This window comes from Cannabis sativa, chromosome 3 (assembly GCF_029168945.1).
Source record: "Cannabis sativa cultivar Pink pepper isolate KNU-18-1 chromosome 3, ASM2916894v1, whole genome shotgun sequence".
Classification (NCBI taxonomy): Eukaryota; Viridiplantae; Streptophyta; class Magnoliopsida; order Rosales; family Cannabaceae; genus Cannabis; species Cannabis sativa.
Window position 1 is genome coordinate 61022243 of NC_083603.1, and position 72089 is coordinate 61094331.

At 39.3% G+C, this 72089-nt stretch overlaps 2 protein-coding genes across 11 annotated transcripts; both read left to right on the forward strand.

The window, feature by feature from the left end:
- Positions 1-30269: 30269 nt before the first annotated feature.
- LOC115710142 (synaptonemal complex protein 1) lies at positions 30270-33911 on the forward strand. Of its 9 annotated transcripts, none has more exons than XM_030638476.2 (8): positions 30270-30421; positions 30837-30972; positions 31450-31509; positions 31622-31724; positions 32001-32595; positions 32694-32829; positions 32975-33156; positions 33230-33911. In XM_030638476.2, the coding sequence occupies exons 2-8, from the start codon at positions 30892-30894 to the stop codon at positions 33300-33302; spliced, it is 1230 nt and encodes a 409-aa protein (XP_030494336.2). In that variant the 5' UTR covers positions 30270-30421; positions 30837-30891; the 3' UTR covers positions 33303-33911. The 9 variants fall into 9 exon arrangements, with proteins under 9 accessions (XP_030494336.2, XP_060968163.1, XP_060968166.1 ...); XM_061112180.1 differs by having other exon boundaries at positions 32975-33142; XM_030638477.2 differs by having other exon boundaries at positions 30285-30375.
- A 3384-nt stretch (positions 33912-37295) lies between these two features.
- On the forward strand, positions 37296-41448 carry LOC115710141 (uncharacterized). 2 transcript variants are annotated; one of them, XM_030638473.2, is made up of 4 exons: positions 37296-40363; positions 40448-40564; positions 40706-40887; positions 41075-41448. In XM_030638473.2, the coding sequence occupies exon 1, from the start codon at positions 37400-37402 to the stop codon at positions 40319-40321; it is 2922 nt and encodes a 973-aa protein (XP_030494333.2). In that variant the 5' UTR covers positions 37296-37399; the 3' UTR covers positions 40322-40363; positions 40448-40564; positions 40706-40887; positions 41075-41448. The 2 variants fall into 2 exon arrangements, with proteins under 2 accessions (XP_030494333.2, XP_060968162.1); XM_061112179.1 differs by having other exon boundaries at positions 40706-40792.
- The last annotated feature ends 30641 nt before the right edge of the window (positions 41449-72089 follow it).

Genomic DNA, 72089 nt, shown 5'->3' on the forward strand with positions numbered 1-72089 from the left:
CAACACCAAACTCAGCCACCTAATCCCCCATTTAAAAAGACTAAAATGCCCTTTAAGTCAAAACTTAGGTATTTTCCAAAATTAGGGGTAAAATGGTCAAATTCCATAACCCCGCTTAACCTCGATATTTTATTTTCTCAAAAATATTTCCCACTAAGAAATAAGGTTCTAAACTTACCCATGTGATCAAACTAGCCATCCATCGCATTTTCCGTTGTCGCCGAGCAAAAATTACAAAAATTACATATTTCACATATAAGTCAAATAATACCCCTAGAGTTTAATAAAATCTCCGGAATTGATAAATTATAACTCTAATATTTATTTCTAAATATTGAGGTCCACAAATAATGAATTTCATAGATAATCATAAAATAACAGAAATTAGTGCTAATTGCCTTTTCTAATCCAAATTACTAAAGCGGTCATTACAATTATCCCCCCGTTAAAAGGATTTCATCCTCAAAATCTAACCTGAATAGCTCTGGATGTTGATTCCTCATATAAGACTCCAATTCCCAGGTGGTTTCTTCCACCTTACTGTTCCTCCAGAGCACCTTAACTAGAGCAATAGTCTTGTTCTGAAGAAGCTATTCTTTTCTATCAAGAATCAGCACATGTTGCTCTTCATAGGATAAGTCTGATTGCAGTTCAAGGGCTTCATAACTCAAGATCTGAGTCGGGTCTTACACGTATTTCCTCAACATAGAAATATGAAATACGTTATGAACAGCCGACAACGCTGGTGGTAAGGCTAGCTGATACGCTACCTGCCCGACCTTCTCAAGTATTTCAAATGGCCCAATGAACCTAGGGCTCAACTTACCCTTCTTCCTGAAGCGCCTAATACCCTTCATGGGTGAAACCCCCAGAAAAACATGTTCCCCTGCCTGAAATGTGACATCTCTGCGCTTCGGATCAGCATAACTTTTCTGCCTGCTTTGAGAAGCAAGCATCCGAGCCTTGATCTTCTCAATAGCCTCATTGGTCCTCAGCACTAACTCTGGACCCAAGTACTTCCTTTCTCCAGTTTCGTCCCAATGGATAGGGGAACGACATTTTCTACCATATAACATCTCATAAGGAGCCATCCCTATTGTACTCTGGTAGCTATTGTTGTAGGAGAACTCAATTAAAGGCAAGTACTTACTCCATGAACCCTCAAAGTCCATGACACAGGCTCGCAGTAAATCTTCCAATATCTGAATTGTTCTTTCTGATTGACCATCAGTCTGAGCGTGAAAGGCTTTGCTAAACTTTAACTTGGTACCCATAGCCTTCTGAAGACTCACCCAAAACTTCGATGTAAACTTTAGATCCCTGTCTGACACAATAGATTTAGGGGCTCCATGGAGACGAACTATCTTTTTTACATACAGTTCAGCGTACTGATCCACTGAATATGTAACTTTCACTGGCAGAAAGTGAGCTGATTTTGTGAATCTGTCCACTATGACCCATACCAAATCATACATTCCTGTGGTTCTACACAATCCAGTTACAAAATCCATTGCAATGTCCTCCCACTTCCAATCAGGACGGACTAAAGGTTGCAATAACCCTGCCGGCCTTTGATGTTCAACCTTAATTTGCTGAGAGGTTAAGCATTTGGACACGTAGTCCACCACATCTCTTTTCATCCCATACCACCAGAAGTAGGGTTTCAAATCTTGATACATTTTGGTGGTTCCCGGATGCAGTGAATAAGGTGTGGTGTGAGCTTCATCCAGTATCTCTTTCTTAAGTTCATTAAAACCAGGAACACAAACTCGAGTCTTGTACAACAACATTCCACTATTTGAGACTGAAAAGTCTTTAGGCCGACCAACCATAATCTCATCTTGAACCTTAATTAGCTCGGGATCTTCTAGTTGTGCCTTTTCGATGCTCTCCAACAGATCAGATTGAAGTGTCAAGTTATGTAATTTCCCAACTACAAACTCAATCCCTGCACTAACCATATCAGAGGCTAGTTGAGGGGTTATCATCATCGTGGTATAAACTTGCCCAGGACCCTTTCTACTCAAAGCATCAGCCACAACGTTGGCCTTCCCGGGGTGATACAGAATCTCACAGTCGTAGTCTTTAACCAATTCTAGCCACCTCCTCTGCCTCATATTCAAATCTTTCTGGGTGAAAAAGTACTTGAGACTAATATGATCAGTATAAATCTCACATTTTCACCGTAAAGATAATGCCGCCATATCTTTAGAGCAAAAACCACAGCAGCTCTAAGTCATGAGTTGGATAGCGCTGCTCATAATCTTTCAATTGGCGAGAGGCATAGGCTATAACTCTATCAGCTTGCATCAGAACACATCCCAGACCCTGTCTGGAAGCATCACAATAAACAACGAATTTCTCTTAATCTGATGGCAAAGCTAACACCGGAGCTGTTATTAAACGTTGTTTCAACTCCTGAAAACTCGTTTCACACTTGTCTGACCACACAAATCTCTGATTTTTCTTAGTCAATTCGGTTAGGGGCATAGAGATTTTAGAGAATCCCTCGACGAAACGTCGATAATACCCTGCTAAACCGAGAAAACTTTGAACCTCCGTCACAGAGTTTGGCCTCGGCCAATTCTTCACTGACTCAACCTTATTTGGATCAACCATAATCTCATTCTTTTCGACAATATGTCCCAGAAAAGATACCTCAGACAACCAGAATTTGCACTTTTTGAACTTTGCATACAACTTGTGATCCCTAAGTCGCTGCAATACCATTCGAAGATGATGCTCGTGCTCCTCTTCGAACTGAGAGTATTCAAGAATGTCGTCGATAAATACTATGATGCAGTTATCGAGGAAATCCTTGAATACCATATTCATGAGATCCATAAAGGTCGTAGGAGCATTAGTCAATCCGAATGACATTACCAGAAACTCATAGTGCGCATATCTGGTTCGAAAAGCAGTCTTTGGTATGTCTTCTTCCCTGATTCTGAGTTGATGATAACCAGATCGTAAATCAATCTTCGAAAACACTGTCTTTCCCTGAAGCTGATCGAACAAATCATTGATTTTAGGTAACGGGTACTTGTTCTTAATTGTCAATTTGTTTAGCTCTCGATAATCAATACACATTCTGAGAGAACCATCTTTCTTTTTCACAAACAGAACCGAAGCTCCCCAAGGCGATACACTGGGTCGGATAAACCCAATATCAAGCATCCCTTGAAGTTGTAACTTAAGCTCCTAGAGTTCTGCTGGAGCCATTCGATATGGAGCTTTTGAAACAGGTTCGGCTCCAGGTGCAAGATCAATTACAAAATCAATTTCTCGTTGCGGCGGTAATCCCGGCAACTCCTCGGGAAACACGTCGAGAAAGTCTCTTACCACCCTGACTGCCTCAGGCCCAAATGTTTCGGGTCTGCTAGAGTCAATCACCACTGCTAGAAATTCTACACAGCCACTGTATAGTAAATCTCTAGCCCTCAGTACAGAAATAACTGGGATCTGAATCCCCTGAACTGATCGAACATAGACAAATGGATCTTCACCTTCTGGCTGAAAAGTCACCATTTTCCGTTTGCAATCTATACTGGTCGAATACTTAGGCAGAAAATCCATCTCCAGTATAATGTCAAACTCAGTTAATTCCAGTTCTATAAGGTCAACGCTTAACTCCTTATCCTCGATCCTAACTGGCATAGACCTAATGTGCCTATTAGAGATAACCAATTCCCCGCTAGGCATTAGGGTTCCAAACCCTCTTTCTAAAATATCACAAGGCCTACCCAAAAGATCAATTATTCTTGTAGCTACATATGAGCGTGTAGCTCCCGAATCAAATAATATTGAAAACAAGGAGTTGTTGACGGGAAGCTGACTTGTCACAACAGAAGGATTGGCTGCAGCATCAGCTTGGGTAATAGCGAACACTCGAGCAGGAACTGGTTTTGCCTCAGCTTTCAGCTCCTCTTTCTTTGCCTGAGGGCAATTTTTCTTAAAATGCCCCACCATGCCACACAAAAAGCATGTCTTTCGGTTACACTCTCCCGGATGATGTTTCTTGCAACGTGGACACTCAGGATAAGAATAACCTTGGCGTCCACCTCTGCCCTGGTTCCCACAGAACCGCTTACTTTGCCCTGAGCCACCAGATGCTGGGGTAATTTTCCTTTTCTAATCAGTGGTGGAGTCACCACCATCCCTACCATATACAGGAGTAGGAAAAGTGGGGGTTCCACCAACACTTGGAGTCACTCAGGGCTCCTAAAGGAATTTTACTGCACCCTCGGCTATCAAAGCCTTTTCAAACATTTGAGCATATGAGGTTGCTTCAGTGGTGGTAATCACCAAATCGTGCCTAATCTTTGCACTCAAACCACCCAAATACTTTTCTTTCTTGCTAAAGTCAGTTGGCACGATTCCCACAACGAGCTTGGCCAGACGGTCAAACTTAGTAGTATACTCCGTAACCGACATCCCCTCGGTTTGCACCAACTCAGTGAACTCTTTCCACTTAGCACTGCAGACAGCTTCATTGTAGTATTTAGAGTTAAACAACTCCTTAAATTCTTCCCAGGTCATCACTGTGACGTTCCGAGTGAGGGTTATCAACTCCCACCACACGAGAGCATCCTCCTGGAATTGGAAAGTGGCGCAGGTCACCCGATCATTACCAACCACTCCCATAAAGTTGAGGATACGCTCAATCACTGTGAGCCACTACTCAGCCTTCATTACATCAGGACCTCCCAGAAACACTGGAGGTGCTTGCTTTCGGAACCTTTCGTACAACGGCTCCATATGGTTGCCAACAATAGGTTGTTCTACTGGCACCGCTGGAACTACAACGGCCTGAGCAACTTTCTGAGGAGGCATGGTAGGAGGACCCTGCTGCCTCAACCTCTGAATCTCTTCATCCTGATGACGGATCCGATCTGCATTTCTGTAAATCTCTGCTCCCAATCTGGAGGAGCTTGTGGTGGATTTACAGGGCGACCACCCTGAGCTCTGCCACGGCCACGGCCGCGACCACAAGGATTTTGGGGATTTCCCTGACTGCCTCCGGTCTCAACCATGTTACCCTGACTTCTTGTATTTCGCGGACGTCCATTTTATAGGACTTAGCCTGCGAACCCATAAGCCAAGCAAGTTAGACATCGATCAAAACATAACACCGCTCTTAAGGACTTAAAGGCAACACAATTTAAAATAATTGATTAAAATCTAATATGCTTCCTAACATGCTTTCACAATTATTTAAAATACTAAACAAGTACAGGCTTACTGAACCGTGAACCGAGCTTTCTCTAATGAAAATTGTACATGTCTTAGCAAGCTTCGGTAGACAAACCTAGCGTCTCTGATACCAAAATTGTAACGCCCTAAATGCTAAGGCACGCTACAGTGCTTTTACAATTACAGTGCAAACTTTGCTAATCAAAGAATTTTCTTAGAAAACGTGTCAAATTAAAACTTTTATATTAATTAATAAACTTTATAATATATTAAAATATTTACAAGTGTCGGGATCCCGTTTTCAAACTTTTAAATTTAATGTTCCAAAATACATATAATACAGGTCGCACATGTTGGATATTTATTTTACCAGGATCTTAGATCTACTTACAAGTATGTTGTTTAAACACCCTAAATATGAACTTTCTAAAACGATAAATTAAACACATATAAAGTTAAGAAAACCTTACATTGATGCAGCGGAATTAATGTCTCCTTCTACTCAGATCTCTAACCCTTGTATCCTTTCTGTAGCAGAGTATAATCAAGATCTGAGCCCGAATGTCCTTCTTCTTCAAGTTTGATCCTTCACAGTCTTCCAATCTATGATTGAGTTACTGCTTGCTGTGTGTGGGCACTCACTCTTTCACTAGGGTCACGAAATTGATGAAGAGAAAAGAGAAGGATGATTTCGGCCAGGTATAGAAAGTAGGGAAGGCTCAGTTTTTCTGAAGAGAGAAATTTCTGTCAGAAAACTTATGAAAAGCATATGATTTGACTGAGCCATCACTTTCTATTTATAGGCAACTACTAGGTTTAGGTTAGGAATTATTTGGCATTAAAATAATGAAAATATCCATTTGAAAATCCACAATAAGTGGCCGGCCATGGTGTGTTAGTGGGCCCCACTTGATTTTGCAGTTTTAACAAATTTTATTTCTATTTTCTCAAAAATGCCAATTTTCCAATTCTAACCTTTTAAATGCCAAAACTAATTATTTAATAACTAAAATAGATTATTAAATAATATTATCATTTAATTTAATTATTAACTAGACATATAAAGTCCATTAATAAATAAATAAACCTAGAATCTCTTTTCTTTACAATTTCACCCCTGCTCAGTGAAAATTCATAAAATTAGACATAGTCTAACTTTAGAATTATAATTGATCAATCACGAATCAATTAATGAGTCTTACAAGCAGAATGTTCTCAACTAGAATGGGGACCATGGATCTATATGCTGAGCTTCCAATAAGTGAACCAAATTTACCAAGTAAATTCCTACTTATTAATTCTTCGTTGAATCCACTCTTAGAACTTAGAATTGCACTCTCAGACTTATATAGAGCATATTGTATGTTCCACGATAGCAATATGCTATCTCATTTAACCATTGTTATAATCTTATTGTGATTTAAAGATCCTATATATAGATGATCTACATCGAGATGGGATTTCTTTACCGTTCTCACCCCTCAATGTATTTTGCCCCTTAAAACACTTAGCTACCTGTAAATGGTGTTTAGTGATCTAATAATTAGTCAGTTAAACAAGAGCTCATCCATTTACTTCTATTTGCTAAGCTCGAAGGGAATCATCACTTGACTTCTATACACCAGTAGAAGCTATAGATTCCATATTTATGTTCAGCACTCCCACTCAATCATACTATCATGTTCCCAAAATATACGTATCACCCTGACCTAAAAGTAGGCTTAACTAATAAATCAAAGAACATGAATAGCATTCCTGAGTCGAGCCTAAGCATATCAGGATTTAGATTCTTTTAATCTTAAGATCAACTACTGATATTGACTTGGAAAGATATATATAACGGTAAGTTTGTAATATCTTAACTTAGTTGCAATATCGGTCCAGTCCAATGTATACTCCATACATTCGAAACTAGTATACTTTACTAATGTCCTGGAAAGAACATAACACTTACTCCAAGTGTAAGTATACATCATCGCTGATTATCACATTAGTGTAAATCCAATAACACTGATGAAACAAGGACCAAGTCTTTTGATTCATATGATCACAATCACATTCCACTGTGTTGACGATACTGTAATTGTGAATAAACATATGATCTGGATTTAACTGATTTTGTGTGTAAATGTAATAAACATATTTAAACCATTAGCATGTAAATTCATGCAAACATCAATCACTTCAAATTTCTTATATTGATAACTAATCAGATTGTAAAGAGTTTTATTTAGGGCATAAAACCCAACAGCACAGTGACTACAAAATACAATCCCCAGATGTCCCGAGACCGAACACTCCAGGTCGCGCTGCTTTGACATGTGCAATCTCACCCCAGCTCAGGTTCACTCTTGTTCAGCTTTCTCCTTTCCTTTACCTACAAATGGAAGCAGAACTGTGAGTCGACAAACTCAGTAAGAAAAGCATATAACATATCATATGATTGCGACTTGCACCTAGGCGCCCATACACCTATTTACAAGGCTTAATAGATGAGTAAAAACGTTCAATACTAGGATACAACCACTATACCACATACACAACGTACCTCACTGTACGAGTGTTGGTAGGGTTTGTTTCGTACCCTGAGTACCACTAAGTGATATACCACACACCTCAGCACTTTCTCGTACTTGTGTTGGTATCACTGTACTGTACTCACAAACAATACTCACTATACCAATGCACTCTGTACCATAACCGTACAAGTGTTGGTAGTGCAATTAACAATTTAAGCATGCATATACACATAACATATACATACTCTCAGATATTCATATCACACATTACATACAGTTCTTACCTTCTTTCTGAATTCAAGTGTGCTGCCCGACCTGAACGGAAAGTCTCGTGCTAGATGGATGCCCTAATCACATTTTGAAACCGGGTAAGTTACATGATTAAAACCCCAATCTCGGGAAATCCAAAACCATACACCTAGATTCTGTTATACTTTCTATAGGTTATTCTAACTCTGGAAATGGGGAAACACCCAACAACGGCACTGAAAAGACGAAAATTGAGAAAATGAAAGGCCCGGGGAACCCTGCCAAAACCGGCTAGCCGGTTTTACATGTACGTGTAAAATCGGTTACCCGGTTTTGCACCAGTTCACCCAAGAAATTTCATTTCTTGCTCAATCCTCCACAAAATGCAACCAAACCTTCCAGAATACCTAATTAGGGTATAAACAACATAATCCAACCAGTATTTCACAGAAAAACATACCAAAACAATTTATGCCATTAAAAACCTAAACTTGAGTTGCAAAGCTCAAGCTTGCTCAAAACCCTCACCATAGCTCAAAACTAATATCCAGAGCTTAAAATCAACTTAAAATTAACCTAAAATCAGAACCCTAAGCATCCCAAACCATAACAGCCACAACTTCTCAAAAAATCACATACTCAACTAAAGAAAAAGCTTCAAAACACATATTCAAGAGTTCTAGGGTTACCTTGGGTTCAAGAACCTTTGAATCCCTACTGAAATTCCAGAAAAAAAAAATGATTGAGGTAATTAGATGATTCACCTCTGATTTTTCCCCAAAAGATAGAAAGAGTTTATCTTTTTTGGTTTTTCTTGATTTTCCTTATTTTCCAAAAATGAGAAAATGAGAGTGAATAACTTTGGCTGAATAATTTGAGTGGCCAGCTGCCAACACCAAACTCAGCCACCTAATCCCCCATTTAAAAAGACTAAAATGCCCTTTAAGTCAAAACTTAGGTATTTTCTAAAACTAGGGGTAAAATGGTCAAATTCCATAACCCCGCTTAATACCGATATTTTATTTTCTCAAAAATATTTCCCACTAAGAAATAAGGTTCTAAACTTACCCATGTGATCAAACTAGCCATCCATCGCATTTTCTGTTGTCGCCGAGCAAAAATTATAAAAATTACATATTTCACGTATAAGTCAAATAATACCCCTAGAGTTTAATAAAATCTCCGGAATTGAGAAATTATAACTCTAATATTTATTTCTAAATATTGGGGTCCACAAATAATTAATTTCATAAATAATCATAAAATAATAGAAATTAGTGCTAATTGCTTTTTCTAATCCAAATTACTAAAACGGTCATTACAGAAGCTATAGATTCCATATTTATATTTAGCGCTCCCACTCAATCATACTATCATGTTCCCAAAATGTACGTATCACCCTGACCCAAAAGTAGGCTTAACTAAAAAATCAAAGAACATGAATAGCACTCCTGAGATTGAGCCTAAGCATATCAGGATTAAGATCTTTTGATCTAAGATCAACTAGTGATATTGACTTGGAAAGATACAATGGTAAGTATTATAATATCTTAACCAAGATTAATATCGGTCCAGTCCAATGTATACTCCATACATTTGAAGCTTTACTTTACCAATGTTCTGGAAAGAACATAACACTTATGCAAAGTGTAAGTACACTTCATCGCTGATTATCACATCAGCGTAAATCCAATGCACTGATGAAAAAGGGACTTTGTCTTTCGAATCATATAATCACAAGCACATTCCACTGTGTTGACATCACTGTAATTGTGAATGACTATATATTCTGGACTTAACAGATTTTGTACATATATTAAACAAACATGAAAACTACATGTTAACATAAATCACTTCTAATCTATTATTGATAACAAATCAGATTAGATTGTAATGGATTTTATTTAGGGCATACAATCCCAACAGTTAGGCCTCTTGTGATGAAAATTTGGAAGCTAGCAAATTTAAGAGGCTAAACAATCAAGCTACTGATGAAGTAGCGAGAATGACTATCAATTCCATATGATGACTATTGTACCAAAGGGAGAGGTGCTGATGTGGTTTCCAACTACTTTATTTGAATAATAATTTTTTTCAACGAAAAAAAACCATCGAGTGATTATTGTTCATCGACTGATATACTATTTTTGATTTTTATATTATTGTTATTACTAAATTTTTTACTTTTATTATTTAGATATTTTAGAAGTGAGATTTAAATTCAAAGTTGATAGATTTTAATTTATTGTACTCTTTTTTTATTTTATATGAATTATATAATTCAATTTAAATTATTTATGATTTTTATTTAAATGATAATATCATTTAAATTCAAATTTGACTATATAATTAATTATGAAAAGTATTTTATTAAATTATAATATTACTATTATTTTCATAGAAAATATTATAAATAATGAATATTTATTTATATAATATAATAGAATTTTAACAGATCTATCTATCTACTACCAAAATAAAAAAAAAAATCAAAATATCTAATTAGTTAGATAATAAAAAGAATAAGCGAATAATAAATGTATTCAAAAAAAAACTAATTCGAAATAATTTTCGAATTGAATATCTCTCAAAAATATCTTTATTTTTCACAAAACAAAACATACTTTTCCTAGAAAAGTCAAATATCAATAGAAAATCGATATCTTAAGATTTTTGCTCTCTCATTGAGAAGAGCCTTTCCTGTAGGAATGCCTAACAAGCCTGACCAAACAATGGAGGATCTCCCTGATCCCACGAATAAATTAAGGGTTGTGGATGAAGATGGCTGGGAAGTTTGTGAAGACAGGGAAATGGAGGTGCGAAAATCTTGTCTTATGGGAAGATTTTGCTCCAACAAGAACGTTAATCGATCTCTCATTCGAACTATTTTGGGAAGGGTTTGGAGATTAGAGGAAGTAGACTGGGGAGTAAAAATCAAACGAGTCACAACCGAGGCCACTTTTATGGTGTTCTCCTTCAAGAATGGAATGACCTGACAAGAATTGTCGACAATCACCTTGGCTGTTGAATAATGGAGCTTTCCTTTTACAGAGATTTTCCAAGATTCCGACGAAATGGGAAGATGAATTGACTCGCTTTCCCCTTTCGGGGAGAGTTCTAAATCTTCCTACGAAGTCTATAACCAAGAACAATATGATACGATTAGCTGGTCTGGCGGGGGAGATTATTGAAGTTCAGCAAGAAGACGTGACTAAGATTGCGTTAAATGGTTATTCCTGGTTCAAGGTTTGGATTTCTATCGATAAACCCATTTGCCCAGGATTTCTTTTCCCCTGTTCTGGGAGTCGTGTTTGGCTTCCGTTCAGGTACGAACAATTGCCTTTTATGTGCTTTAGCTGTGGGCGTGTGGGTCATGATCACCGAACGTGTGCGAGGAATCCTGTGCAAATCACAGATGGAGATGGTAAGACTTCAGCAGCCTATGGAGCGTGGTTGAAAATTGAGGAGGGCCCTTCGGGGGTAGAGAAAGAAAGACACATGGGAGTATTTCTGGAGATGATTTGGGTCGTAGCAAAATCTCGGGTAAATTATTTGACAGTGTTGGATCGGGGAAGAGCAATAAAGATCAATCTTTGGGCCATTCGATCTTGAATTCAGAACAATCTCGAAGCAAAGTTCAGGTGGGCGAGCGATTGCCCAGGATCAATAATCAGAACTCCCTCAGTAAACAGGTTCTTGCTCCTAACTCTTCCTTGTCTGTTGGGAATGGGGGTCTGATGGATAAAAGAGAAGATAGGCAGATGATGGGGTAAATTGTGGGTGATGGAGGATCAGGGAGTAAGAAAAGAGCGGGCAATTGGGATTCTCTAATTATGGGAGACGGGTTGAATAAGCAGTCGGGGAAGAGACTCCATATGGAAGGATCAAACTTACATCTGGAGTCAAAGCAGGGAACGACAATTGCAGGGGGTGAGTGGATTGATATCCCTATTACCTTTGTCAATGACATAGGGGATGGCTCTTCAGGCTCTAAAGGGGGAAGGAAGAAGAAAATGGTGACCAGGAAGAACAATAAGATTACCAATAAGAACACCTCTCAACATATGACCATTACGTTGGATGAGAAGAAGGGAAAGGAGGGTAAGGTGGAGAAGATTTTACCAGGGGGCATTTCTTTCATTACTGATTTGGCCTCAGAAGTGACTTTAGAAGCGGCGAACCCAGTGGAACTGGGTCGCCGAGAGCCATGAATATACTGGTTTGGAATGTTAAGGGGCTTGGGAACCCCTGGACATTGAAGACTCTTAGTTCCCATGTGAAGGAACATCATCCCGGGATGATCTTCTTATCTGAAACTAGACTAAAAGAAGAAGCGATGGAAAGAATTTGAATTGTGCTTGGTTTTGATGGCTGTTTTGTAGTGGCTGCGAAGGGAAAAGTGGTGGTTTGGCTCTCTTATGGAAAGAACCCTAGGAGGTTAGTGTGAAATCCTTCATTGTCTCTCACATTGATGCTTTAGTGGAGAATGGTTTGGGTTTTGCGTGGAGATTTACTGGTTTCTACGGGAGCCCAGATCCGGGTGGTAGAAAGAGTTCCTGGCAACTGTTGGAAAGACTCCGTAATTTGAGCAAGGGGGCTTGGATGTGTGGAGGTGATTTTAATGAGATCCTGAAGGCTAGTGAAAAGAAAGGTGGGGGTTTGAAACTAGAATCTCAGATGCGTGAATTTCAACAAGCCATTTCTTATTGCAATTTCAAGGAAATTTGGATGGATGGGGGTGAGTATACTTGGTGTAATGGGCATCATAACAACCTGGTTTTTGAGAAATTGGATAGGGTGTTGGCCAACCCGGATTGATTTAACAGAGTTCGGGCTTTTAAAGTTACTCTTCTGCCTTGGTGGAACTCAGATAATCGGCCCGTAAAGATTAGCTTCAGCAAAGATCACCAACAACCAACCAAGGATCATAAATGGAGATCCAGATTTCACTATGAGCAAGCTTGGGCGGGGGAAGAGGAGTGTGGGAAGATTATTGAATCGACTTGGCTTGATGTTTCTGTTGGATATTATTTTACCAGGATCTTAGATCTACTCACAAGTATGTTTATTAACATCCTAAATATGAACTTTCTAAAACGATAAATTAAACACATATAAAGTTTAAGAAACCTTACATTGGGTGCAGCGGAATATAATGACTCCTTCCGTTCAGATCTCTAACCCTTGATTACTTTCTGTAGCAGAGTATTATCAAGATCTGAACCTGGATCTTCTTCTCTGAATCCTTGATGCTGAATCTCCTCTGCTGATGATCTTTCTTCACGATCTTACTCACTATGATTGAGGTATTGCTTGATGTGTGTGGGCACTACTCTAATCACTAAGGGAGGTTCGAAATATAGAGAAAGAATAGAGAGAGAGAGTGGCGGCTAGAGAAGAGAGTGGAGGCTCAGGTTTTTCTGATTCAGAAAGTGTAATTTTCCTGAAGCCTTCACTATCTATTTATAGCATTCCACTAGGGTTAGATTTGAATTATATGGCATTAAAATAATGAAAAAATCAATTTAAAATACCTATAAAGGTGGCCGGCCATGGCTTAGGTGGACTGGGCCTTGATTTTTGCAATTTTGCAATTTTAACACCTTTTGTATCTGATTTTCTCAAAAATGCCAATTTCTTAATTCAATCATTTAAATGCCAATTCTAACTATTTAACAACTATAAATAATTATTAAATAATATTTTCATTTATCATATTTATTAATTGAACCATACAAAGTATCATAATTAACAAATATGCCCCTATTAACTCTTTCTTTACAATTTCGCCCTTACTTAGTGAAAATTTCACAAATAGACATAGTCTAATTCGTGAATTATAATTGATTAATCAAAACCAATTACATGAGTCTTACAAGCAATATTATCTCAACTAGTGGGGGGACCATGGGTCTATATATAACTGAGCTTCCAATAAGTAGATCAAGAATTTAGTACTAAAATTCACTAACTTATTAATTCTTCGTTGAATCCACGCATAGAACTTAGAATTGCACTCTCAGTTTATAGAATGTTCTATATGTTCCACCATATAGACACATCATTAGTTATCCATTGTTATAATCCTAATGTGATCAATGATCCTCTATATGAATGATCTACACAGTAAAGGGATTAAATTACCGTAACACCCTACTATGTATTTTATCCTTAAAACACTTGACCCCGTATAAATGATATTTCAGCTTGTGTTAAATGAGATCTCCACCATTTATTTTCGTTTGGTCAAGCTCGAAGGAAATCATCCTTTGCTTACTATTCGCCAGGTAGAAGCTATAGATTCCATGTTTATGCTAGCGCTCCCACTCAATTGCACTACCGTGTTCCCAAAAAGTATGTATCACCCTGACCTAAAAGTAGGCTTAACTAACAATTCAAAGGAACACGAATAGCCTTTCAAGATTGAGCCTAATCATAACAGGATTAAGATCATTTGATCTAGGATCAACTTGGCGATATTGACTTGAATAGATTTTACGGTAAGTTTAATTAAATCTAAGTCAAAGTTCAATATCGGTCCCTTCCGATGCATACTCCATGCATCCAACCTGAGCTTTACTTTAACCAATGTTCTGGAAAGAACATAGTATTTCTCCAAATACAAGTAAACTCTTGTTGTAGATTATCATATCAGTAAAACCCTGTGTCTGATAAATCTAGGAAACTTTATTCACATAGTCATGTTTACTTTCCAATGTGATGACAAAGACAATAAACATGATCAAGTATGTGAAAAGGGTTTAAGATGAATTTATAAATCAATTAGACAAGCAATTGATAAAGTGAGCCAAAACATACACAAATGAATGAAAAATACTTCTGTTTCTTTATTGATGTTGAATAAAATAGATTACATTGAAATGGAGTTTTATTTAGGGCATAAAACCTAACAAACTCCCACTTGCACTAATATAAAACTAATTAGTACATATCAATTAATCCTAAATTCTGACGGTGCTTTTCAAAGGGTATCACGGCCAAGACTTTGGTAAATGGATCAGCTAGGTTGTCCTCTGTGTCAACTTTCTCAACTAGTACATCCCCTCTTGCCACGTATTCTCTGATAATGTGATACTTCCTTTCAATGTGTTTGCTTCTCTTGTGGCTTCGAGGTTCTTTGCTGTTTGCTATTGCTCCATTGTTATCACAGAGTAGTACCAGAGGCTTTTCCATTCCAGAACAACTCCTATCTTTGGTGAAGAACTTTCTTAGCCGGACAAGTTCTTTAGCGGCTTCGACGTCGCTATGTATTCGGCTTCCATAGTTGAGTCCGATATCGAGGTTTGTTTAGCACTTCTCCAAACCACTCGCTCCACCCTCAAGAGTAAACACCATCCCGGATGTTGATTTCTGTCTTCAAGACTTGCACCGGAAATGCTGAATCGGTGTAGCCTATGGGATTTAAAGCACCACCCTTGTAGACTAACACAAAATTCCTTGTACTCTTTAAGTATTTCGAATATACTTAATCGCATTCCAATGTTCTAGTCCTGGATTAGACTGATACCTGCTCACAATTCCAACAGCATAACAGATGTCAGGTCTAGTGCACAACATTGCATACATTAGACTTCCAACTGCGGAGGCATAGGGAATATTTGCCATGTCCTCTATCTCTTGAGGATCAGTCGGTGACTGTTCCTTAGATAAACGAATACCAAATCTAGAGGGCATGTTTGCCCCATTGGCATTGTTCATGAAGAATCTCTCTAAGACTTTGTCTATGTAGGCTACATTTGAGAGAGAGCAAGAGATCTGTTCTTCCGGTTTCTGATAATCTGAATACCAAGAACATAGGCTGCTTCACCCAAATCTTTCATTTCGAATTGAGTGTTGAGCCATTCCTTAATGTGAGTCATTTTCTTGATATTGTTTCCAATGATCAAAATGTCATCAACATAAAGGACCAGGAATACTACTATTTTGTCTTCCTTGAGTTGGTAAACACAAGGTTCATCTTCATTCTGAAGAAAGCCGTAGGTCTTGATGATTTCATCAAACCTTTTGTTCCATGAGCGAGAAGCTTGCTTAAGTCCATAGATAGACCTGTTTAACTTGCAAACTTTCTTTTCTTGCCCAGGAAGAACATAACCTTCTGGTTGCTCCATATAGATGGTTTCTTCAAGTACCCCATTAAGGAAGGCAGTCTTGACATCCATTTGCCGGATTTCATAATCGAAAGCGGCGGCTATGGAGAGAAGAATTCGGATGGATTTGAGCATGGCAACAGGACTAAAAGTTTCCTCATAGTCCACGCCTTCTCTTTGGGTATAACCCTTGGCTACAAGTCTAGCTTTAAAAGTTTCGACTTCGCCTCCAGCTCCTCTTTTCTTCTTGTAAACCCACTTGCATCCTATCGGGTGATAGTCGTCAGGTGCGTCTACATATACCCAGACTTTGTTCTTTTTCATGGAATCCATTTCTGAATCCATGCCGGCTGACCATCGTTTCCGTTGCGGACTAGCCATTGCCTGTTTATAGGTTAATGGATCGTCATCAATACCGCCACCTACGACCATATTGATTTCACCATCCAAGCCATAACGAGCAGGTTTTGTTGAAACCCTCCCACTACGACGAGGTACGGTTGTCTTCTGAACAGAAACTTTAGTAGTAGATTTCTCAGTTTGTTCAACTGAGGGAGTGGGATCGTCTTCTTCACGAGTGGAAGAGGACGGAACATTGGAAGGACTTATTTCTGATAGCAATTCCTCTAGAACAACTTTACTTTTCGGTTTGTAGTCTTTAATATAGTTCTCTTCAAGGAAGGTAGCATTTGTAGAAACAAACACTTTATTATCCTTGTGACTATAAAATAGTCCACCCCTAGTCTCTTTAGAATTTCCAACAAACATGCATACTTCGGTATGTGATTCAAGTTTGCCTTCTTTCTTTCTTAAGACATGAGCAGGGCACCCCCAAATTCTGTAATGGCGTAAACTAGGTGTTCGACCATTCCAAAGTTCGACGGGTGTCTTAGGGACTGCTTTAGATGGAACAACATTTAAAATGTCATTTGCCATCTGTATAGCATATCCCCAGAAGGACGTAGACAGAGTTGAATAACTCAGCATAGACCTAAGCATTTCCAAAAGAGTGCGATTTCTTCTTTCTGCAACTCCATTTTGTTGTGGAGTAGCTGGGGCAGTGTATTGGGATTCAATTCCAAGTTCAATTAAATGATCTTTGAACTGCATATCCGAATATTCTCCACCCATATTGGTTCGCAAGATCTTTAATGATTTACCTAATTGGTTTTGGGCCAAAGCATGAAATTCTTGAAACTTTTCAAACGTTTCAGATTTCTTTTGCATTAGGTAAAGAAAACTATATCTAGAGAAATCGTCAATGAAAGTGACAAAATACTCATAACCACCTCGGGCTTTGACATTCAAAGGTCCGCAGACATCGGAATGCACTAAGCCTAGAGGGATTTTGGCACGCTCTCCCTTTGCAGAGAAAGAACGTTTAGTCATTTTTCCTTCTAGGCAGGACTCGCATACTGGCAGTTCACCTAAGACGACATTTTTCAATGGACCGTCTTTGGTGAGCCTATTGAGTCTATCAAAGCCTATATGACCTAAACGTAAATGCCATAGATAAGTTTGATCATCATTATCAATCTCTTTTCTTTTAAGGTTTCTAGGTCTAGCTACACTGAAAAGTTCACTATGTAGTGAGATTTGAGTACTCGGTCTTAAAACATAAGGCCCTTGTTCCATTATAGCAACACATATTTGAAATCCATTACGAGAAATTGAACAATTTGTACTCGAAAAATTCAATATATAAGATTGTGTTTGCAAACATGAGACACTAATCAAGTTTCTACTAAAGTTTGGAATAAATAAAACATTTTCAAAAATTAAAAATCTTTGTTGAAACTTGATGCGGGATTTTCCTCTAGCTTTGACCGATACTAATTCGCCATTGCCAACTTTAAGCTGTAACTCTCCTGGAAGTAGATTTTCCCAAGTTTCAAGCAACTGCAGTGAAGAACATACATGGTTAGTAGACCCAGAATCAACAATCCAGATGGATTTGTCGTTCTCTAAAACACATGATTCAAAGACAAAAGCATTACCTTCGTTTGAATTGTTTAGAAGCTTGGGACATCGTTCTTCATGATGACCCTTTCCATTACAATTCGAACATAGAAGATTATGTCTGATAATTGTACTTGAAGAAGCAGTTTTGCTAGATCCTTCATACCTAGTCCTTTTCCTTCGATTATTGATTGCAAACCCAGGGGGACCCATTGCAATCAAGTTCCGTTCATGGGCTTGTAATTCTGCTTCGAGCTTGTCCATGTCGGAGGAGTTAGAATTGTTGATCATGTAAGAGATAACAAATTCATTATACTCCGGAGGAAGACTATTGAGGATAAGTTGGACCCATTGTTCTCTTGATAAATCAATTCCCAGTAGATTTGCCTTTTGGAACTTCAGATTCATCATCAACAGGTGCGAGTTGATGCAACTACCAGGATGCATTTTCACACTATAGAGTTCTTTTGCAAAGATAGTAACTAGGAGAGGATCGGGGGGTGGGTTATTCATAATGACACTACAACACATCAATAAAACAGAAGTAAGGTTTTGGCTCATAAATTCATACACAATTCAGAAAATAACAAGTAATGACATATGTTATAGAAATACTAAATCTAACATAGTTTATTTTCCAAGGTATTTCAACAACCGATACAAAGGTCCCGTTTAGGCGAGAGTCAAAGCATCATTCATTGAATAGAGTTGTCAGCTCATCTAAAATGATAACCATTCTAGCAACCTTTTATTCGATCAAGATTGGAATTCAGCGTTGTCCCGTTTAGGCGAGAGTCAAGGCAATTTTATCTTATGAGCTTCCACCATTGTTTCAAAACTTGCAAGTCAAGTATGGTCGCCACCATTAGGGTGATCTATACCATACAAAACACTTACAAACTACTTATCATGCGAGGTTAAACAGTGCGAAATTGCTAATGAACGTTCCTCCATTAGGGAGGATTACTCACTAAAACAAACGCGGTGTAAAACCTACAATGGAGATCGAATGTCTCTTGATTAAAAGCTCATTATTTAAAAATAATATATGTATTTTGTATAATCATTTAAATTCGATATTATAATAATGAAAAATTACAAACTAAAGTTGGTTTAAATAAAATCAACTTTAATTAATTTTCAATTATTATTTAAATTTGAAAAATAAATTCAAATGAATATCGAATAAGTTCCATAAAATAATAATGAAAAATTAAAAATCAAAATTGATTTAAATAAAAAATCAACTTTAATTAATTTTCAATTATTAATTAAACTCAAAAAAAAATTGAATATATTATTTTACCAGGATCTTAGATCTACTCACAAGTATGTTTATTAACATCCTAAATATGAACTTTCTAAAACGATAAATTAAACACATATAAAGTTTAAGAAACCTTACATTGGGTGCAGCGGAATATAATGACTCCTTCCGTTCAGATCTCTAACCCTTGATTCCTTTCTGTAGCAGAGTATTATCAAGATCTGAACCTGGATCTTCTTCTCTGAATCCTTGATGCTGAATCTCCTCTGCTGATGATCTTTCTTCACGATCTTCCTCACTATGATTGAGGTATTGCTTGATGTGTGTGGGCACTACTCTAATCACTAAGGGAGGTTCGAAATATAGAGAAAGAATAGAGAGAGAGAGTGGCGGCTAGAGAAGAGAGTGGAGGCTCAGGTTTTTCTGATTCAGAAAGTGTAATTTTCCTGAAGCCTTCACTATCTATTTATAGCATTCCACTAGGGTTAGATTTGAATTATATGGCATTAAAATAATGAAAAAATCAATTTAAAATACCTATAAAGGTGGCCGGCCATGGCTTAGGTGGACTGGGCCTTGATTTTTGCAATTTTGCAATTTTAACACCTTTTGTATCTGATTTTCTCAAAAATGCCAATTTCTTAATTCAATCATTTAAATGCCAATTCTAACTATTTAACAACTATAAATAATTATTAAATAATATTTTCATTTATCATATTTATTAATTGAACCATACAAAGTATCATAATTAACAAATATGCCCCTATTAACTCTTTCTTTACAATTTCGCCCTTACTTAGTGAAAATTTCACAAATAGACATAGTCTAATTCGTGAATTATAATTGATTAATCAAAACCAATTACATGAGTCTTACAAGCAATATTATCTCAACTAGTGGGGGGACTATGGGTCTATATATAACTGAGCTTCCAATAAGTAGATCTAGAATTTAGTACTAAAATTCACTAACTTATTAATTCTTCGTTGAATCCACGCATAGAACTTAGAATTGCACTCTCAGTTTATAGAATGTTCTATATGTTCCACCATATAGACACATCATTAGTTATCCATTGTTATAATCCTAATGTGATCAATGATCCTCTATATGAATGATCTACACAGTAAAGGGATTAAATTACCGTAACACCCTACTATGTATTTTATCCTTAAAACACTTGACCCCGTATAAATGATATTTCAGCTTGTGTGAAATGAGATCTCCACCATTTATTTTCGTTTGGTCAAGCTCGAAGGAAATCATCCTTTGCTTACTATTCGCCAGGTAGAAGCTATAGATTCCATGTTTATGCTAGCGCTCCCACTCAATTGCACTACCGTGTTCCCAAAAAGTATGTATCACCCTGACCTAAAAGTAGGCTTAACTAACAATTCAAAGGAACACGAATAGCCTTTCAAGATTGAGCCTAATCATAACAGGATTAAGATCATTTGATCTAGGATCAACTTGGCGATATTGACTTGAATAGATTTTACGGTAAGTTTAATTAAATCTAAGTCAAAGTTCAATATCGGTCCCTTCCGATGCATACTCCATGCATCCAACCTGAGCTTTACTTTAACCAATGTTCTGGAAAGAACATAGTATTTCTCCAAATACAAGTAAACTCTTGTTGTAGATTATCATATCAGTAAAACCCTGTGTCTGATAAATCTAGGAAACTTTATTCACATAGTCATGTTTACTTTCCAATGTGATGACAGCACAATAAACATGATCAAGTATGTGAAAAGGGTTTAAGATGAATTTATAAATCAATTAGACAAGCAATTGATAAAGTGAGCCAAAACATACACAAATGAATGAAAAATACTTCTGTTTCTTTATTGATGTTGAATAAAATAGATTACATTGAAATGGAGTTTTATTTAGGGCATAAAACCTAACAGTTTCCTCTTGGGGTTCGCCTCAAGGGCTTCGGGGGAGAATTAATTAGTGTGGTGAGATGCTCAATGAGTGGAATCAAACTAAAAAAGCAGAGTTGGGTGCAAAAACTAAGAAACTCAAAGAGGAATTAAAGAAGCTGTCCTCATCGGTTGGGGAGTTGGATTGGAACCGTTGAAGGATTGAAAGAGAGCTCAATGTAGCCGAAGCCAAGGAGGAAATTTTATGGAAACAAAGAAGTAGAGCCCTTTGGCGCGCCCATGGGGATCGCAACACTAAGTACTTCCATCACAAGGCCTCTCAACGCAAAAAGAAGAACACTATAAGTGGGTTATTTGATGAGCAAATGAGGTGGTGCACTGCGGGCAGCGAGATTGAAGAAATCTTGGTTAGCTTTTACTTAAATCTTTTCTCCTCTTCAAGACCTTCTCTGTAACACCCTAACTAGCCTAGGCGTGTTACGTGATTTTTAAACGCACTGTGCAGCTCGTTGCTAATCAACGAGGTTTATGGAAATCGTGATTAATTAAAATTTTGCTTTTTAATTAAAACTTATATAATACATACAAAATATTTCGGGATCCCGATTACAAAACACTTTACAAAAGTTTACTATTTCTTTACAAAATATTTGTCGCCCAGCGACTAACTACAAAAGCGTTGTTGTCCCGAGGATCGTACGCTCCAGGCCTAATTGCCCCGACATGTACAATCTTCATCGGCTCGTCCTCACGGTTCCTCAGCCTTGGCCTTGCCCTTACCTACACATAAACATAGCACTGGGAGTCGACAAACTCAGTAAGAAAAGCATAAATCATAAAATATACATAAATCCCGGGTTATGATCAGACGCCCATACCCTTGACCACAACCCTAATCCCCGTGTCCCACACAGTACTGAGTCTCGAACGTTCGTACGACGGTACTTTTGACAGAGTAACAGCCTATACTCGGTACACTGGTCATACTCCAGCTGCTAGTCATACTCTAGCCTTACCGATGTGTTACGGTATCAGCCTATACTCAGTACACTAGTCATACTCTAGCTGCTAGTCATACTCTAGCCTTATCGATGTGATACAGCCAAACAGTACAGTACCATCGACCATAATATCAGCCTATACTCGGTACGCTAGTCATACTCTAGCCGTATCGATGTGATACTGTCGGATGGTACGAAGCCAACATACATATCTAATGTAATCTAACAGGCTTCCTAACATGCACGCTAAACATGTAAATACATATGCATACTGTTATACTAATCTTACATCGATTCCGAATTCAGGTGTGCCGGTCAACCTGAGTGGAACGAACTGCTTGGCAAATTACAGGCTCCTAAACCATAATAATCACAACACTGATAAGTGACATGCTAAATCACTTCCCGGGGACTTAAACTAGAAACTAAAAGTTTCCCTATCGATAAAAAGCATGGCAATACCCTAAACAACACAAAAATGGGAAGAACTAGGGTTCCCGAAATTGTCCCAACCGTTAGATCGGCTCTACAACCGGAATTCCAGTTCTGTGAGGAACCCAGAACACCAACCGGAATTCCGGTTCCTACAGGTCATACTGAACCGGAATTCCGGTTCAGTGCAGGAAACTTCAAAAATTCATTTCTCACTCAAATCAACCCCAAACTTCATGCAACCTTCCAGACCTGTTCTAAATACCCCAAATAACATAACCCAAGCAATAAAGCCAAGCTTCATACACAGAAATGCATTTCCCTATTAAAGGTTCAAGATTGAGTTCAAATACTCAAAACTTGACTAACCCCTCAAACAACCACTAATTCATGCATAAATCAACCTATTCCAACATAATTTAACTCCAGAAAACACAATTACACAATAACAACAATCACAGCAACAAGATTCACCATTTTACCTTGAAAACCATAGTTTTTGAGCCAAAATTCCAAACTTGAACAAAAGTAACTAGCATGCATCAAAACCTATCCTATTTCACTTAATTAAACATTTTTTAAGCTATAGAAAACAACAACAACAACTAACAGCAGCTACAATACCAAATTCACCAAGCATGCAATTATTTTTCTTCAAAAATTCAAGAAGGTTTCAAGAACCATACCTCCTTAGCTTGATATCACTACCAACTAGCTAAACTAACAAGAATTACAGAGCAAAAATCCCAGCCCTAGCAGCCCCAATCAAAACCGAAGGAGAGAGAGAGAGAGAGTTCTTGAGAGAAAAAAGCAAACTTGCTTTCTTTTCCAATTTTCTAATTTTTTGAATAAAATGAGTTAATGTCTCATTTCTTTCTTTAATTCAGCCAACATATAACAAATAAAACAATTAATTCATAACTCTAAGTCCACTAAAGGACAAAAGTTTACGGGGAAAAATGACTATTTTGCCCCTCCCACACTAAAAGGATTAAAAGACACTAAAAGGGGTATTTTCGGAAAACTCTAAATTCCCGACTAATCCCGACATTTCCAATGTCTAAATAAACTGTCACAATAAACCAAAATACTAAATTGTGATTCTACTAAGCCATACACCGCGTTCCATGTTGTCGGGCACCGAAAATGTAAAATTATGAAATTTCACTATATAACATAAAAATGCATTCAGAATTCAAATATAACAACATAAATAACTATTTAAATATCTATAAATAATTTTCATAATTAAATCTTAATTAACTGCTAATTTCCAAACTAAACTAAGCGGTCTTTACATTCTCTCAACATGGAGAAAATCCTCAATCGGAGTGTTCCTTGTCGACTCTCTTTTAATGACAACAGCCTGCTCCTCGAAGAGTTCACTAAGGAAGATATAAAAGCTGCTATTGACCAAATTCACCCCCTCAAAGCTCTGGGGAAAGATGGATTGCCGGGGCTATTTTATCATAATCATTGGGACGAGGTGGGGAAGGAGGTTATAGCGACTTGCTTGGTAGTGTTTAACAACAACGAAGATTGTAGTTGCATTAATGATACATTGTTATGTCTTATCCCCAAAGTGAAAGATCCAACATCGGTGAGTGATTTTAGACCATTAAGTCATTGCAATGTAGTTTATAAAAAGATCTCTAAATGTCTGGCAAATAGGATGAAGATGAGTATGGATAAGGTGATCTCCGAGAATCAGAGTGCTTTCATCAAGGGGAGACAGATACAAGACAATGCCATTTTGGGATTTGAAAGCCTCCACTACTTGAAAAAGGGTCGGTTTGGGAATGGAAAGAAGATGGCTCTAAACTTGATATGTCAAAAGCATATGACCGAGTTGAATGGAGATTTCTGGAAGGTATGATGAGATGATTGGGTTATGATGAGCGATGGATAGCCAAGGTCATGGGCTGTGTGAAGTCGGTAACCTTCTCGGTTTTACTCAATGGAAAAGCTCGGGGACACATCATTCCGGAAAGAGGTTTGAGGCAAGGGGACCCCTTATCTCCGTTTTTGTTTCTTATTTGCTCTGATGGGCTGTCTTGCTTAATTAATGAAGCAAGTCGTGCCAACAAACTTCATGGTCTCCGTTTTGGGCATCTAGAGAGAAGATTGACTCGTCTACTGTTTGCCGATGATAGTTTGATTTTTATGGATGCAACAGTTGAGGAAGGGGAAGCTATTACGGAGGTACTTCAGAAGTATTCTGCCTTATCGGGCCAATGCATTAATTTCAATAAATCTAACCTATGTGTTGGTAGAAAGATTTCCCATGCAGAAGGTCAGAGATTAGCTGCATCTCTTGGGGTCACATTCACAGAAAATCACACAAAGTACCTTGGTCTTCCTGCCTTTGTTGGCCGAAATAAGAGGGAAGCTTTTGGCTTGATTCGAAACAAAGTCTGGGACAAACTTCAAGGGTGGAAAATGGGACTCTTCTCTCAGGTCGGTCGTGAGGTGTTGATCAAATTAACTATCTAAGCAATTCCGGTTTATGTCATGAGCTGTTTTAGACTTTCGAAAGGTCTGATTCACAAGATTCAGGCCCTCATTGCTCGGTTCTGGTGGGGATCTACTACGGCCAAGCATCAAATTCATTGGGGGGATTGGGAGAAGCTTTGCAAGGAAAAATGGCTGGTGGTATGGGGTTCAAAGATTTGGAAGATTTCAACTAAGCTCTTTTAGCAAAGCAAGGTTGGAAACTGGTCACAAACCCCAACAGCTTGTTTGCTCAGGTGATGAAGGCTCTCTATTTTCCAAATGTAGAGTTTCATGAGGCGGGCAAAGGTGCTTGGTGTTCTAATGTTTGGAGGGGTATCCTTTGGGGCCGAGAACTACTAATGAAGGGGACAAGGTGGCGTGTGACTGATGGGTGTAAAGTAAGAATAAATGAGGATCGTTGGATTCCTAGAGGAGCCCCATTTCTCCTCCGAACCCCCGCTAAGGTGCCTCCTAATACTTATGTGGAAAGTCTCATTAACGAAACAGGAGATTGGAAGATAGAGGTTCTTGAGGAGAGGATGAATGTGGAAGATATTCGTTGGATATTGGGGATCCAAACTATGAGAGGTTGTGGTGAAGATGAGCTCATTTGGAACTTTACAATTGATGGAGAGTATACGGTGGCTAGTGGCTACACAATGAAGCAAATTGAGAAAAAAGGAGCGGAGATGTCAGACAAATCGATACTAAGGAGGTGGTGGAAAGAGGTTTGGCACTCAAACTTAACTCCGAAAATGAAGAACTTTGTTTGGAGAGTCTGCCATAGTTGGGTTCCCTCAAAGAGTGAGCTTGCAAAGAGAGGTATAAAGATGGATAGAACTTGTACAGGTTGCTGGAACCATGTTGAGACTATCAGACATGCTATATGGCATTGCCCTCGACTAAGACATGTTTGGAAAGAGGCGGGTTTCTGGCACCTCTTTCCCAAAGCCTTGGTTTGATGTCGGATTTAATAGAGTTTCTTATGTTTATGGCTAGTAAATGCTCTAAGCAGGAATTTGAAATGTTTTTGGGCATGAGTTGGATGGTTTGGAGTCAACGGAATAAACGAATTTTCCAAAACAAGGATACTCCTTTGAAGAGTTGGACCCCTTAGGCTCTTGATTTTGTCAATCATGCTCTTACGCAGTCTACTGTCATCAAGGAAAAGAAGAAGGACAAGGGTGTTAACAGGTGGAAGACTCCTCCGATTGGCACATTTTTGATCAATTGCGATGCTGCTCTGTGTACAGACCAGTTGGAGAGTGGAGTGGCTGCTGTCATCAGAGATTCTAGGGGGTGTTTGGTTGCTGCAGAGGCTATATATCATCAAGGTTGTGTTTCGGTTCTAATGGCTGAGAGCATGGCTATTAGATTGGGTCTGAAGTTGGGTCAAAGAATGAACACCAAACCGTTTTATCTCAACTCAGATAACCAAACTGCTATAAACCAGCTGCTGTCTAGGAAAGCTCCTCGGGCAGATTGGGGGCTGCCGTTGATGGACATTTTCTCTTCTAATCTGCTAGATGGTTGTGTGGATATTCAATATGTTAGTAGAGATTGCAATAATGTTGCTCACTCCTTAGCTAAGTGGGCCTTTAATCTCAAATGTAATTCTGTTTGGTCAGAGATGTTACCCTCTTATGTTGCTGCCATTTTAGATGCAGAGAAGCCTGACCTTGTGTAGTTTCTTTGTTGTTGAATAAAGTACTTTCCTTTCAAAAAAAAAAAAAAACTAATTCGTTCAATTAAAAAAATAAATAATTTTTCTTTTAAAACAAAAACTATCATATAAATCATAACTTTCTTTGACCCATTATAATATCTATAATTAAATATATCTATTAATTAATTATTTTTACAATTTTCAAAAACCAACACTAACATTTTCTCAAAAAAAATAAAATAAAATAACACTAACAAAAATAAACTAAATTATCTAATTGATTTTATTCAAAAAAAAAAAAAAGTATTTAATTGATTAGTTTTTCAACTAAGTAAAAGGTGCCAAGTAGTAAATAATTAAAGAATTAAAAAAATTATTAATTCAATTAATTAATTGTTTTATTTCTTAATCATACAAGCCATGAAGTGAATACTTAAATTCTTAAAGGATTAAATAAAATTGTTCTATTAATTATATATATACATATATATTGTAAAATATCATATAAATCAATTACTCCTTATACAGTTTTTGTTTTTTAAATACTCCTTATGCAGTTAAAAAAAACTAATGCTAAAATAAATTTTATGTTTTTTTTTTAATTTTTGAATTGAAACAAATAGATGTAATTGATAGCTTGACACAATTGATATAGTTCCAACATCTTAATTGAACTAATTATAATAAATATTTATTAAAATTATGTTATAAAATTTGAATTGAAATAAAAAATCTACAATAAAAATAATTAATCAATATTAAAAAATTAATTAACTAATTGTATTAATTAATTAGTAATTTAATCTATTTATCCTTCTTCTCTTATTTTTCTATTTTTTTTTTAAGTTTTTTAATCTATTTAATTAATTAATAAATTAAAAAAAATTAAAAAAAATCTCTTTAAAGTAATATTAATAATCATTATTATCTTTATTTTATTTTTTTGGAAAAAAGAACTCATTTATTCCAAAAAATTTCGGTAACAATATGAACTAATTACTTTATATATATGGAATATTTTTTAATATGTATTACCCATTAATAGGTAATAAACAAATTTAACTATAAATATTAATTTTAAAAATATTAAATTATTAGATTATAAAAGAAAATTTTGAATTTCTATGTTTAATTTAACTACTTAATTAAATAAAATATCAAAATATACCTCTTTTTACACAATATCAAAAATATGTTTATATGAAAAAATATTTAAGTCAAATTCAACTTTTTTAATCACTTTTTTGTCGAAAAACTTTTTTTTATTATTTTTTTTTTCAGCTGATGGACCAATCTCAGCCCATATAATGTAAAAATGAGAAATTTTTCTAATTAAATAGAAAAATTAATCATTAAAACTCAAAATTTTCTAATATTACCCATTCATGGGTATACCCATTAAAAGAGCACCCATATATATATATATATACTAGGTGATTGTTACGTGCCAAGCCACGTAGTGTTAGTTTTATTTAATATTTTAGTTTTTTATTTTAATTAATAATTAAAATAGTATAATTATTTGAACGATTTTTTTTATAAAAATAAAATATGTGTCAGTATATTTAGTAAGTAAAACATAGTTGTGTTATAATAATGTATGTTATTAATAGTAAAATGTACATTAGTCTTCTAATTGAAAAAAGTTCTATTATCTCATTTCATATCTAATAATAGCTACACAACTATATATTTATAGACTTTCACATTCTTTGCAAATTACTAATAAGCACCAATAATATTTTCATATTCTAATATTTTTCAACCTTCTCCTCTTGGTGGTAAAATTAAAAATAAAACTAAAAATAAGCACAAACATATAAGGTAAATACTAATTACAGCCTATTTCATCTTTTTTATTATTATTTTTTTAAGCCCAAGCCCAAAAATCTCTAAGCCAACACAATCAATCTTCTTTTATATTATCTTTTCTAGATATTTTATCTATATTTTTCTTTTTTAAAAAATAAATAAAAAAATTATTAATATTCTCCCAAGATAGGTTTGTTAGAGAGATATGTGGCTAACATGATTTTTTTAATTTAAAAAGAGATTATTAATATTTAAAAGATTGTTTATTTAAAAGATTGTTTAATTTTTTGGGTTTAATTATTGGGTTTATTTTTTAACCTAATCGTTAAATTTAACAGAATATTCTTTTATTTTTAAGTATATTCTGTTAAACCAAGAATGTTAAACCAAGAAATGCCGTTAGATAGGCACTTTTAATATATAAAGATATCTATATATTTATTATCAAGCACATCTCTATTCTAACTAGAAAATATGTTCTTACCAACTTTTCTATTTTCTTTTATCTTGTGTTTTGTGCATGTATTATGGAGCTATGGTCTTTTACTTGCATTTAGTTTATGGTATATGGGATTCTTTATTACGTGTGTATTAGATTAATTTAGGATTTAATTTGTAAAAATATTTTTTGACCATTTAAATTTAATTTTGTTATTGACTTGTGTTCGTGTATGTTAGATTTTTTTGTACACTTTTAATAAAATTAAAGTATGTGATTACATGTAAGATGCAATTATTATAACACTTTTAAATAAAGTACGATTGCAAATGAAATACGTCGATGATAATAACTTTGAATAAAATAGTAACTACAAATAAAGTACAATAATAATAATAATTTTGAATACAACGACAACTACAAGTGATATACGGTAATAATAACGATTTAAATTTTTTTTTATCTTTTAATTTACATTACTAAAATATATTTTTTGCTTTAATTATATTCTAACTTTGTTAATCATATAATATGAATTTTGTGATTTGTGATGTTTAACACATATCTAATAGATTAATTTAAGAATTATGACTCTTTGTTTTTGTTAATTAGACATTTTTTAAAAGCAAATATAAACTAAATATAGATTTATATATACTCAATATTGATTTAAATTTAAACAAATGATTTATCTTATTTTTTTAATACATATACCATATAAACAATTTGTACCTACATAATCTATTTATCTACATAATCTATTTATGCACCAAATATCAAATTGAATACGTAATATATAATCCTATACTTAAAATATCACAAGTATCTTTCAAATTAAAAAAGCTTATTATATTATTAAAAAAATTAAAAAATTATTTTAATAAGCGAAATGCGAGTTTTTTACTAGTTGAGTAGTAAAAATAAATAAATTTGAATATTTTCTTTTTAGGGTTTAAAATAAATTTGAGTATTTGTTAAAATAAATAAATAAATTTGAGCATTCAGAGTATAACAATAATAAATTTGAGTATTTGAGTTAACCTTATTATATTGGAAATTTTATTTTAGTGGAGCCACGGAAATATTTAACGGTGGAGTTTAGTATTTTGAAATTTCAAGGTCCCTTCCTCAAAAAAAAAAAAAAAAAAAAAAAAAAAAAAATGTCAGAATATTTTTCGTTCTAGAGAAAAGAAAAGAAAAAAATTCAAAATATTTTAATTTCATTTATTTTGAAGATAAATAATTATATGTTAACCAAAATAAACTAAACTAAAAGAGGAATAGGAATAGAGAAAGTGACCCAAAGTCTCCTTTTCTCTCGCTCAAGAAAAAAGATCTTGAACTGGTTGGTGCTGCTCTCAGATTTTACTGCAACTTCGTGCATTTTTCCGGTACATATTTCTCTTGTCTTGTATGTGTTTAATTAATGGATTTTCGTTTCCTTGAATTGGGTTTCACTCTTTCGAATCGGGTTTTCTTCGAACATTTTTCTATTTCTCAAATTTCTGTGTCTCATCTTCTTGTGGCTTTGTTATTGTCGTAAGGTCAGGTCACCTACTTCGAATTCTTTTGCTGTCTTCTTGGCCCTTTGTTTGGTTGGTCAGGAATTTTTTTTTAATAGAAGTGAAATTCTTCAGCTTTGTTCTATGGTCCTCGTGGCCAATTAGGGGAAACGGCATTTATGATCATGAGTACTGTATGTTGCGATAGTTATGTTTGGTGTCTTGTTCTACAAATGCTACTGTTATCTCTTCAATTTATAGTAGTTTTTATTGATGGGATTCTTGAGTTTGTTTTTAAACGCAGGTATCCATTGAATGGGCACATTTGGTTAAGATTTTGTTTTTTTTATCTCACACAAATGTCTAGCCACAGCAGAAGTCAAAGTGAAAGCGCTTTCGATGTTGAAGAACTATTAGAGATTGGAGCAAGATGTAGAGAGGTAGCATATGTTTCTTGTTTAACTATTCAGATGATTGCTCTCAGATATTATTTTTAGTAAAATGCTCTTTCGGTTACAATATGTTTCTCAGGCTTAAACACTTAAGAGTTTAAACATTTGTGTGTGTGCGTGTGTGACTGTATTGATTCTCATTCTGCATATGAAATCTTTATATATGTTAAAAGGAAATGGTGATGAGCAGAAGACTTTGAGATACACATTTTCTTCTGAATATGATGATTGGTGGGGGTCTTGTAAGTTTACAGTTATTGGTTTGTCATGTTCCTTTGAGATGTTGTCCATGTAATTCCCGTGCTATTTGGAATGCTAGTATTTGATAATACTGCTAACTCATTACCATGTTGCCTCAAACTTGAGTTATTGTGTAGGAAAAATATCCCCTAGTTTATATGTCCAATCCATGAATACTTTTTCACGTTATGGAATAATATTTATCATCCATTGGTTTGTTTGCAGCTAAGAAAGGAGAAAGACATGTTGAAAGAGTCGCAATCACAAAGCTTTGAATTAATCAGGGTAAGTTCATGATGCCGCATTAACGAGTTTAGTGTAATGGTTTACAATTATTGATTCTTATGCATTTCCTGTCCTTTACTGTTTGAGTTTCTGAGTTCAATTTTTTATGCAGCTACTAGAAAATCATGTGACATCATTATCGACAGGCCGTACAGAGGACAAGAAGCATATTGAAACTTTAGAGAAAGAGCTCATGAACTGCTCTCAAGAAATTGGTACTTCTTTAACTTGTCATTTGCTTACTTTGTTAGTTCTAGGTGTAATATAATTTTGTGATTTATTTGATTGAATCATCATGTATTGTGGAAATCACAGTCTTTGAATCAGATACTTCTTAGAGCTATGTATCCATGCATGACCCAGAGCTTTCAAACTTGTCGCAGCCCATTCGAATCTCCAAAATATTGTTTCCTCTACTAAGTTGCAGTTGCAATTAAACTCAATAAAAACAAATGATAGTTTTAGACTTAACCCATTATAATTTATAACAGATTACCTACAAGATCATCTAAATGCTAGAAACACTGAGGTAGATTGTCTAGAAGAGCATATACGCTACCTTGAATTGAAATTAGCAGACATGGAGACTTTACAGAAGATAGTCGAGAGGTTAAGAGAGGAACTGAAGAAGTCCAGTTCAGAGTGCTTGTTCTTGATTCAGGAGCTAGAAAACAAAGAAGTGGAATTACATAATTCATCTTTGTGCATAGAAAATCTACGGGAGTCGGTTTCATCTATAACATTAGACTCCCAATGTGAAATAGAGAGCATGAAGCTAGATATTGTGGCCTTGGAGCAGAATTACTTTGAAGCTGAGAAAGTACGGAAAGAAGCTCTCCAAGAAAAAGCTAGAACAACTCAGTTGATCCGAGAGCTTGAGGGTCAATTTCAAGATGCTCAGAAAGTTATTGAACACCTAGAATGGGAAAATGAAGAGCTACGGGAAAAGCTCAAGACATCAGATACAAATTTTAGGACATTTTCGCAAAAGCTTGAAAAGCGGTTTGCAAAGGATGCTTCACAACTCAATGTAAAACCATTGTTTGATGAACTAGAGAGCAAATTCACTTTGTCAGAAGAAATGAGGTATCTAATTATTACTTAAAGGTTTTTAAACGAGTTATGCTTCCGTATTAAATGGTTTTCATCTAACTTACATTGAACATTTTAACTTATTGCTGTAGCACTTGTGAAGAAATCATAAGCTCACTGGTTTCAAAGTTTGAAATGCTTTTGGGGCCAAACGAAGATATTATGGACAAAATGCAAACAATGGCAAAGCAAATTGAAGAATATGAGCTTATGGTCGAGCAACTAAAGGTATTAATATTTACAAAGTGGCATTTAACACAAGGCATCTATATTCATGATTTAGTGAGGTTTCAGTCACATATAGAATTTCTGTTCTAAGTTTTGCCGGTCTTTTTTGTCTTTGCGCAAGTACCTTTAAACTATTATGCATCAGGAAGAGCTGAGAGAAGAAAAGTTGAAAGCAAAAGATGAAGCAGAGGATTTAGCTCAAGAAATGGCTGAACTTAGGTACCATATTACCGGCTTGTTAGAAGAAGAGCGTGAACGCCGTGCTTGCATTGAACAGGCATCTCTACATAGAATTGCTGAATTAGAGGCACAGGTACACTGGTACAGGTATCAGTTTACTGATACACTGCATCACATGTGATGATCGCATTTTTTTCTAAAATATTCTGATTCGTGTCAGGTTAAAAAAGTACAAGGAAGAACCTTGGATGCAATCAAGCATCTTGATGGAGCATAGGATAGGAGTGTGGTGATATTTCAATGCGAGTAAAGTTTCATGCCAAATGTGAAGAAATCAATTGATAAATTTTGGAGAACCTATTCGAGTTGGTATTTGTGAAGGTTTTTTGGATTATGCATTATAAATTGCCATAGTCGCCTTGTACATTCCATGGGATAGAAGCTAATTTGCTGGAATTATAGCTCAGGGTTGGAGTATCCATGAGGGAAAGCTGACTGCTAGACAATGGAATATGCAGCAACATACTGCAGAATGAAGGGGCTGTGATACTGGTTTTTATAGCTTTAAGGTTCTTTTTCTCTCTGATTAAATGTGTTGATTGAGCAATTGAGTCGATTTTTGAACATTCACTTTTGAAGCAACGCTCTGCCCTCTCAAGGTTGGGTCAAGTAGTTGGATGGATGAGTGTGTGTGAGGGTGCCCTAGGTTCATGTCCAAAGTGTATCTTATTTTGTAGGAAACATATAAAATAAAGAAATTATCTCGAGCAAGGGGTTGTGTGCGTTAAATATATTTGTTAATTTGTGTATGTATTGGAACATGGTTATAAAATTATATTTGCCTCCATTTTTTAGTCATACATGATGTAGAATAAAGTTAATGAAATAATTTTTGAGTACAATGAAACGTGTCTTTTCATATAACACTTTTCAAAAAAATAAAGTTACAAAAAACAAAAATTTTGGGAACGACAAAATATATATATATTTTTTTATTTTATAAAACAATTGATTTTTTGTTAATATTTTTTTTCCACTTTATCTAACAATATTTTTTTTTCTTTATTTATTTTTTATATTATTTTTTCTCTCTTTGCACATTGTCTTTCATATTAGTTTTTAGGGTCAAGGTTTGGGGTCTATGTCCAAGTCCGTGTATGAGTCATGGGTCCATGGTCGAGTCTGGGACTAGAGTTCGAGGTTTGGGGTTAGGGTCCAAGTTCGGATTCGGGTTCGGGTTAGGGCTAGGATCAGGTTGGAGCTGAGGTCGAGGTTTGGATCTAGGTTTGGATTTGGGGTCAAGGTCCATGGCCGAGTTCGAGTTTATGTTCGGGGCTAGGCGTGGGGTCTTAGGTCTAGTTCTGAGTATGGGTTCGGTTTTAGGGTTTGGGATCCAAGCATGGAGTCTGAGTTCGTGTCTGGGTCTAGAACCAAGGTTAAGGTCAAGTTTTGGGTCCGGGGTCAATGTCAGAACTGGGTCGAAGTTACTAGTTTGGATCAGATCAAGTTTCAGTTTATATCGGGATCTCAAAGTATTGAAGTATTTTCTTTAAAAAAAATCTAAAAATTATTTTTAAAAAACTAACTAAACAAGTCTTAGTTTTAAAATTTTTAATTTTTTTTTTCTCTTTCCGAAAATACAACTTTGGAAAAAAAAAAAAAAACTCAAAACAATGTAAAAAAGAGACCCTTATTTAATTAATTTATTTATTTATTTTTAATAGCATAATACACATTTTTTTTTTGGCTAATTAGTGATTTTTTCCCCTGAACTTTAACACGTACTAAATCGTGCCCCTGAACTTTTTTGGCCGTTAAAAATTCCTCTCGAACTATTGAGATTGTTAAATTTAAGGATTTCTGTCTAATTTTAGTAAAAAATTCTAACATGGATGAAAGTTCAAGGGGCGTGATTTAGTACATATCAAAGTTTGAAAGGCATGATTTGGTAGATATCAAAGTCTTGGGAGCATGGTTTAGTACATAAACTGTAACACCCTAACTAACTTAGGCGTATTACGTGATTTTTAAACGTACTGTGCAGCTCGTCGCTAATCAACGAGGTTTATGGAAAAACGTGATTAATTAAAATTTTGCTTTTTAATTAAACTTATAAAACAATATTACAAAAGACTCGGGATCCCGATTATAAACTTATTTACAAAAAGTTTTAACTGTTTAACTGTTACATAAAATAAAGGTCGTCTAACGACCAGTTACAAAAATTCAGCCTTGCTGTCCCGAGGATCGTACGCTCCAGGCCTAACCGCCCCGACATGTACAATCTCATAAGCTCGCTCACGGTCCATCAGCTATAGCCTTGCCTTTACCTACACATAAACGTAAACTGTGAGTCGACAGACTCAGTAAGAAAAGCATAATAATACTCATACATAATTCTAACTGCCGTGTCCAACACGATACTGAGTCCCGCTACTGCCATGTCCAACATGGTACTGAGCCACTACTGCCATGTCCAACATGGTACTAAGTTTTGAACGTTCACAGGGACGGTACTATTGACAAGTATCCTCCTGATCGGTCGAACCGGTCATACTCCGGCTGCTGGTCATACTCCAGCCTGTACCGACGGGATAGGTCAATAGCACGGAACCACCAACCAAATGTCAGCCTGATCGGTCGAACCGGTCATACTCCGGCCGTCGGTCATACTCCACTCGTACCGACGTGACGGGGTTGGATGGTTCGAAGCCTATATACATAACTAATGTAATCTAACGGGCTTCCTACATGCACGCTAAACATGTAATCTACATATGCATACCGTTATACTAATCTTACCCGGATTCCGAATTCGGTGTGCGGTCAACCCGACCGGAATCGAAGCCGAGCGGCGGACATCGGCTCCTAAACCATAAAAATCACAACGCTATAAGTGACACGCTAAATCACTTTCCGGGGACTTAAACTAGGAACTAAAAGTTTCCCTATCGATAAAAAGCATGGCAATACCCCTTAAAACATAAAAACGAGGAAAAACACGGGTTCTGAAAATTCCCCAACCGGCAGACCGGTTGCCCAACCGGAATTCCGGTTCTGGGAATTACTGAACCCTCATTCGGAATTCCGGTTGCACAACCGGAAAATCAAACCCAATTTGTTCAAAACCTTCCAGACCTGCTCTAAATACCCCAAAGAACAAATCTAAGGCATCAAACTAACCCAGAATTCACAGATACACAACTTGCCATTAAAGCTCAAGCTTTGAGTTCTAAACTCAAACTTGAGCAATTCCCACAAACATGCAATAAAACCTGGTTAATTCTACTTAAATAAGCATGAATAAGCTTCTGAAAACAAGCAAGAACAACAGCAACAACATAGTAACAGATTACACAACATTTCTTCAAAAATCATAACTTTTGCATAGAAACTTAAAGCTTTGCACAACCTATCTAAGATGCTTTCAAAATCACTTAAACAACCCTAATCTAACAAGCTTAAACTCAGAAACAACAACCAGATTTCAGCAGCAACAACCACAAATAATCAAGCATGCATTTCATCAATTTTCATAAAAATCTCAAGAAAACAAATTAGAAAAAGCTAGACAAGAATTACCTTGATTAGAGACACTCTAACTAGCTGAAAATTACTTGAAATTGAAGAGGAAAAATCACCCTTCTTGCTGCCTCAAATGGCCGAAAAGAGAGAGAGAGAGTTGAGAGAGTTTTCTTTGAGAAAATGTAATTTTTCTAAGTTTGGGAAAAAAATGAAATAAAAGCTATATAATCCCATTTTATTCAGCCAACAAATAAACACTTAAACATTTATTTTTCAATTAAATCAAGTCACTAAAAGACAAAAGTCATTGGGGCAAAAAGACCATTTTGCCCCTCCACACTAAAATCACATAAAACACACTAAAGGGGTATTTTGGGAAATTCTAAATTCCCGGCCATTCCCGACATTCCCAATGTCTAAAACCCGTCCCCAAACTACTAACATACTAAGTTGTGATTTCTACTGAGCCAAACGCCGAGTTCCAAAATACCGGACACCGGAAATGCAAAATATGAAAACTACTGAATAACATAACATTTCTGAATTCCATAAATAACAGTAATAAATTATTTAAATAGCTATAAATAATTTCATAATTAAACATAAACAACCGCTAATTTCCAAATTAACTAAGCGGCTTTACATAAAGAAGGACTGAAACAGTAAAATTAAATGAAATTAGTTTTTTTTTTTTTATTTTTGGTACTGACGTTACAATTTTTTTTTTGGGACAATTTTCACTAAAATTTGAATTTTAGATAGACGTAAGAGTGTGAGCAAGCAAACCCTGGTATCGTCAGTCCAATCATCACTGATAGAACCCAAACCGAAACTTGGGAGGAACTGTGTAGCGCCATCAGAGAAGATGCTGAAGGCTAAGGCCTTTGACGGAGCCAATGTTTTCATGTCGCGCAAACTCGTGCCCCCTGAAATCTTCGATGCTCTTCGCGACGCTCTAAACAACAACGGTGCCCAGGTTTTCCTTTGTTCCGATCCTTCTCGCTCTGGCCCCGACGATTTCCACATTATCTCTTCTCCCGATCACGAAAAGTTTGAGGATCTCACAGCCAAAGGTTGTAACTTGCTCGGCCCCCAATGCGTATTTTCGTGTGCTAAGGAACATCGGGCTCTCCCTAAAAGGCAAGGGTTCACCTGCTGCCTCGCAATGGAGGGCGTCAAAGTTCTGGCCACTGGTTTTGAAGGGGATGAAAAGGGTAGGATTGAGAAGTTGGTAACGTCAATGGGAGGAGTATTTCATTCTAGAGCATCTTCGGATGTTAGCTTTGTCATTGCGAAGAATGTTCTTGCCGGGAAATACAAGTTTGCCGTACAAGTCTTGAAGAAACCAGTTATTACAGCGGATTGGTTGTATCAATGCTGGAACGAGCATCGAATTGTTCCCCATGAATCGTTTAGAGTCCTTCCTTTTTCTGGATTGACCATTTGTGTCACCAGAATTCCAGCAGATGAAAGGAAGGAAATGGAGAAAATCATTACACAAAACGGTGGAAAGTACTCTGCTGAGCTTACCAAGAAGTGCACACACCTGATTTCCGATGCTCCTGAAGGTGACAAGTATAAGGTGGCTAGGAGATGGGGCAACGTTCATATTATTAATCGTAAATGGTTTGATCAGTCTGTAGCCAGAAGAGCTCGTCTGGATGAAGAGTCCTATCCTGTTCAGGGTGGTGGTTCTGTATCCTCAAAGAAAAGAAGTGTAAAAATGCAGCTTAGCCAAGGCAAAGATATGGGCAATTTGCAATCTGCACCCTCATCATCAGTGGCTACACACACCAATTCATCAATTATCTCTAGTTCTGGGTTTGTGTTGGATTCAGATGTAGAAGCTACCCTCTCTCAAAGTATGTGCTCTACATTACCTGTTGCTCCAGTCAATTCTAAACAGCATGGTGGCGAAGAACAGAGTGTAGCGAATGATTCTGAGCATGAAGACAGTGACCTCTACTTGTCACAGTGTAGAATATTACTCGTTGGCTTTGAAACTTCTGAAATGCGCAGACTGGTTAACATGGTTCGTAGAGGTGGTGGCTCCCGTTATGTTTTGTTCAACGATAAATTGACCCATATAGTAGTTGGAACTCCTTCGGAGATTGAGAAGAAGGAGGTAAGGAATCTTGCAGCTTTTGGTGTCATTCATGTGGTTAGGACTACCTGGCTTGAAGATTGTGATCGTAAAAAAGAAGAGATACGTGTTGATCAAAGGCATGTTGCACATGATTTACTTCTTCCTAGAGGAGCACTTATGGGATTGGCAGGTCTAAATCAAGGTAGAGTCTCTGCTGCTCATCTGAGCATGCCATCATCTAATCCTTTATCAGGTAGAATAAGGGGTGAAATTGGAATGCCATCACCATTGGAGGGAAACAAAGAAGAAAAACCAGAAGAAATCAACATCAGTGGTTTCAGCTTTATGGCAACAGCAGCAAAATCAGTGCAGCACAGTAACGTTGCTGCTGTAAATGATAATAGTGAGAATAAGAATGAGGCTCCAAAGAGAGTGCAATTTGATTTAAGTACTCAAAATGGAAAAGTTTCAAATGTGTTTGCAGGTAAAGTATTTGAATTTTCAAGTTCCTTTCCTGAAGGACGGAAAGGTGAAATTGTTCAGTGGATAAAACAAGGAGGAGGTGATATAGCTGATGCTTTTCTGAAGCAGAGTGTGAACTTCACAGTTGAATGTCATGGTGTGATACCAAAGTTAGTTTATGATTCCCAAACTTTATGTGTATCGAGTCATTGGATTCGGTCATGTTTGGAGGATGGATGCTTACTGAATGTTAAGGATCACATTCTATATTCTCCACTTCCCTGTTGGATTCCTTTCCCTGGATTTGAAAACTTTCGATTTTGTGTTTCGCAATATGAAGAGAAAGACAGACTGCTTTTGAGAAATTTGTGCTTTGTTCTTGGAGGTAAACTAGTAGGAAGGTTGACAAAGAAGGTCACTCATCTCATTTGCAAATTTGCAAGTGGCCCCAAGTATGAGGCTGCTTGTAAATGGGGAATACGTTCAATTACATCTGATTGGATATATGAATGTGTCAAGCAGAATAAACTTGTTCCTTTTGATCAATTTTCTCCGAAGGAAATCACTGCTCAAGATCAAGAGGCTGGATTGTGTGCTATGAGCCAGTTTTCCACACAAGCTGCCCAAATGATGTCTGGAGACATGCCATCCCAGAGTACAAGTCGATCAGAAGAGATTAAAACATCATTAAATGGAATTATTGGTAGCAGTAAAGAAAGTTTCGGAGGAGCTAAACATACTAGTACATTGCATAAAAAGGCAAGGCTTTTGGAAGATAGTGGTAAATTGAATATGCTTTCTTCTGGGGTACATCCAAATGATTCCATAAGCAATGCTAATAATTCCATCAGAAATGATGTGGTGGCAAAGGGTACAGATAAAGTGTCTCATGTTGTTCCAGATGTAGCTGCAGCAATTGAGGACTTGTTAGAGCAGACTAGTAAGATTCATGATCAAAAGTCACCAGGAAGGACTGCTTGTGATAAAAGTGTTTTCCCATCCAATTGCTCAACCCTTGGTCAAGACCATTCAGATACACATTCCATTGTTGGCTTATCTAAACACTGGTTAAACAGGGAAAAGGATGACAACTACAATTCATCTGGAGATGGAAAAAAGGGCATGTATGATGGATTTAGTGAAACACAAACTGACTCCCAGATTGTTGGTTATGAAGAAGATTTGTCAGGCAGGCAAATGCTTATTGATAGGGTCCGCACCCGGAGTAGTATGACTTAAGATAGCTCCTGTGAAAACTACCAACATTTTGACCTTATTCCTGTGAGTTTTGCTTCTGCATTGTAAAAGGTTCAATTTTTTCTTTTTTAACAAATGTAATGTAAAGTTTTCACCTTATTCCTGAAGCACCTATGAAGAAGTCATAAGCTCACTGATGTCAAAGCTTGAATTGCTTCCGGGGAGGAAATGGAAACTATGTTAAACCAAACTGAAGAAAACAAGCTTATTCTGAAACAACTTAAGGTATTAAGTTTAAAATTTAGAAAATGGCATTTAATACAAAAGATCTGTATTCATGATTTTGTAAGGTTTCATTGAGACTTGTATGATCTCTTCTTTTCTAAGTTTTTGCTGATCTTTTTTTCCTTTCCCAATTTGACTTAGAACAATTATGCACGAGCATTAGGAAGAGTTGAGAGAAAAGTTGAAGACAAAAGATGAAGCGGAGGATCTAACTCAAGAAATTGCTGAGTTAAGTACCATATAACCGTGCAGCAAAGAAGAAGTAACATATAACTGGTTTGATGGAAGAAGAGCGTGCTTGCATTGAACAAGCATCTCTACTGGTATAAGCTTACTATTACTCTGTATCACATGTGATGATTGCACATTTTTTGAAAATGATTTTCGATTGGGTTGTTTGGCAAAATGACATTTTCTTTTTTATAGTTGTTTTGCACAGTGGTCTTGTTTTGTCACAAAGTGAACTACTTCTAGTTATAAGACTCCCTCACACCCTATCATGAATTTCAGATGTTCCACATGCTTGTCAAAAAATCTAGATGTCCCGCGATGCAAAGTGGCTATAAAAGAACAACAAAGACACTTGGATGCCGCTATCAAACATCTTGATGGAGCATAGACCCTGGTCACATGTCATTAGCAAAAGTCAATAATTCCTTTAATAAGCTTTGGAGAACCTTTTGGAGCCGTGTTATTTCTTAAGGTTTTACAGATTATGTATTATGGACTGCTGTAGCCAAAGTGTACAATGTACATTTTGATGGGATAGAAGAAGTTGAATTTGGTGGAATGTAAATATTTGCTTTTTGTGGACAAATGAAGCAATTGGTAGAATAATTGCTCATCTTCCTGATAAGAGGCAACCAAGAAGTTCGTTCAATATCTTTCCTAAGCTTCTTTTAATGGCTTTAATTGTTTTTGTCAAGAACATTAAACTAGTTTAAGTCTTTTTTTTTTTTTTGACATGTAGTTTAAGTCTTAAAAATCTGTTGGACATTTCCACTCCATTAGATCTGAATGCTAAATACTTGCATTATTAAATGACTTTTGAAAATATTGTTGAAATCTACTACACAGAACAACTCCACCTCCTTTTTTGGGTTGGAAAAAGGACTAACACTTTTTTTCTTTTTTTAAAAAAATTTGAAAAATGAACTAACACACTCAATTAATTCAATACTATTAGACACCACGTTCCAGTGTTCCACACTTCCACTTTTGTATCTTTGTTCTGGAAGTAGCTTTTGGATTATGAAAAAGAAATTCAGTAGTCTAAAATGTTGATGTCCAATATTGGCTCATTAAGACTTTGAATTTCTTTTGGGAAATTCACACAGTTTACTGTGTTTTTCCAATTTCTTTCTTTTATACTGTTACATGTCCAAAATAACTTTTATACGTTTTTTTTTTTTTTTTTTCGAAATTAACTTTTGTTTTTTTTGTTTTTTTTTTTCCGGCTGCCAACAATTTTATGTTATTGTTTTGTTTTTTTTTTTGATTGATTGGGACATGGGCTCAATTATTTATTTAATTTTTTATTTTAATGGATGTAAAAGTTATTATTTATTATTTTTAATATTTAATAATTATTATTTTTTGAGATAATTTAATAATTATTATTTTGATGAAAAGGTTGATGGGATGTGTCATATAAGTGACATGTTTTACTTTTTCTTTTATTTAAATAAATTTAAAAATCACACCCCATGTCTCACTTTTTTTTTTTATTTAAATAGATTTAAAAATCTCACTCCCATTTCTCACTATTCATCTTCTTCATCATCTTTATCTTCTAGCTTTTCACATAAATCTCACCCCCATGTTCTAATATTCATCTTCTTCTTTAAGTTTTTTTTTTCTTCATCTTTACCGTTGTTTTAGTATTGTTCTACTGTTGTTTTTCATGATTTTTATTTTTTTTTTTATGTTCAGTTCTTCTTCTTCATCTTCTTTTCTTTTCTTTTTTTTTTTTTTTTTTTTAATTTTTTGAAGTTCTTAGTTATGTTTTTTTTTTGAAAATATAAGAGTTAGTGTGGTTTTTTTTTTGTTCTAATTTTCTAGAACTTTTCTTGCAAATATAGTGCATTTAGTATTGAGAATGTGCACAACATAGTTAATTTTTGATCATTTTTTTTCTTTTATTGTTTTTTTTTTGTTTTAGTATTGTTTTACTGTTGTTTTTCATGATTTATTTATTTGATGCCGATTTCACTGCCCTTGCTCCATCTCGCTGGAATTAATAGGTATTTTCTGGGTGTTCTCGTGTTGTTGTGATGGTTATGTCTGTGAGTGTGGAAGATGGAGGCTATAAATACATTTATTCTTCGTTCTCGTTGGCTATTTTTGTGGTTTTTTTCTTTTGGTTGTCCTATAAATATATTTGACGAGCTCACTCACAAGAGAGTTTTGAGGTGTGTGTTTCTTTTATATTTTTCTAAGTATTTATATTTGCTTCATTTGTTTTTGTGTTGTTTCAGTGTTGTTTTAGTAGTTTTTTTTTTTATAATTTTCTAGGAATAGACTTGTAAATATAGTTGATTTTGCATCTGGTGTTGAGGTTGTGCAGCAGATTGTTTGTTTTTTTTAATCATTTTTTTCTTTTGTTTTGTTTGATTGTTTTAGTGTTGTTTTACCGTTGTTTTGCCATGATTATTTATTGACGTCGATTTTACTGCTTTTGTTTATTCTTGCCGGATTTAATGGTTTTTTCTTGGTGATGTCCGTCTCCGGCGACTCCCCACACACGAAGCAGGTTGTTTTCCCGTGTGTTTTACTGTTCACAGTATAAATGTTATGTTGTTGGGCTTGGGCAGTACAAAAGTAAAGAAATTGGGCTGGGGCAGTAAAAATGTTGTTTTTGCCGTGTCCCAGTATATTTGTAAAGTTTTGGTCCAAAAACAGTATTTTTGTAAAATTCCCTTTCTTTTATACCAAGTTCTAGTCCAAATTTATTCTCAATAGTTTACACAATTTTTCTTTTAATTCTCTCAATTTGATCTGGGTCTTTTGCCTCCCTCATCCAGAGCTCTGCTCTTCCGTTTTCAAGCTTCCCACTCTACTTTCTTCTTTTTAATGAAATAGTGTATTTCTCTTTAGGGAATTTTACACTAAATACCTAAACTGATACTCTTTTTACATTTATACAGATGTTTGATAATTTTTACATTTATACAAACTGCCATTTATTTTTCTACATATTTTGTTTGTTTTTATCTTCTAATTTACGAAACTACAGGCCACAACTTTTACTAATAGTTACACATACTCCATAGTTTTAAATATTCTCTCTACTTCAATATCCTCACATAATAAGTGAATATTGCTCATTTATTTTTTTAAAGACTTATTATTATTATTAAATTATTTTTTAATAAATAATATCTTTATTTTATTGACACTATCATATTTTATTATTATTGTTGCCCCTGATTTTTCCCAATATACGTGGACCAACCGAATAAGGACACGTGGATCAAGCAATGTACAATCTAAAATATTTGCTAAGTCTTTATGCTGAAAGGTAGCTTCCAGGACGTAGCTCCCGGAGAAGGCATATGGAACCCCATATGCTCCCGGAAGCTCAAAGTAACGTTAAGGCATCTCCGTGACGTGTCAGGTTTCTCCTGAGCAATCAAGTCGCATTTAATGCCGCATGGGAGGAAGCGTGTTGGGACTGCTACGCGCAATAAAGTCTGACGGCACAACCTCCAACCAGCAGCTACAAAGTAATGATCATTTAAGTCTAGCGACGGCTACACTGTGAAGAGTCACATCAGTCAAAAGACAATAAGGACATTCCACATAAGAACCCTACAGCACCTAGGGATTTGACCATGCATTACCCATGGTATATTCATTGGGAATGCCCAACTTTATGGATACTTACAGATACATTTGTAAGGATAATTCTGGGGATCACCCCACCAAAAACACTATAAATACCCCCTCAAAGCTCATTAAATGGGATCGAGAATCTTGGGCTGCATATGAGCAAGTAGAGTAAATACTCACCAAGAACATTCTCTGTATTTATAAGAGTGAAACACTCCCCAAATACATTCTCTGTATTAAAGACATCCATAAATAACAAAGACTCGTGGACTAAGGCTCATTAACGCCCCAACCACGTAAAAATCCTTCTCTAATTTTCTTACAGCTCTCTAACTTTATAATATGTTATTAGTTGCCGAAAACCTCGGTCAACATTTTGGTGCTTTCATTGAGAGCTGAAGAAAGCTACTGTAAACGAACACTTGACTTCACAAACATGGTGGAGACTAGAAGTACTCGTCAGCCTCGCCCTCTAGAAGATGCTCAAGACCCAAATGAGGAAGATGTAAGCCTCAAGAGCAGCTGAGGGTTCTGAGGAAGAAGAAGGAATTCCAGATGATGACTGCGAGGGAAACCTCGATGAGTATGCCTACGACGAAGGTAGTTACTCGGAGTTGGTGATTCTCAGACAAAAAGCTATCGATCACGAAGCCGAGATCGAAGCTCAGAAAGCACAAAACCAGAAAATGCAAGAAGTGATGCTGGCCATGCAAAAAGCCATGGAGGCGGCTGACATTCACGTGCACCCCAAGGCAATGACTGCTGGACTTGGCAAGGAACCAGAGACGTCCTCGCCTAGTTCCCAACAGCAGAAGTCTAGGGAGCCTAGCCCTATAAGGTACCCTGCTGAAGGGAACCAAACAAAAAACCCTACCTCAACCCCAGGGCGAAAGAAAAAGGCGCAGGATCCGCGAAAGGTCCGCTCAGATTTCCCTAAAGGGAAAGGTCCGCAGAGGGGCAAGCCCCAAAAAGGGAGCTTTGGCCCTCAGGATCGAGAGGACCGAAAAAGCGTTTTCGTGCACCAAGAGCCTGGGGGTAGAGGAAGAAGAGGACAGAGGTGTCCTCGCGTTGATCTGAGAAATGAAATCAATGGGAACCAAGGTGATCTCCGGGATCACCTTGACCAAAAAAGATACGGACCCGCGGTCTCCACGGGTACGTTAAATGAAGGAATTATGGCGGAGCTCGCCATACTTCGAAAAGACATTGCCCGAGTCTCCCGAAGACAGAAAGGGGACGACTCCGACTCAGACAGCGAGGACCGGGAGCCATGTGCTAAGCACATCCTGGAGGCGGAACTCCCTAAGAACTTCAAGATGCACGAAATGGTAGCTTATACCGGGAACTCCGATCCTAGCGACCACTTATCACGGTTCAACCGTGTCATGACGGTCATGAGAGTCAGCAATGATGCCAAATGTCTGTGCTTCCCACTTACTCTAAGTGGGTCTGCGGAGGAATGGTTCAAGAAGCTGGAACCAGGATCCGTGGGCTGTTGGAACAAGCTACAGACCAACTTTCGGAGACAGTTTGTCGCCGCAAGAAAGGTCAACCTGGAGGTCAGTGCCTTGACTAATTTCAAGCAACTGCCCACCGAGACCTTGAAGAACTATATAAAGAGGTTCCGAGAGGAAGCCTCGAAAACCAAGAAAGTTGACGACGGACAACAGCTTGCGCTTCTCCAAGCAGGCATCCGTACGGGGACTCCTTTCTGGAATGAAATACAGCAAGAAGGAGCTGCTAGCCTTCAGGATTTCCAAAAGAGAGTCCAAAAATATATCAACCTCGAAGAAGCCCAAATAGTGGCTTATGGAGGATACTATCCCACCGGGATAGCAGGGTACATGCCCGGAGTATCGCCCTCGGGTACTGCCCCGACCGCAACTCCACAAACAAGTGGCATACAATTCTCTGCTACCCCCGGATATAGTCAGGGCCAGGCCTTGGCGCCAGCATCATCCCATTTCGGCAACCCGTCCGGAATGAATGGACAAACTCCTTCGCACTCTGCTCCGGCTGGCACAGCGAGGCCCTTCCCAGGGCTCGAGGAGTAAAAGGTCCTCTAAGGGCAGCACCCGGACGGGGGAGAAGCGCCAGAAAAGGGGGTACACTCCCCAGTACACTCAATACACGGAGCTGTCGGACTCCTAAGAGCGTGTGTACTTTGCTACTAGGCAAAATACACACTACCGGAGACCACAACCGTTGTACAAGGATAGCTCCCGGAGAGATCCGAGCAAAAGATGCGAGTACCACAACGACATTGGTCATAGCACCAATGAATGCAAGAATCTCAAGGTCGAGATTGAAAACCTAATTTGGTTGGGCCACCTCTATGAGTGGATCAAAAATAAGTTGCCTCACCTTAATCCGGGCCAGGCGACTGTGGGTGTGCCTCAGGGAACACCGGGGAGTACATCAGGAGCGTTAGCTCCAACTGCTCCCGCGGGCGACGCCCAGCACATCCCCGGTCTGCCGCCCAGACCTAACAGGAGGGTAGCTATGATCTCCGGAGGTCCCCATATTGGAGGAACTACTCGCAAGGAGCTCAAACGATACGCAGGGGCCGTGAAACACAATGAGGTTTGGGAGGTTACTCAACTCCCAGCTCAAAGGCCCCGGCTGATGGACCAACCCATCACGTTCACGGAAGAAGACGCCAAGACAGTGCACTTCCCTCATCATGACCCATTGGTCATAGAGACCCCCATCGCAAATAAAGTGGTGGCTAAAGTCTTAATTGACAATGGAAATTCCGTGAACCTACTCTTCAAGGAGGCCTTCACCGCAATAGGCTTGACGGACCGAGACCTCTCGCCCAGTGGGTCCCAACTCACAGGGTTTAATGGGACGACACTTATTCCAATGGGAAAAGTAAGGCTCCCAGTCACCTTGTGCCCAGACACCCCCCAGAGCACATTTAAATACTGCACCTTCGTGGTGGTGGACTGTCCAACTGCTTACAACGCGATCCTTGGCCGGCCGGCCTTGGTAGATTTTGGCGCAGTCACATCCATTCGGCACCTGTGCCTGAAGTTCCCTACCCAGGAAGCTGGGATCGGGACGGTGAGAGGAAACCAAGGGGAAGCAAGGCAATGTTACAATGTCGCAACCCACCTGCCCGTACAGATGGTCCGGGAATCCATTGAGCCAGAAGTGGCTGAAGAAGATGAGTTAGACCCCCGTGTGGGGTCCGAAAGAATTGTGGAACCAATGGAGGATGTCGAGGAATTATCAGTGTGCGACCTCGACTCCACCAAAGTACTTTGGCTAGGAAAGAACCTAGATCTGGAGGAAAAAGAAAAAATAATAAAAACACTGAAGGGCGCCATCGACATCTTTGCATGGCGCCAAGAAGACATGACTGGCATAAGCCCTCATGTCATCACCCACGTACTCAACGTCAATCCGGACATGCCCCCCGTCCAGCAAAAGCGACGCCCGCTCGACTCGGTGAAAGTCGAGGCTCTGGAGAAAGAGGTGGATAAACTTTTGACTAACGGCATGATCTGCGACGTATACTATCCGGAGTGGCTAGCCAATCCGGTCCTAGTGCCCAAGCCGAACGGAACTTGGCGAGTTTGTATAGATTTCACTGATCTAAACAAAGCTTGTCCGAAGGACTGCTTCCCGCTGCCCAGGATCGACCAGATGGTAGACGCCACTTCTGGATTCAAACTACTATCCTTCATGGACGCCTATGCTGGGTACAATCAAATAAAGATGCATACGGCAGACCAGGAGTGCACTAGCTTCAGGACCGATAAGGGGGTATATTGTTACCTAGTCATGCCCTTCGGACTGAAAAACGCCGGAGCAACCTACCAGAGAATGGTCAACCGGATGTTCAAAGGCCTCCTGGGACGAAATATGGAGGTTTATGTAGATGACATGCTCGTCAAGTCCAAAGCATGCAACATCCATGCAAGGGACTTAGAGGAATGTTTGGAAGTGTTCAGGAGATACGGCATGAAGCTCAACCCAAAGAAATGCACCTTTGGGGTCAAGTCAGGAAAGTTTCTGGGCTTCATCGTCAGTCAAAGGGGGATTGAGGCAAATCCGGAAAAAATCCAGGCTCTCCTGAGCATGCCATCCCCCAGAAAGCATAAAGATGTGCAGAGCCTGACCGGAAAGGTAGCTGCCCTAAGCCGCTTCATCTCACGGTCCACAGACAAGTGCATACCCTTCTTCAACATATTGAAAAAGTGTCAAAAGTTTGAATGGTCGGACGAGTGTGAGGAGGCATTCAAAAAACTAAAAGAGCACATGGCCAAGCCTCCTATCCTGTCAAAACCCGTTCTCGGAGAAGACCTATTTATATATTTGGCTGTCTCCGAACACGCGGTCAGCGCTGCCCTAGTCCGGGAAGAAGAGAAAACTCAGCATCCTGTGTACTATGTCAGTAAGCGCATGATAGGAGCCGAAGCGAGGTACCCAATCATTGAAAAGCTGGTCTTTTGCCTTCTGATGGCATCAAGGAAATTGAGGCCATACTTCCAAGCACATCCGATCAAGATACTGACCAACCACCCGCTCCGTCAGGTCCTCCAAAAACCTGAAGCATCCGGAAGGCTCCTCAAGTGGACAATGGAGCTAAGTCAATTTGACTTGCACTACATGTCCCGAATTTCTATAAAAGGCCAAGCCTTGGCGGACTTCATTACTGAATGCAACGAAGCCGAGGCAACCGCGAATATTCCGGTACCGCCAATCCCCACATGGAGAGTATTTGTGGACGGAGCCTCCAATGAAAATGGTTTTGGAGCCGGAGTGGCGATGATATCACCAACCGGACTGCGACTCCAGGCGGCCCTACGGTTCAACTTCACAGCTTCAAACAATGAGGCCGAATATGAAGCCCTAATAGCAGGGCTGAAATTAGCAAAAGCTGTAGGAGCCAAAAGAGTGGAAGTCTATAGTGATTCCCAACTGGTCGTAAACCAGATATCAGGAGAATACCAAACACGCGGCGAGCGAATGGCCGCGTACGTAACAATAGTCCGGGAGCTGCTCCACGAGTTCACGGACTACAAAATAGAAAGAATCCCCCGGGAAAAGAATGCTCACGCGGACTGTCTGGCTAAGTTAGCTTCAGATAACGAAATCGAAGAGTTGGGGGTAGTACCAGTGGAACGCTTGGCAGAGCCAAGCATCAAAATAAAAGAGACCAAAATAACGGTTGGGCAAAAACCTAGCTGGATGGTCCCCATCATAAAATACATAACAAAAGGTGAGTTGCCCCAAGAAAGGGCACTGTCTCGAAAGATTCAGTATCAGGCTCATCGTTATGTAATGATGGATCAAATTCTCTACCGAAGAGGACTCAGCATGCCTTATTTAAGGTGTGTATCGGACCCTGAAGCTAGACAAATCATGCTAGAGGTCCACGAAGGGTTCTGTGGAGATCATACGGGAGGACCCAGTCTCTCAAAGAAAATATTGAGACAGGGGTACTTCTGGCCAACAATGAAAAAAGATTGTATAGACTACGTCCAAAAGTGTGATTCGTGTCAAAGGTTCGCGAACATACCGAGAGCTTCTCACTACAAAAAAACTCATTTTCACCATTTTTTGCTCTTTAAAACTCATTTATTAGTCACCCAAAATTTTTTGCGACTAATTAATTTTAGTCACTATTTAGTCGCTGAAAGTCGGTCGTAGAAGAAATTTAGTGACTAATATATTTAGTCACAAATAATGTTATTTTCTATGACTAAAATTTAGTTACAAAATATATTAAAATTAGTCACAATAAGATTAATATATTGGTCACATAAATACTAATATGCACTTTCAACAACCAAAATAGTAAACTTTGACAACTAAAATTTAGTCACAAAATGGGTAATATTTTGTGACCAAATAGTTTAATTGGCAATAATAAATAAAGAATTATATAAATTAATTATTTAGTCATAAAAATAATTTATAATTTTTTTTTAATTTAGATTATGTTCATTTAAATTATATAATAAAAACAAATTATTCAAAGCTATATTTAAATAACATTATACAAATTTATTCATTACATACAAAATTACAATGTCAATCATAAAAATTTCAATTACAATATAATCCTTGAATTGTACTTTGTCCATAAACACTAAAATAGCAGAGTCAATGAATCAGAGTTACGAACAAGAGAAATAAAATAAACTACCCAATACAAACCTAATTAAATGAACAACAAAGAAACTAGCAATACAATAAGGAAACAAAAAAAAAAATTGAAGGCACTTGCTCTCAAACTCTTAAAACATTCTCTGAGGATCTGCATGCGTGATCTATGATGCCAGTATTGCTTGAACTGCTTATTGGGAGACATTAAAAGATGATCTCTAAGAACCACAAGTCAACAAATAACATCATTAATTACTAGTAATAATATAGCAAAAGTACTAATAACATCATCAAATACTGACCATTCCCTGCCCTGTCAAGAGTATATTCAATGTAGCCTTCTTAGAGTTTGAGCTCATCTTTGATTTTGTTCCATCAACATAATAACAAATCAAATATACATTACATAATAAACTGCTCAAATAAAAAAGAGAGAAAGATAAACTCACATGTACAGCAAAGGAAAACATCAGTTACAATATTGCCTGAAGTTCAATTATCTAATAGTACTTTGTTATGCATCAAAAAATATTTACGTATATAATAACCAGCTATCCTTTTTGATTAGATGCAAACCAACGAAAAGAATGATTTCTCACCATATATGGCTTTTCCAAGTTGAGGTCTCTGATTGGGCAACAATGATCAAGTCTGAAATTGCTGCATCCTGATAATGTTTGCCAACAAACAGTGGCTCACCATGGATGAACAAAAAGACCAGTGTGGACCTGCTATGGGCATGTGTACCTACACAGTCCAGAAAGTGTACTGAGTCACCACATTATGCGAAAAGAAATCTTAATTTCAAATATTTAAATTTGTCTATAAGAATAATAATTACTAGAAGCAGCAACCATCCAACCATCGCATTACTAATCTTAAATTCCCATGTGTACAAGAATAAAATTAAGTTCACTAGAAATCGCTAGGCATCACAATAAGCTCTATTGATGTTGGCCTGCCAAATAAAATAAAGTTCACACACAAGAACAGGTAGAATGAAAAAAAAAGAAAAAAAAAGAACAAAGACAGTGAAGAACCTTTGAGAGCTGAGAGACGAAAGATGTACTAAACTATTCTACTGGCTTTAGTTTATTTTTATTTTTTTCAAAAATATAGATGTTCGCAGGTGCTTAAATTTGTCATGTTGATAATCCTAATTCCTATGAGACTTTCTCCAAGATAATGTTGAAGAAAATTTAAAATATATATTTCTAATCTATAAGAAGAAATTTACACATAAGTATAAGAAGTTTATTTAATCGAAAGTATTGCCATAAAACTCTCAATGGCAACCTTTTAATATTCTTCATGAATCATGACGACAATGTTAGCTCCCATCCTTAGAACTTTCAAACTATTCCAAGCTCAACTCACGACAAGCCAACTTGCTTATCTGAATTTGATTTATCTGATCTAAATAAATTGAATATTGAATCATTGATTGAAAGAAAAGAAAAATAGAAACGAATAAAAATAAAACTTGTAATTTGGAAGGTTGCTTCATGAGAGTTTTCATTGATCTTACTCTGCTTCTTTGCTTTCTCGTATTTCTTTATCATCAAAATGCTCCCTTTCTGACATTTTATCAAACAAATGTCTTGCAATGCACATCAACATTACATTACATTGTTCAAATCATTAATAAGACTACAGCTACATCAATCGACCCTATTAATAAGACTTTCTCATGTTCAATTTTAATTAATCAACCTTACATTGTTTAGATTATTTGCACAAAATAGAGTTAATAAAATAATTGAAAGAAAGTGAAGGAAAAACAAACAGTAAAATTAAGATGAAATTGTTTGAATCTAAAGACAATAATTTGTAATTGCTACCGTTAAAATCAAGCAGTAGCAGCAGCTTAGGCTTCCAGTCTCTTCTTAGCTTCTTCAAGGATAGTCAACTTGATACCCTTGCCCTTGGGAAGAGAGATCTAGAGCTTTGTTCCCTTACCAATGGTAAACACATTTCCAAGACGGGTAGAAAACTCATGACCAAGAGCATCCTTAACGTGGATGGTCTCAAAGGTACCCTTATGTTTTTCTCAGTTCTTAATAACACCAACACACAATCTGTTACGGCCACCAGTCACCATGACAATATTACCCAATAAAGCATCGAACAAGGGTTACAGGTTCAAACAACCAAATGAAAAATGCATAAAGTATAAAAGAAAGAAGTACCTTCAGAACAAGAAGCAATTATTGTACTCCCATCAGTAGGGCTAAGAGACGGAGCACACGACCTGGATGCAAAATTGATCTTAGAGGGCCAGAGATGGTGCGAAATGGCTGTGAGAAAATGAACCTCTTTGGTTCGTTTAGGGTTCAAATGGGGTTGGAGTCGCCGATAGAGGTAGGAGTTGGGGTTGGGCCACAGTCACCGTTGGGTGTGAAGCAGAGTTTAGGGTTGGGTTTAGTGTGTCGGGGTGAGAATAGGAAGAGTCGGTGAGCTGAGGTTGTGAGAGGAAGCTAACAGAGAGGTTGATTTGGGGAAGAAGACGAGAGAGACTGCCGATAGAAGGCTCAACTGAATAAGTTCTAATTAAGGTAGGAAATTGAAAATATAGAGGGAAAATTTTGGAATTTGCCGCCTAAAATATTGTGGACCAAGTTTATTTTTAATAATAAATAATTATATTTCTCTCAAAAAAAAAAATAATTATATTATTTATTATCTTTGTATAATATTTAATATTTTAATAAAAATATCAACATATTATTTTTTATTATATTAAAAATAATGTATCAAACTAACATTAATATATCTAGGAAAAAAAAAACTAATATTTATATATAATCCATACATATATAAAAATAAATAAAATATAATTCAATGCCACATTGTCATTAAAATTAAAATTGTTGTTGTAGTAATTAAAATTAAATATTTAAAATAAATTCAACTTAATAAAAATCATAATTCAATTTAAGTCATTTTGCAACAAAATTATTTAGTAAAAAAATTAATATACTTAACTATTTGTTACGATATTTTGTTAGTAAAATTAATTTTTTTAACTATATATTTGCTACTAATTCAATAACTATATATATATATATTATTTAAAAAACTTATAATTTATATTAATCATATTTTTTAAGAATAAAATTTGTAGTTAATATACATTCAATATAGTAATAATTAATCTTATGTTTTAAGGTAACTAAATGATTACTTGGTACATATAAGTTATTAAATTATTTCAAGACTAATATTTTAGTTGTAAAAGATCATTAACTTTTACTGACTAACTATTTCGTCACGAATTTCAAAATTTTACTGACTAAATAATTTTAGTCACCAACAATCATTAGTCTCCCTACTATTATAATTTGGCGCCAAAGTTTTAGTGACTAAATACTATTTTAGTCACTAAAAATAACAAACAGTGACTAAAAAATTGGTCGTTGATTTTTTTGGTTCTAGTTAAACATTGTTTCATGACTAAAAATATTTACGACTAAATATTAGTCGCAAAATCTAACTATTAGTGACTAAGTTGGTTTAGTCACAAAAAATCTAGTCGCTGAAAACTTATTTTCTTGTAGTGTCTCCAAATGAAATCACCCTGATGACTAGTCTCTGGCAATAGTAAAAGGTGGAGTAAAGTATGCAATAGTAGCAGTAGACTACTTCACCAAATGGACGGAGGCTGAGCCCATGAAGACCATAACTGCTAAAAAAGCACTAGACTTTGTTATCAAAAACATAGTGTGTCGATATGGCTTGCCTCACAAAATAGTCTCTGACAATGGAAAGCAATTCGATTGCGAGGAATTTACTGACTTCTGCAACCAACACGGAGTAGTGAAAAGCTTCTCCGCGGTGGCCAGACCTCAAACAAACGGTCAAGCGGAAGCAGTCAACAAAATCCTTAAGGTCACCCTGAAGAAAAAGCTGCTGGCCTGCAAAAACAACTGGCCTGAAGAGTTGCCAAGAGTGTTATGGGCCTACCGGACGACCCCCAGAACCACGACCGGTCACTCGCCTTTTTCAATGGCGTACGGTTGTGAAGCGATGGTCCCGATAGAAATGTTATTCCCGTCCCACAGGAGAACGACTTACGATCCAGCCATGAATCAGGCTTTGCTTCAAGAAGCCTTGGATCAAGTTGAAGAACTCCGGGACGAGTCTCAAATACGGATGGCAGCTTATCAAAAGAAGGTGACCAAGTATTTTAACTCTAAAGTTCAAAACAGAAAATTTGCTATTAGGGATATGGTCTTAAGAAGAGTCTTCCCAGCCACCCAAGAACCCGGAGTGGGGGTGCTTGGGCCAAATTTGGAAGGACCATATGAAATCGAGGACGAAATCGGCTCAGCCACTTACAAGCTAAAAAGAATGGATGGAACCATTGTGCCAAGGGCCTGGAATGCCGATCACCTCAGAAAATATTACCAATAGCCAAGAATGTAAGTTAGACTTTGTTTAAAGAGTTTGTACCGTCTAAATGTATACAGCCTCCACATGTTAAATAAAACTGACTGCCTTAAAAACAAAGTTTCTATGCCACTCAGGGGGGTACTAGGGTATACCGCACGGACAGACAGAAAACAAACTAAGTAAAATATCCTGACACAAAGGGCAGGTCAAAAAGAGTATGCACAAAAATAAAAAAGCATAAGTATAAACATCCTGATCCAAAGGACAGGTCCAAAAAGATAAATATGTGCATCAAAAAAGATCACGTATAAATATCCTAGTCCTAAAGGGCAGGTCAAAATATATACAAATGGCCCGGGGACAGGCCTTAGAAATTGTCTCCCCTTTAAATAAAAACAGCTATATAAATATTGTTTTAAATAAAAGAAAAATAGCTGTATATAAGCAAATATATATAAAGAAAAAAAAAAGAAGTGGGTGAAATCCTGGTTGTACTGGGTTAATCTCGGAGCGGCCTAATCGATGCGCGGAGGGAGACGAGGTCCGATGCGTGCCTCCACCATGGCATCAAGCTTTTTCTTCTTCTCCCGGAATTCGGCGATCATCTCCTCAGGTTTGGGGTAGAAGGTAAGCTTGATGTTCTGGTCGTTGGTAGACCAAGCCATGAAGACCCCATCGTCAAAACGCTTGGTGCAACGGCTGCAGGAAACGGGAGAAAGAAGCTCAGCTCTTTTTGCCTTCTTTGAGGCTTGTTCCTTGAAGTCCCTGAGCTCCTTCAGCTCCGCGGCCAGAGTGGCCCTGGATTCTAAGTTTTCCTGGTGAGTTTCCTCTAAGGACCTCACCTTGGCAGCCATCTCATCCAAGGCTTCCTTGGCCTCCCGAAGCTCCCGCCTGGCCTTTGCAGTGGCCTCGCCTTCCGCCCTCAGCTCTTCCTGATGCCTGGCCTCCAGCCTGTCTCTCCGCACGGCCTCCTCCCGGATCATCGCCTCCACCTGGGCTTCCCTCCGCTTAGCCTCTTCCTCGTTAGCTTTGGCAGCGGCCTCCCGGCGCTCAGCAGCCTCCTGATAAAGCCGCCTCTCAGCAGTAACATCCTGAAGAATCTTCCTGACTTCGTCCATGTCCCCAAAATCAGACAGGACAAAGCCATGGTTGATTATGTTCTTGGAGAGACGGCCGGCTTCAGCAGCAAGCTAGAAAATAATGCAAGTATAAGTAAGAATCTCCAAAAAAGAAAACAATAAGGGGAAAAGCAAACTAACAAAACACTTACCACAGTGAGGGAGTGGCTGAGATCCTAGACTTGGTAGATGGAGTTCAAGGATGCACAAGCAGCGAACCGCTTAGGTGCACACCGGGTAAGCTGAGACGCAAACTCGCCAGTCATCTCCGCAGCAAAGGGAGCTAAGGTGGGCCCAAGGAAGCGACCGAACCAGTCTGACATGGGGTCCAAATTTAGGTCCCACGGATTCTGGTATTCCGGGTTGTTGATGGTGTTTTGCATCTCAACCCGCAAGACCCTCCTAAGGGCTTCCACCTCAGCATACCCCCGGGAGTATTCGTCCATGGCGTAGTTGTGTTTAGCTATCCGGAGCTCCTGTCTCGCCTCATCTCCAGGAACCGGAGTCAGCACAATATTGGGAGGGGGCAGTATGTTCTTCCATGGGAGAGACCCCACCATCGAGACCGTGGGCCGGAGTATCAGCTCTCCGAGGCCGCTTGGGCTCCTCCTGGGCAATCATTTTTCCTTTACGTTTGCGAATCAGAGCAATTTCTTGCTCTTCTTCACCTTCTTAAGCTTCCTCAGGAAGAGCCCGGAGCCCCCCTGCACCTTCTTCAACTTCCTCAGAAAAGCCCATTGCTTTTCTTGACCTTCTCCCAGCAGCACCTCCTCGTCATCCACTAAGTCAATAGTGTCTGGTGGAGCACTGGAAGAAATCTTTAGAGGGGGGGCCATCGGGGAAGAAGTAAAGGGAGGAGGAGCCTCAGGAGTGTGAACCCCGGTGAGTTCGGCCAAAATGGTGTCCATAGGAGCACCTGCTACAAAAAAAGAAAGCAAGTGTTAGAACATCCGTGGGAAACCACCAACACAAGATATGACAAGCAAGCTAGTCCTACCCTGACTCTCTAATTCGGCCCTAACAAAGTTCCGAATTTTGATGCTGGCAGCATCATCTCCGAGATAGCTGTCCGAAGGCCGGAACCAGCTGGATGTAATATAAGCTGAAGGGCCTAAGGGAACGGGCTTCGGAGGACCGGAACCCATCCGGGACCGACCTAGGAAATCTCCTAAGTTGGAAAAATAAAACTCCTTCAAATGGTCTCCCCACCAGGTCGAGGGCATCCTAAACGTATAAAGACGCTCGTCGAACCCTACGGGTCTAAGACTGGCGTACTCGCCAACCAAAAGGGACATAATGAACTGCTAAAGGAGACTTACCACCGGAGCCGGAAGTGCTGGCACCAGGAGCCCCAGTGTTCAGTTCCTGAGCCGAAGGCTGTGGCCTGGGAGCCCTTCTCTCCGCTGAGTCCCCAATGTGAAGAGGCTTCCCGGCGATCGCCTGGCTCCTTCTCTCAACCGGGCTCCCCACGCGAAATGACCTCCCGAAAGCCCCCTGGACCTTAGAGTATGCCTTCTCCTGAGCCTTCCGGTAGAGATACTCCTGGTACTTCTTCTCAGCAGTGGCGATGATCTCATCCCGGAAGGTCTTCTCCGCGACCGGCGCCCTCACGTTGGGACAGATAATCTGGGAAAGGTTAGAGTCCTCCACAGATTGGTGCGGAAGGATGAGTTTTGCCTTCCTGCAGTTCTCTGTAGTAACCAGGCCCCCGACGTCAAGATCAGCCCGGTCATAAGAGGCGAAGGCCTGGGCTCTCCGAAGAAAGACCTGAGTAGGTGCAGTCCATTCGTAAGGGGGAATCCTGGCCCACTCAGTGAGGAGCTCCGGATGGTCCACTGCCCGGAACCCGGAGGAGAAGAAAAAACGATGGCGATACTCTTTAACATGAGTTTTCCTATTATACGGGACCACCCCTTCATTGGCAGGGTGGGCCCGGAACCCGTAAAAACCGTCCTTAAGTTTGTCCCCCTTCTTGGGGACGGAAACAAGTTCGTAAAAATATAATATTTCCGCCGGGCGGGGAGAGCCCCATCCCCGGGCGGAATAAAAAATAAATAAGCCTGAAAGCAGGCGGTATGCTTGGGGAATAAGTTGGTATGGCGCAAGGCCGACAAAAACTAAGAAATTAACAAAATAATCTTGAAGAGGAAGCATGGCCCCGGCCATCAAATGCGTCTGGCTCCAGGCCCCAAAGCCGCCGTAGTTATGATTGGGCATCTCCGCGTCGCGAGGTGGCCGGTGGTAGGTCCCTGATGTGGAAGGCTTGATTCCAGCTACCTCCACTATGTTCTCCAACTGATGGGGACAGGTTAGAGTGGAGTGAAGCTCGGCCGCCTCCCATCCGGTCGCCCGAGACTTGTACCCCTCCTGGGCAACAGGACCCAGGGAGACCTCCTCGAGGGTAGCCAGGTGTTTACCGCTCTTCTTAGACGATTTTGAGCCAGAAGCAGACATTTTTTGATTCTGTAAAAAGAGTAAAGATTCCAGCAGTTAGGCCCCATACCAAACCCTAAACCAAGAAAAAGGGAATGGGGGTCCCCCAACCGCTGGAAAGAGGCCCCCTCCGGACACTTGTCATACAGGAAACCCTAGGAGGATTCCCTGGACAAGAGTCGGGTGCAATAAATTCAAAGAAGACGGCATTGCGCCCTAAAGAAAAAGAAAAGGCAGAAAATAGAAAGAAAACAGTCTATCCTAGGCCCTAAGCGACCATTATACGAAGAACGTAGGGTCTTCTACAAAAAATAACAACAAATGCGTGACAACAGTAATCCTATCACTAGAGCAGTAAACTCAAACCGATTATATGAAGGATTTAAACACTTGCATTCCTAGAAACTTCGAATGCAAACCCAGAAAAGAACAAACAGATAAGTAACAGCATGCCATGCATATTAATAATGAAGCAAAGGGTGCAAAGAACTTACAATGAAGTGTTGAGACTGGGGGTCCTGCTGTGAATCGAATGAAGACAAGAAGGACTAACAGTAACAAACGAAGAAGAACTGGAGAAAACTGCAAAGTGTTTAAAGGTGTTTTTCTGGGTCTGAAAATTTTTCTCTCTGGGAAATTTGAGCAAAGTTGGCAAGAAATGGGAAGTAACCGAAATGAAGGAAAGATAGTGGCTTTTATAGGCAAAGCTGCATGAGGAACATGCGTCATCACCTACCAATCGAACGGTGGGGGAAGCGCACGATTCAAATTCTCAGAAATCAACGAACAAGATTGATTTGCAATTAAGGCGGTGGAAACGTTTGAGTATCCGTCTCACACCAGTAATGCGTCGTATCAATCAATGGGCGTGAAACGAATCGACCTCTGCAAAAAGTGAATCGCTGCATTAAAGGCCATCATTAAATACACCCTCACGCGCTCAAAGCTCGTGTCAGGAAACCGAGGAGTCAACCGGAAGTACTTGAGCAAGCCTTGTCTTATTTTTTCAAATAAGCAAGGCTTGGGGGGTAAATGTTGCCCCTGATTTTTCCCAATATACGTGGACCGACCGAATAAGGACACGTGGATCAAGCAATGTACAATCCAAAATATTTGCTAAGTCTTTATGCTGAAAGGTAGCTTCCAGGACGTAGCTCCCGGAGAAGGCATATGGAACCCCATATGCTCCCGGAAGCTCGAAGTAACGTTAAGGCATCTACGTGACGTGTCAGGTTTCTCCTGAGCAATCAAGTCGCATTTAATGCCGCATGGGAGGAAGCGTGTTGGGACTGCTACACGCAATAAAGTCTGACGGTACAACCTCCAACCAGCAGCTACAAAGTAATGATCATTTAAGTCTAGCGACGGCTAAACTGTGAAGAGTCACATCAGTCAAAAGACAATAAGGACATTCCACATAAGAACCCTACAGCACCTAGGGATTTGACCATGCATTACCCATGGTATATTCATTGGGAATGCCCAACTTTATGGATACTTATAGATACATTTGTAAGGATAATTTTGGGGATCACCCCACCAAAAACACTATAAATACCCCCTCAAAGCTCATTAAATGGGATCGAGAATCTTGGGCTGCATATGAGCAAGTAGAGTAAATACTCACCAAGAACATTCTCTGTATTTATAAGAGTGAGACACTCCCCAAATACATTCTCTGTATTAAAGACATCCATAAATAACAAAGACTCGTGGACTAAGGCTCATTAACGCCCCAACCACGTAAAAATCATTCTCTAATTTTCTTACAGCTCTCTAACTTTATAATATTTTATTAGTTGCCGAAAATCTCGGTCAACAATTATCTTTTTATCTTTGTCAAGTATTTATTAGTAATCTAATAAATATTTACTTTCATTTTTTTTTATCTTATTCATTACTTTTTAAAATTAATAAATATTTACCTATTTTTTACTCTACATATAATTAAATAACTAATATTCTTTTTCTATAATATATATTTATATAAATATCAATATATATATATGTAATTACACTGCTAATATAATTTCGTGGCATAATATTAAAGATGTTCAATATATCTCTCTAATATCTTGTGTCATAATTTCTTGTCATATTATTTTAAGTATTTATTTAGTTGCTTTTAAGTTTATTTTGTGTTGTTATTGTAGATTTTTGCCTAATTTTTTATTTTATTTATAAAAATGGCATGTTCATCTTTTTTATTTTTTATCTTTAAATGTACTACAAAATTATTTTTCCTACAAAAATATTTTAAATAATTTTAAAAACAAAAACAATAAAATTTATTACAAAGTTAGCAATATTTTTTTTTTTTTTGAATTTATAAATTCAATATCTCTAAACATGCCTTAGAACTTTAGAAAAAATGAATTTTTTGTTATAAGAAAAATTTCTTATTTCTTCATTTGCAACAAATTTTCTCACCTCATCTTGAAGAACTTATACTTTTTTTTGTTTATCAGGATTTTTTGGTCATTCATGATTTTTTTTTTCTTTTACCAATTCAACATACGCTTTTGTTTATAGGTAATTTAAATTAAACATGTGAATGTGATGAATTGAAAGGTTTAATTTATTAATTATTATTTATTTAGGTAAAAGGTGGGAGGATTTGAACCTTAAATCTGAATCATGTGGTTATCAAACTGATTAAGATAACTACTTGCAAATAACTTATGTTAACCAAAAACTTTTAGATAATGACCCTTGTGGAAGAACCAAAAAAAAAAAAAAAATAGAAAATAGAATTTTTTACATAAATACAAAATGACATTTTATTTATAAAAATACTTTCATAAGATGTGGATAATATTTATACTTTTAATGTGCTTTTAATTACCAAAATACCTCTTATACTATCACTTACACACATTAATACATTATCACTTACACACGCTATATGCATGTCACCTCACTTGCACAATTTTTCTCTTTTTTTTTTTCCTTTTTCTTATCATTTTTATTTTTACTTTTAGTTTTTAAGTTAGTGTTCAGTTTATCTTTCCATTTCTTTATTAGTTTTTCATTCAAAACCTAGTTAGATCAAAACCAAGAAGCCTCATCTCTGATGAGTTCTTCCATAATAGTGAAGGACGATGGAAGTTTGAGGACCTCAGGCCTTTGGGGTTTCGGGGCTCGTGGAGGTCAGCCATGGCCTCCATCTTGGTTGTGGACGACCGATGTCAATGTTGGGTTTTGTGCCCTAAATAAAACTCATTTCAATATAATAAGATTTACTAATTAATAAAGATTAGAAATCATTTTATGTTGCATGGTTCATGTTGACCGAGGTTTTCAGCAACCAATAAAATAATAGAAGATTAGAGAGCGGTAAGAAAATAAGGGAAGGATTTTTACGTGGTTGGGGCGTTAATGAGCCTTAGTGCACGAGTCTGTGTATTTATGAGTGTATTAAATACAGAGAATGTTCTTGGTGAGTATTTACTCTTCTTGCACTTATGCAACCTAAAATTCTCGACCCCCTTTAATGAGCTTTGAGGGGGTATTTATAGTGTTTTTTGGTGGGGTGATTCCCAGGATTATAGTACATGTATTTCTGTAACTATCCATAAAGTTGGGTATTCCCAATGAATATACCATGGGTAATGCATGGTCAAATCCCTAGGTGCTGTAGGGCTTTTATGTAAAATGTCCTTATTGCTTTTTGACTGACGTGACTCTTCGCAGTGTAGCCGTCAATAGACTTAAGTGATCATAGCTTCGTAGGTGCAGATTGGGGGTTGTGTCGTCAGACTTTATTGCGTGTGGCAGTCCCAACACGTTTCCTCCCATGCGGCATTAAATGCGAGATGACTGCTCAGGGGAAGTCTGACACCTCGCGGAGATGCTTTGATGTTACTTAGGCCTCCGGGAGCATAGGGGGCTCCGAATGCCTTCTCCGGGAGGTAGGTCTCGGAAGACGCCTTTCTTCAACAAGACTTAGCAATTAATTTAAATGTTAAGATCTTTTGATCCACGTGTCCCTGTCCGGTTGGTCCACGTATATTGGGCAAAATCAGGGGCAACATTTACCCCCCAAGCCTTGTTTATTTGAAAAATAAAACAAGGCTTGTTCAAGTGCCTCCGGTTGACTCCTCGATTTCCTGGCATGTGCTTTGGGCGCGTGAAGGTGCACTTAATGATCACCATTAATGCAGCGATTCGCTTTTTGCAGGCGTTGATTCGTTTCATGCCCATTGATTGATATGACGTATTAATGTGTGTCAGACGGATACTCAAATGTTTCCACCACCTTAATTACTAATCAATTCAACCGTTGATTCTTGGGAATTCGAATCGTGCGCCTCCCCAGCCGTTCGATTGGTAGGCGATTGTGCCTGTTCCACATGCACCTTGGCCTATAAAAGCCACCACCTTTCCTTCATTTGGTTACTTTCATCCTTTCGCCAAGTTTCTTCGAGTTTTCCAGAGAGAAAGAAATCCTCAGACCAGAAAACCTTCAAACACTTTACAGATTTCTTCGCTAACCTTTGTTCGTTACAGTCAGTCTACATTTCTTTGTTAATCGACAGCAACTCCCAGTTCCAACACTTTATGTAAGTTTTTCGCATCCCTCACTTCACTATTTGTGTTCATGGCATGCTTTACTGTTTTTTGTTTTTCTGGGTTTGGTGTTTGAAGTTTCTGGGAATGTTTCACCTTGAGTTTTTACGTAATACGCCTAGATTTCCCTTCTCTGGTGTTAGGGTCACTCTTGTTACACATTATTATTATTTTTTAGTAAAGGCCCATATACTCTTAGTGTGATGGCCTTCAAGGGCATAGAGAAGACTTTGTCTTTCTCGATTTTCTGCCCCTCCTCTTCCCTTTTTCTTTTATGCGCACTGTCACTATCTGTGAGATTTTTGCACCCGACTTTTGTCCAGGAAATCCTTCTAGGGCTTTCTTGTTGACAGTCGTCCGGAGGGGGCCTCTTTCCATCGGTTAGGGGACCCCCATTCCCTTTTTTTATTTAGGGTTTGGTATGGGGCCTAATTGCTGGAATTTTAACTCTTCTAAATCATCTAAGAAGGGAGGAAAACGTCTGGCCACCTTGGAAGAAGTCATGGTGGGTCCCGTTGCCCAGGAGGGGTATAGACCCCGTGCCACGGGATGGGAAGCGGCTGAGCTTCACTCTACTCTGACTTGTCCTCACCAACTGGAGAACATCGTGGAGGTGGCTGGTATCAAGCCCGCGACGTCCGGGACGTACCACCGGCCGCCCCGAGATGTGGAGACCCCTAACCACAATTACGGAGGCTTCGGAGCTTGGAGCCAGACACATCTGATGACCGGGGCTATGCTTCCCCTTCAAGATTATTTTATTAATTTCCTTGTATTTGTCGGCCTTGCGCCATACCAACTTATTCCTCAAGCTTACCGCCTGATTTCAGGCTTATTTATTTTTTATTCCGCCCGGGGATGGGGCTCTACCAGTCCGGCAGAGATTTTGTATTTTTACGAACTTGTTTCTGTCCTTAAAAAGGGGGACAAACTTACGGATGGTTTTTACGGCTTCCGGGCCCACCCTTCGAATGAGGGCGTGGTCCCTTATAACCAGCAAACACACGTCAAGGAATACCGCCGTCGCTTTTTCTTCTCCTCCGAGTTCCGGGCTGTGGAGCACCCAGAGCTCCTTACGGAGTGGGTTAGGATCCCTCCGTACGAGCGGACTGCGCCTACTCAGATCTTTCTTCAGCGGGCCAAGACCTTTCCGACTTATGATAGGGCAGATCTCGACGTCGGGGGGTTGGTCACGACGGAGAACTGCCGGAAGGCCAAGCTAATCCTAGCGCACTAGTCGGTGGAGGACTCCAACCTTTCTAAGGTCATCTGCCCGAACGTGAGGGTTCCGGCCGCGGAGAAGACCTTCCGGGATGAGATCATTGCCACCGCAGAGAAGAAGTACCAAGATTATCTCTACCAGAAGGCCCAGGAGAAGGCTTATACTAAGGCCCAGGCAGCTTCCGGGAGGCCCCTTCGCGTTGGGAGCCTGGTTGAGAGAAGGAGCCAGGCAGCTGCCGAGAGATCCCTTCGCATTGGGAGTCCGGTTGAGAAGAGGGCTCCCAGGCCGAGGCCTATCGTCCAGGTGCCGAATACAGGGGCTCCTGACGCCAGCACTTAGGCCTGTAGGGTTCGATGAACGTCTCCTTAGGTTTAAGATGCCTTCGACCCGGTGGGGAGATCATGCCAAGGATTATTATTTCTCCAACTTAGGAGATTATCTAGGCCGGTCCCGGATGGGTTCTGGAACTCCAGAGCCTGTTCCCTTGGATCCTTCGGCCTATCTTTCTTCTAGTTGGTTCCGGCCCTCGGACAGCTATCTCGGGGATGATGCAGCCAGTATTAAGATTCGGAACTTTGCTAGGGCCGAATTAAAGAGTCAGGGTAGGACTAGCTTGATTGCTTTCTTAAGTGTTTACTGCTTTCACAGATATTCTAACACTGAACTCTTTTCCCTTGTTGCAGCAGCTAATCCCATGGAGGCAATTTTGGCCACCCTTGCCGGAGCTCATACTCCTGATGCTCCCCTTCCTCCAACTTCTTCCCAGATGGTTACCCCTACGAAGGCTTCTTCCAGTGCCCCTCCAGACACTATTGACTTAGTGGATGAGGAGGAGGTACTTCCTGAGGAAGCTAAAGAAGGTCAAAAAGAGCAATGGGCTCTTCCTGAGGAAATTGAAGAAGGTGAAGAAGAGCAAGAGGTTGCTCTGATCCGCAAATGCAAAGGCAAGATGGTAGTTGAGGAGACATCTAAGCGGCCGCAGAGAGTGGACACTCCGACCCCGAGCCATGATTCCGGGATCCCTCCCGAGGCGGAGGAATTTACAGTGCCTCCCAACATAGTGCTGACTCCGGTTCCCAGAGATGAGGCGAGGCAGGAGCTTTGGATAGCCAAGTACAATTATGCCATGGACGAGTACTCCTGGGGGCATGCTGAACTGGAGGCCATGAGGAGGATTTTGCGGGATGAGATGCAAAATTCCCTTAACGATCTGAATTACCAGAACCCGTTGGATCTAAACCAGGACCCCTTGACGGACTGGTTCAATCATTTCCTCAGGCCTACCTTGGCTCCTTTTGTCGCGGAGATGACCGATGAGTTCGTCTCCAAGCTAACCCGGTGCGCGCCTAAACGGTTCGCTGCTTGTGCATCCTTGAACTCTGTCTTTCAAGTTCAGGATCTCAGCCATTCCTTGAGTGTGGTAAGTATTCTGTAGTTTACTTTTTCCCTCATTATTTTCCTTAAGGACTTTACTCACTCTTGCATCCTTTTCCAGCTTGCTGCAGAGGCCGGCCGCCTTTCCAAGAACCTAATCAATCACAACTTCGTCTTGTCCGAATTTGGGGACATAGACGAAGTCGTGAAGACCCTGCAGGACCTGTCTGCTGAAAGGCGGACGTTCCAAGAGGAGGCTACGTGGCAAGAGGCCCTTGCTAAGGCCAAGTTCGAGGAAGAGGCTAAGCAAAGGGAAGCCCAAGCGGAGGCGATCATCCGAGAGGAAGTCCTTCGGAGGGACAGGCTGGAGGCAAAGCATCGGGAAGAGCTGAGGGCGGAGGGCGAGGCTGTTGCCAAGGCCAAACGCGAGCTCCGAGAGGCTAGGGAAGCCTTATACGAAATGGCTGCCAAGGTGAAGTCCTTAGAGGAATTGCGCCAGGCGGACTTGGAGTCCAGGGCAAACTTGGCCGTGGAGCTGAAGGAGCTCAAGGACTTTAAAGACCATGCCTTGAAGAAAGCTAAGAAAGATGAGCTCCTTTCTCCCGTCTCTTGCAGTCGGTTCATTAAGCGCTTCGACGATGGCATTTATATGGCCTGGTCAACAAATGGCTAGAACATCAAGCTTGACTTCTGCCCAAAACCCGCGGAGATGATTGCTAAATTCCAGGAGAAGAAGAAGAAGCTTGATGCCATGCTGGAGGCGCACATTGGTCCCTGCCTTCCTCCTCGAATTGACTAGGCCATTCTGAATACAACCCGAATTTTTCTTATCTTTTTTTTTTATTTACAGCTAATTCTCTTTTATTTAAGACAATCTTTATTTACATAGCTGTTTTGTTTTCTAAGGGGAAACAATAGTTAAGGCCTGTCCCCGGGCCCTTTGTATATATTTATATATTTTTTTTACCTGCCCTTAGGGTCAAGATTTTTTATATATATGATCCTTTTTGATGCACATATCTTTCTTTTTCGGACCTGCCCTTTGGGTCAGGATGTTTGTATATATGCTCTTTTTTTGTGCATACTCTTTTTTTCTTTTTTGGACCTGCCCTTTGGGTCAGGATGTTTTACTTTTGGCCTGTCTTTCGTCTGTCTGTGTGGTATGCCCTAGTACCCCCTGAGTGGCATAGAAACTTTGTTTTTAAGGCACTCGGTTTTATTTAAAATACAGAGGCTGCATACAATTAGACGGTACAAACCCTTTAAACAAAGCCTAAGTTACACTTTTGGACTATTGGTAATATTTTTTGAGCTGATCGGCGTTCCAGGCTCTTGGAAAAATGGTTCAATCCATCCTTTTTAGCTTATAAGTGCCTGAACCGATTTCGTCCTCGATTTCATATGGTCCTTCACAATTTGGCCCAATTACCCCCACTCCGGGTTCTTGGGTGGCTGGGAAGACTCTTCTTAAGACCATATCCCCAATAGTGAATTTTCTGTTTTTAACTTTGGAGTTAAAATATTTGGTCACCTTCTTTTGATAAGCCGCCATCCATATTTGTGACTCGTCCCGGAGCTCTTCAACTTGATCCAGCGCTTCTTGTAGTAAAGCTTGATTTGTAGCTGGATCGTAAGTCGTTCTCCTGTGGGACGAGAATAACGTTTCTACCGAGACCATCGCTTCACAACCGTACGCCATTGAAAAAGGCGAGTGGCCGGTCGTGGTTCTGGGGGTCGTCCGGTAGGCCCATAACAATCTTGGCAACTCTTCAGGCCAGTTGTTTTTGCAGGCCAGCAGCTTTTTCTTTAAGGTGACCTTTAGGATTTTATTGACTGCTTCTGCTTGTCCGTTTGTTTGCGACCTTGCCACCGCGGAGAAGCTTTTTACTACTCTGTGTTGGTTGCAGAAGTTAGTGAACTCTTCGCAATCAAATTGCTTTCCATTGTCAGAGACTATTTTGTGAGGCAAGCCATATTGACATACTATGTTTTTGATAACAAAGTCTTGTGCTTTTTTAGAAGTTATAGTCTTCATGGGCTCAGCCTCCGTCCATTTGGTGAAGTGGTCTACTGCTACTATTGCATACTTTACTCCTCGCTTTCCTGTTGGTAGGGACCCAATAAGATCTATTCCCCAGACCGCGAAGGGCCAGGGACTAGTCATCAGGGTAATTTCATTGGGAGGAGCTCTCGGTATGTTTGCGAACCTTTGGCACGAATCACATTTTTGGACGTAGTCTATGCAATCTTTTTTCATTGTTGGCCAAAAGTATCCCTGTCTCAATATTTTCTTTGAGAGACTGGGTCCTCCTGTATGATATCCACAGAACCCTTCGTGGACCTCTAGCATAATTTGTCTAGCTTCAGGGTCCGATACACACCTTAAATAAGGCATGCTCAGTCCTCTTCGGTAGAGAATTTGATCCATCATTACATAACGGTGAACCTGATACTGAATCTTTCTAGACAGTGCCCTTTCTTGGGGCAACTCACCTTTCGTTATGTGTTCTATGATGGGGACCATCCAGTTGGGTTCTTGCCCAACCGTTATTATGGCCTCTTTTACTTTGATGCTTGGCTCTGCCAAGCGTTCCACGGGTACCACCCCCAGCCCTTCGACAGTCCGCGTGAGCGTTCTTTTCCCGGGGGATTCTTTCTACTTTGTAGTCCATGAAGTCGTGGACCAGCTCCCGGACTATGGTTACATACGCGGCCATTTGCTCGCCGTGTGTTTGATACTCTCCCGATATCTGATTTACGACCAGCTGGGAGTCGCTATAGACTTCTACTCTTTTGGCCCCTACGACCTTCGCTAATCTCAGCCCTGCTATCAAGGCCTCATATTCGGCCTCGTTGTTTGAAGCTGAAAAGTCGAACCATAGGGCTGCCTGGAGTCGAAGTCCGGTCAGGGATATCATCGCAACCCCCGCTCCAGATCCATTTTCATTGGAGGCTCCGTCCACAAACACTCTCCATGTGGGGATCGACGGTATCGGCGCACTCGCGGTTGCGTCGGCTTCATTGCATTCGGTGATGAAGTCCGCCAAGGCTTGGCCTTTTATGGAGATGCGGGGGATGTAGTGTAAGTCGAATTGACTTAACTCCATTGCCCATTTGAGGAGCCTTCCGGACGCTTCTGGCTTTTGGAGGACTTGCCGGAGTGGGTGATTGGTCAGCACCTTAATTGGGTGAGCTTGGAAATACGACCTTAACTTTCTTGAGGCCATTAGGAGGAAAAAAACTAGTTTTTCGATGATGGGGTACCGCGTCTCCGCCCCTATCATGCGCTTGCTGACGTAGTACACGGGATGCTGAGTTTTCTCTTCTTCCTCGGACTAGGGCAGCGCTGACGGCGTGCTCGGAGACGGCCAAATATAGGAATAGGTCCTCTCCGAGAACGTGTTTTGACAGGATCAGAGGCTTGGCCATGTGTTCTTTCAATTTTTTGAATGCCTCCTCGCACTCGTCCGACCATTCAAATTTTTGGCACTTCTTCAATATGTTAAAGAAGGGGATGCACTTGTCTGTAGACCGCAAGATAAAACGGCTCAAGGCAACAACCTTTCCGGTTAGGCTCTGCACGTCTTTATGCTTCTTGGGGGATTGCATGCTCAGGAGAGCTTGAATTTTTTCTAGGTTAGCCTCAATCCCCCTTTGGTTGACGATGAAGCCCAGGAACTTTTTCGATTTGACCCCAAAGGTGCATTTCTTTGGGTTGAGCTTTATTCCGTATCTTCGGACTACCTCAAAACACTTTTCTAAGTCGTCTACATGGCTATTGCATGCTTTAGACTTGACGAGCATATCGTCTACGTACACCTCCATGTTTCGCCCCAAGAGGCCTTTGAACTTCCGATTGACCATTCTCTGGTAGGTCGCACCGGCATTTTTCAGTCCGAAAGGCATGACCAAGTAGCAGTATACCCCCTTATCGGTCCTGAAGCTAGTGCACTCTTGGTCCGCCGTGTGCATCTTTATTTGGTTGTACCCGGCGTAGGCGTCCATGAAGGATAGTAGTTTGAATCCGGAGGTGGCATCTACCATCTGGTCGATCCTGGGTAGCGGGAAGCAGTCCTTCAGACAAGCTTTGTTTAGATCAGTGAAATCTATACAAACTCGCCAAGTCCCGTTCGGCTTTGGCACCAGGACCGGATTGGCTAGCCATTCAGGGTAGTACATATCGCGGATCATGCTGTTTGTCAAAAGCTTGTCCACCTCTTTCTCTAAGGCCTCGGCCTTTACTGAATCGAGGGGGCGTCGCTTTTGCTGGACTGGCGGCATGTCCGGGTTGACGTTGAGGATGTGGGTGATGACGTGGGGACTTATGCCAGTCATGTCCTCTTGGTGCCATGCAAAAATGTCGATGGCACCCTTCAGTGTTTTTATTATTTTTTCTTTTTCCTCCGGATCTAGGCTCTTTCCTAGCCGGAGTACTTTGGTGGAGTCGAGGTCGCACATTGATATCTCCTCGACATCCTCCATTGGTTTTACAATTTTTTCGAACCCCACTCGGGGATCCAACTCATCTTCTTCAACCAATTCTGGCTCACTGGTCTCCCAGACCATCAGTACGGGCAGGTGGGTTGCAACGTTGTAACATTGCCTTGCCTCCCCCTGATTTCCTCTCACCGTTCCTATTCCAGCTTCCTGGGTAGGGAACTTTAAGCACATGTGTCGTATGGACGTGACTGCGCCGAAATCTATCAGGGCCGATCGGCCGAGGATCGCGTTGTAGGCGGTCGGGCAGTCCACCACCACGAAAGTGCAGTATTTGAATGTGCTTTGGGGGGTGTCCGGGCACAAGGTAACAGGAAGTCTCTTTTTCCCCATCGGGATGAGTGTTATTCCGTTAAACCCTGTGAGTTGGGAACCACTGGGTGAGAGGTCTCGGTCCGTCAGGCCTATTGCAGTGAAGGCCTCCTTAAGAAGTAGATTCATGGAGCTTCCGTTGTCGATCAAGACCCTGGCCACTACTTTATTGGCGATGGGGGTCTCTATGACCAACGGATCATGGTGGGGAAAACGCACTGTCTTGGCGTCTTCTTCCGTGAACGTGATGGGTTGATCCATCAGTCGGGGCCTCTGAGCTGGGAGTTGAGTAACCTCCCAAACCTCATTGTGCTTCAAGGCCCCCGCATACCGCTTCAATTCTTTGTGGGTAGTTCCTCCAATGTGGGGTCCTCCTGAGATCATGGCCACCCTCCCATTGGGTCTGGGTGGCAAACGGGGATATGCTGGGCATCTCCGGTAGGAGCAACTGGAGCCAATACTCGTGCTACACCCCCTGGTGCTCCTTGCGGCATAACCCCTGTCGCCTGACCCGGATTAAGGTGAGGCAGCCGATTCTTGATCCACTCATAGAGGTGCCCCAATCGTATTAGGTTTTCAATCTCATCCTTGAGATTTTTGCATTCATTGGTGTTGTGCCCAATGTCGTTGTGGTACTCGCATCTTTTGTTGGGGTCCCTCCGGGAGCTATCCTTGTACAGGGGAGGTGGTCTCCGGTAGTGCGTATTTTGCCTAGTAGCAAAGTACACACGCTCTTGGGAGTCTGTCAACTCCGTGTACTGGGTATACTACGGAGTGTATCCCCTTTTTTGTCGCTTCTCCTCCGTCCGGGTGCTGCCTTTGGAGGATCGTTTACTCCTCGAGCCCTGGGAAGGACCTGCCAGGCTGGCGGTTGGAGCAGAGTGCGAGGGAGCTTGTCGATTTATCCCCGAGGGGTTTCCAAAATGGGACGATGTGGGGGCCAAAGTCTGGCCCTGACTGTATCCCGGAGTAGCAGAGAATTGTATACCGCTCATTGGTGGAGCCGCGGTCGGGACAGTACCCGACGGCGGTGCTCCGGGCATGTACCCTGCTATCCTGGTGGGATAGTATCCTCCATAGGCCACTATTTGGGCCTCTTCAAGGTTGATGTATTTTTGGACTCTTTTCTGGAAGTCTTGAAGGTTTGCGGCTCCTTCCTGTTGTAGTTCGTTCCAAAAGGGAGTCCCTGTACGGATGCCTGCCTGGAGAAGGGAAAGCTGTTGTCCGTCATCAAATTTCTTGATCTTCGAGGCTTCCTCTCGGAACCTCTTTATATAGTTTTTCAAGGTCTCTATAGGCAGCTGCTTGATGTTAGTCAAGGCACTGACCTCGAGGTTGACCTTTCTTTCGGTGACAAACTGTCTCCGGAAGTTGGTCTGTAACTTGTTCCAACAACCCACGGATCCTGGTTCCAGTTTCTTGAACCATTCCTCCGCGGACCCGCTTAGAGTGAGCGGGAAGCACAGACATTTTGCGTCATTGCTGACTCTCATGACCGTCATGACACGGTTAAATCGCGACAAGTGATCGCTTGGATAGGAGTTCCTGGTATAAGCTGCCATTTCGGGCATCTTAAAGTTCTTGGGGAGCTCTGCTTCCAGGATGTGCTTAGCACATGGCTCCCAACCATCACAGTCTGAGTCGAAGTCGTCGCCTT

Coding starts and splice junctions, on each gene's coding strand:
- LOC115710141 (XM_030638473.2), top strand. CDS start 37,400: ATGCTGAAGGCTAAGGCCTTTGACGGAGCCAATGTTTTCATGTCGCGC.
- LOC115710142 (XM_030638475.2), top strand. CDS start 30,712: ATGATCATGAGTACTGTATGTTGCGATAGTTATGTTTGGTGTCTTGTT. Junction 31,510..31,621: donor AAAGCTTTGAATTAATCAGG/GTAAGTTCATGA, acceptor TTTTTTATGCAG/CTACTAGAAAATCATGTGAC. Junction 32,830..32,974: donor TTATGGTCGAGCAACTAAAG/GTATTAATATTT, acceptor ATTATGCATCAG/GAAGAGCTGAGAGAAGAAAA.